Here is a 59,754-nt window from a genome sequence, read left to right on the forward strand (position 1 = left end):
TCGATCATTCGACGAATATCGTTTGATTTTATTAAGGCACCATTTACACTAGAATAACTAGAAGGAAAAAAAGAGTGATACGGCGCGGGCGGCGGCGGGTGTTGTGCCGCCGTGGATTATGTGGTGTGTTTGGCATTAAGGCTCTTACGACCCTGTCTCTATAGTGGCTTTATTAGAGGGATTTTTAGAGTGTCTCTTATTGTGCTAGCAACTTGCGAATTGAGGTGGAGTCTGGATCGCTTCGCAACCCTTATCGACCGCTGAAGGCGGTTAATTTTCCGAGCTGTGTACGGGTAAAAAAGTTGGATTCAAAATTTGTCACAACTGTGCTATCCTTTTGAATATTTTAAAACTTGACTCGCCTATTCATGCACGACCCTGCCGGTGCACCCGACAGTTGGGTGCTGTCGGGTGTTTTGTCGGGTGCTGAAATTTCTAAATTTGCAAAAACACCCGACAATAGCGCACCCAACAGTCGGGTGCTAAAATTCCTAACTTTGTTACATGTCGGGTGCTGTTAAAAGCGCCCAAGATAAAAAAAAGTCCGAAAAATGGCGATTCGATGACGTCAGCATTATTAATCACATTAAAAAATTAAAACGTCGACCAGCTCATCATGTAGCCCTGATCATAGGCTTTCACCAGAAAAGTATATGGTTTAGTAAGTATGTTTAAGTAGCACCCGACAAAAGTGCACCCGACTGTCGGGTGTTTAAATTTCTAACTTCAAACACCCGACAACAGCACCCGACTGTCGGGTGCACCGGCAGGGTCGTATTCATGCCTATTCTGCACGTTTTGCAGAATTTTGTCGGTTAAAGGTTTGAGCAGCTGAGACAAATTTGAGATATTTGTAGAATCGCTGGTTTTCTGAAATGTGTGCGGTTTTACTACGGAGATAAAAAAAGCATTTTTTCGGAGATAACGACGTTAATCATGAATAGATGAAAAACATGCTGTGGCGCCCCGCTAGGGAGATAAATGTTAAGTAAATAAAAAAACTTAAAGTATTTATTAGCTTCTGATTCAAACCACAAGTGATTAAACAACTCAAACAGTTACATCAAAATGCCTCGAAAATGTTGATATGAAAATTGCGTAATCAGAGAACGTATGTCTCGCTCATTATAAAAAGGCAGAGACAAACTTTCAATATGGTTTGTAACATCGATTTAAGTTCTTTTGTTAAGTCACCGGGGGTAATAAAACAGACCTTGATCGTCGTTCAACTTGACCATTCGTTTAAAACTCAGCTCCCAAATATTTGGGGTAGGGTAAATATGTACAAGAATTCATACTTTTCCAACTTGCAATCTTTAAAAAAGCGAACAATAAAATATAATTACCCTTTCCAAATAAACCTCTTCGGTGGCGAGCGTAGTCTACTTTGACGTAATTGTAAAATTTATGTGATGGGAGTTTGACATAGTAATGTAATGTTGTTTGGGGAATTATGACAACTAAAAGAAACACCTTTCTAGACTCTATTTAGTTGAGCATAAGGCTGATCTATGTGGAAGAGAAGCCTTTCTTTTTTTCAGGAAAAGCAAGAAAAAAAGAAAAACAAAGAAGAAGAACTAATAAAATGTACGGCAAATGCTGCTATGTCGGTTAAGGCAGCACTACCCATTAATATTAAGTGGCCGTTGGACGACCTTTGCTTGATGGTGCTTGATGGTGATTGCTGGCTATCAAGTACACTCTGGACAACTTGTTCTGAAATCACAGAAGAGAAAAGACCACCCCAAACTTTACACACCAGGTTAGCCCTGGACTCGAGGTATACAACTTATTTCTATCTTAAACATCAACATCTCAATCAATAACAGCATAAGGTCCTGTGGCTGGTCACCCAGGCATCTTGTTAAATCCTGAGAACAGTTGTGCATGACAGAACTTGGGTTCACAGTGCAGCTGACAGGTTGTTTTTTCTACTTTTCGTCCTGCTTTCTTCGAGATTTCCCCAGCACCTCCAAATAAGGAACCCTGGTTTGTGTCACGTATTTGATTCTTGGATCCATGGCTACTAAACCAACGGATGAAATTGAACCAGAAGGGAACCAAATGAAGACGTACGATTTGGAAACGAATAGTAACAGAACTAACTTCAAGCACCCGATCCCCAGATCAAATCTTGTCTTCAATGTACAATCCAGAGAAACCTAAAAATCCATTACGCTACACGGGCCAAGTTTCAAAAAAGACACAATTCACGACACACACTTCCTGTAAAGCAGGAAGTTGATCTGAAAAGAATGAACTTGTCCAAAGCTCTGCCTCAAAGTCAAAAGCTTTTTTCCGATGTATGCCAGATCTGCAACATGTCCTATGTTATCAAACTCATGATGAACCCTTTCTCCAGTGTGCATCATGTGGTCAGAGTACACCGAGAGTGCTACCTGAATCTTTGAAAGATTGAACCTAGTTGATCATAACGAGGCAATACGTGAACAATTTTCAAAATTCAGGCCATGATTCTTCCTATGTCAATCCTGCCAAGATAACACTGTGTTTTCACCCATGTAGTAACACACCGAATCCACCAAACAAAACACCAAGATCACTGAATCCCAGGACAAATCTACTTGGATGTAGTAGATGAGGACGATGAGATCAATACACCAATGACAGAAGCCGATACTTCCAACATTAATAACCCAACAGCTGGCGGACCACCAATGAAATCAACTTGAACAACAGCACAACGATCACGCCCAATATCCGATCAAGATCTCAGACCAAATCAAGACAAATGATCAAATATGTCGCTTCTACATAAAAGGAAAATGTAATATGGACTGAAAGGCCGAGACTGTCAATTTATCCTCCTAAAGCCTGTACAAAATTGCTCAAAAATGCAACAACAACCAAGAGGCTGCAACCTAGGTACCAAGTGCCAAAGCTCCACCGAGGATGTTGCTCATCATCTATTACAAGAGGGAATGCTTTATCTTGACTGCAAATTCACGCATGTTAAGGAAACCAAACGATATCAGAAAAAGCAAAACAATCGTAATGTGAACCTCAGGATTTTCTCGCAAATCCGGACAACTTTCGCACAGAAAAATCTCTCTTGTGAACAATTGTTTCAGCAACAAAACCAACAAATACAATTCAGGAAACCACGATTTGTCACCAACCTCAACAAACATTCAATCGTCAACATCCCCAATCATCTACCACCCCAGCACCTCACAATGGAACCAACATTCCAAGGAATCTTACTGGGACAGTGACTGCCCTTACTGATGCTGACCCGACTACCAAACTACTTCTAAACCTACACTGAATATTTTTCGTTTGTCAATATACAAGGACTTTGCCCACAAACAAAACCTTCATCTGTACCTACCTCAAAGATCTTACAAACAGCTCAAAACAACTGTTTTAGGCTTAACCGAAACCTGGTTAACGGACAATCACAAAAAAGGAGAACTTGAGATTAAATTACACTTTTTTAAGAAAACAGAGAAGAGTAAATCGAAATATGGCAGAGCAAGCGGAGGCGTTGCATTTTATGTGCGTAATGACATTGCCCATTCTTCGAGCCCATTTTCGAATTCTCAAACGGAGTAAATGAAGCATTGATGCTTTTATCAAAAAATTTAATATTCTTCTCTGTGTTATCTACAGACAACCCAACAATCCAGACCACAAATCTGAAGCACCTGAATTACAAGAACTCCTTTCTGCAATGATAGCAAAAATTGATAGTATTAATGATTGTACACCTGACACATACATCCTTGGGGATTTTAACATACCACACACACCTCTTAATGATGAGACTTCAACCCCAACACGAAATTGCAATAAACAGCTTCTGGACGTTTTAAATGTTTTTAAAGCAGACTTGCACATTAATCAACTGATACACAAATCAACACACCGTGATGGTAAATTTTAGACTTTCTATTCACAAACAACACAGACACTGTATTTAATTACACATGCTCACCTACTATTTATTCAGATCATCTTGTTGTAGATGTTACAACACATCTGAATTTTGATAATCAATTCGGAGAAACTGAAGAACGTAACTTAATAAGCAAATTTGACCTCTACAACTTCCAAAGTGATAAAATTGACTGGGAAATTATTAACAAAGAATTAACAGAGATTAATTGGTCTCGAGAACTGGACACAAATCTTTATGACCCAAATCGTCAATATGCCAACTTCCTTGAAAAATGTCTTCTGATTGTGAAAAAGCATTTGCCAAAGAGAAAACCTCCAAAAAAATTCTCAAAGATTCCAAGAGATCGTCGTATTCTTATGAGAAAACGTAAAAGACTCTCCAAAAAGAATTTCAAAACCAATAAAACAAATCAGAAACTAATTGACATTGAACTGATGCTACAGCAATCCCACAAAAATGAACGCGATAAAGCAGAGCTGGATGCCTCACTCAAAATCAAAGCAATCCTAAATACTTCTACTCCTATGCAAAAAGATTCACAAAAACTAAACCTAAAGTTGGCCCACTGAAAAATCCAACCACCAACAAATTAACAACTGACTCACAAGAGATGGCAAACATCTTACAAAAGCAATACTGTTCAGTATTTACCGCTCCCAAAACAGACTACAGTTTTCTGAATTCAAATGAGACAAAAGACTCCTCAACCCTTGAGCACATTACTTTCACAGAAGATGATTTCATCCAACAAATTGACACTATTCCAGCCAACTCGTCAGCCGGACCAGATGGCTTGCCAGCAAAGTTTTCAAAATGTGCAAGAAATCACTTTCTAGCCACTTAAGATGATATGGCAAAACAACTTTGACAAAGGAATCACACCTGAAATTCTCAAAACAAGCCACATTTACACCAATATTCAAGAAAGGAGATCAAGGTTTACCAGAGAATTATCGACCTGTTGCGCTGACATCAATTACCACTAAAATATTTGAGAAAATAGTCAGAGAGAAATTGCAAATCCACCTTGAAGAAAACAACCTATACAATCCAACACAACATGGTTTCAGACCAGGGCGATCTTGCTTGAGTCAACTATTGGGCTCATGTAGAAAGACTGATATCTCACCTACAAAACAATGAAAATGTTGATGTAATCTACCTTGACTTCAGCAAGGCCTTTGACAAGGTGGACCATCACATCTTACTACACAAGCTAAAAATCAATGGAATCAAAGGACAACTATTGAACTGGATACAATCCTTCCTTACTGAGAGATACCAAAAAGTTGCCATAAACACATTCCTATCAGATGAAGCGAAAGTTACAAGCGGAGTTCCACAAGGCTCAGTTCTGGGCCCCCTCCTGTTTCTGGTAATGATTAGTGACATAAACGAAAAGATTAAACATTCCATCCTCTCATCTTTTGCTGACGACACAAGACTTATGAAGGCAATATCTTGCGCTGCAGATGTGAGTCTCCTTCAAGATGATCTAGACGTAGTCTATGACTGGACATCCATCAACAATATGGAGCCCAATGGAAAAAAGTTTGAACACATTGCATACGGAAAAAATGAACAACTCAAAGTACACTCAGTCTACAAATCAGATGTACAGCAGCCAATCGAAATAAAAAGTGCAGTGAAAGACCTGGGTATCCTGCTATCAAACAACCTGTCATATGAAATGCACATTCAAACGATCACTGACAGAGTCAAGGGTATAAGTGCCTGGATATACAGAACCTTCAAGTCCAGAGATAAATCAGTAATGATCACTCTTTGGAAGACATTGGTACTTCAGCATCTGGAATACTGCTCCCAGCTATGGTCTCCTACAAAGCGATCCCTGATGCAAGAACTGGAGTATCTGCAAAAATCCTTTATAAAAGGGATCCAACTTCCACCCAATTGAATTATTGGGAGAAGCTCAAACACCTCAACATGTACAGTCTCGAGAGAAGACGCGAAAGATACCAAATTATATATACATGGTGTATAATCGAACAACTGGTGCCAAATTTTAACTATGGTGAAGGGGAAGGCGGTATTTATTCATATATAAACCAACGCCTGGGAAGAAAATGCCACCTCAAACCAGTGAATACAACGAACAAGAACATTTGGAAGAGCTGCCTTTCAGACACCGGTCCAAGACTATTCAATGTGTTACCAAGAAAAATACGTGACATGACCAAATGTTCCAAAAATTCCTTCAAAAAACAACTTGATCAATTTCTGCAAGATGTTCCCGACCAGCCACTGCTCCCTGCCTATCTCCCTTACAGGATGGCTGACTCGAATTCAATTGTTGAAATGGTCAAACACCGGACCCCACGGGTTGAGTGAGCAGAGAATTTGCTGAAACACATCAAAGGTAATCAAAGGTAAAGGTAATGAAGTTCTCTGGAATTTCGATTGCATTTATTCAGGTTGATTTTTTATGACTTCTAATGGTACTTTTTCTAACGAGTTTGATTACTCTGTGTTCTCACACTTATGTCTTTTTTTTTCGCGTCCTTTTCCGTGATTACTTTTATTTATATTTTTAAAGACAGGTAAGAAGGCATATTGATGTAACTGTCAAAATACACTATCTTATCAAACTCACTGATCTTGTTAAGGGGTCACTCACATATCAATTCTTCCCACGACTAACGTCAAATTGACGCGAAGGGGTGGGGGGGTTAGAGTCTGTGACGCTAAGAAATTTCACCAGAAATATCGATTTTTGAGAGTTTATTCTGTGACAAATGTTACTTTCCATATTTCTTTTCCTCCTTTTATTACCTAAGTTTTTGTTCGCTTCGATATTTTATAAAACAATTTTAACCAAAACAAACGGCCCGATGTTCTCATGTTCCTTTTGTTTAAATGGTCCACGCGGCCCTTGAATTTCGCCGACGGTCGGTCTTTTTTTTGTGAAATGCCGCTATTCTGTTGATTATGATTACGGAGATAATTAATTCCGGCAACTTTCCGAAAAAAGTTTTGAAATTATCTCCACCATTTTTAAAATGTAAACTGAGCAAGCCGTAGCGAAATTAAAGATGGCTGACGACGAAACAACGACGAAAGTGAATGAGAAAATTTAGAGTTTCATCGATTTTTGATGATTTTTAAACTTTGACGTTAAGAAGTGGGGGTGGGTGGGTTTTCAAACTAGCGTCAATTTGACGTTAGTCAGTTAGTCACACTAGGAAATCTAGCTTTCAGAAAAAACAACATCAGTCATCTACAGGATACATTTCAACAACAAGGATGAGAGTTACCTGAATCAAGTTCGCAAGACACTATTAATTAAAACTTGAAAGTTGGAAACAAAATAAAACGTGCAGCAGCCAAAATCAACCAACCAAAAATTGTCATTCAATTTACCTCCCGAGACAGCGCTTCGATTTTTAAGGCCTTGTTTATACGCTAAAGTAAAAACAATTACGCACATGTAAATGGGTCATTGTTTGAGGTCCGGCAAAATTTCCGGGAGATAGCCTATCCGGCAGTGCGCGGATCTAGGTGGGTTCCGCCTCCCCCGTAGATCTTTTTCTTGGGAAGTTGATCTTCAAATTAGTTTTCAAGGTTGGCTTGGCTCAAATTTTTTCATCTATGGCTCAAATTTTAGGCAATTTCTCAAAGTTTTTGAAAATGTTAATTTCATTAAAAAGCGCCGGGTTATTTTTTCATGAATCCCTTTAGAAGTTTTGCGGTGTATTTTTTTGCTTGAGAGTCAAGTAAACGATATAGCGCTTTCGCTGCATTAATCTTTGATACGCATTTTGGCGGGACGCTAGTGTGGCTAACTGTTAGTCGTGGGAAGAATCGATATGTGAGTGACCCCTAAGAAACTACTGTATACATATATTTTTTTTATAAGTATGCAAAAATCCGAAAACAGGCTCAGAGATGCTTAGGTTCAAAGCTTAATAAGGCTGAAAAATGCTTGAGGGGATGCTTAAATCTAAAACATAAATTCCAGCCAAAATCAGGAAAAAAACATTTTTCGTACCGCTCAAGTCAAGTAATGTTTGCCATATGCCTAATTTTTCCCCATATCTGAGCCTAGATATGCTTATAAGTGCAATGCTTATAAAAAATATCCATACTTCAAGTTAAATCACGCAAACGAGAGTGTCGAAGTGGATCATTGTCTAAGCCGATGAAATTCTTCATCAAATTTAAGGCGGTCGTTATCCAGTGATGTGAGCACTGTTCTAGTNGACGTTTCCGGAGCGCCGAGAGGGTCCTTTTTTAACGCGTTCTAATAAACGTTTAGTTAAGCATGGTTACAAAAAAAGAATTTGTCAGGTGATGGACTTTGGTCAAATAAAATAGTTACAGTCTTTAAGGATGATAGTTCAGCCATTAATGAAATTGAATTTGTCACATTAGGCTGGGCTTAAAAAACTGTTGGTTTGCCGTCACCCGACCCTAGATTTTGGAGGTGGGTTGGTCGGTCGGAATTTTTACATTTAGGTAATTTTGAATAAAAAACAGAAGTGCTAGCAGGGAATTTACGATTCTTATGCTTGAGACAAACAAGATACGAATTTTGATTTTTTATTGTTTGAAGTTTTTGAAGGAAAAGAATCTTCTTTAAAATGGCAATAAATTTTTTTGGGTCGGCAGGTTTTGAGGTAGGGTCAGTCGGGTGACAGCAAACCAACAATTTCTTAAGTCCAGCCTTATATTCGAAAGCATCACTGGTCGAAATATTGAAAATACCATGAGTCAGCAGATTTTTTAAAAATATGCTCGTATATATCGTCAACTGCTCTAACTTGGGACTTCGAAACATGGGACTGTTGATATCTGGCCTGTATTTTCACTTACTGTTAAATATCTTTGACAACAAATTTGTTTTGATAACTCCACCAAGTTTATCAATCAGTTAGTGGAAGTACTTTGATTTGCGAAGCATCTTAAATCACGCAGAACAAAAGAACAAAGGAATTACCAATAGCTACAATTTCGCAACCATGGGAAATCGCGATTTACGTAAATGGGAATCCTCATATCGAATAAAACATCTTCTGAAAATTCATTCTTCCACACAAATGTGAAAATGAAATAGGAAGAAACTTTCGTTTTCTAATTGTCTTTTTAATCTGCCATGAAGTGTTATAAAATTCCTTATTGAATGATACATTCTTCTACTAAGAGGTTTAAAAAATGACGGAGATACAAGAAACTGTGAAAAACGATTACAAAACCTACGTCACAACCACTGAGTGCTGACTTTTAGTTAATGACTTGTTCTCACTTGTTTGGTTTCCGTAATAAAAAGAAAGTCGTTATTGTGAACTTTTAACATGCTTTAAGTGGAGGTATTTCCACTAACTGTCAATCATACTTCCTGTCAATCATACTTCCTGTCAATCATACTTCCTGTCATAACATAATGTCACGATAAATTTCCCTTTTCAACTTTTTTGTTTTCATTTAAAATGACTGGATGCAGATTGGAGAATTAGAACGCCCACCGCCTAATATCAGGGGGAGTCAGGGTCAGAATAGTCATCTGGTCCGCAGAAAATGTGGTTGAGTGACTTTTTTCCAGTTACTTTTTAAGCGGCTGGATAACTGTTCCGACGGCCAATTTTCCGGCGGCCAGATAGCATTTCCGCAGGCCGGACGACTATTCCGCCGATCGAGGAACTATTTCAACGGCCGAATTTCTGACGAATTTTGACCCCCCCTGATAGCCTAACCGTCTATCGTCAGATGGGATTAACAAATAACGAGTGAGTAACTTGCCGCATGAGTGACGTTAAACGCTCCATTGTTTTGTCACTAATTTGGTCTTCTTCGTTCCAGACATTCGCGTGTGTTCCACTACGGATTTTTGGACCTACCTCCGGGTACCCCGATGGAGGTTCTATAAATTAACCCATGTCCAATCGTCCGTCTGTCCATCCGTCCGTTCGTCTGTTACCAGCTTTTCTCAGGATTGGCTCATTAGTTTTTTCTGATTTTTTGCACAATGATGCAAAATGGCAATGCCCAGAACGGGACGGAGCCCGATTTTTAAGAAAAAATTTATTTGGGCAAATTTGGGCCAAAAACTACCTAAAAATAGGGTTTTTTGGACTTTGTGCAAAATCCTGTCATTACTTTTTTCTGATTTTTTGTACAAAGATGGAGGGCAAGATTCTCTAAAGAATGGCTGAAGTGGTTTTTCCCGGAAAATTCTTATTCACCTTAAAAGACGGATTTTCGTATTTTGGGGAAATCCCCTTTAACCAAATAAGAAAATATTGCTTTTCTCAATGTTGACTCATATTTTTTTTCTGATTTTTTGCACAATGATGCAAAATGGCAATGCCCAAAATGTGACGGAGTCAGATTTTTTAAGGAAAATTTTTTTGGGCAAATTTGGGCCAAAAACAGCTTAAAAGGTTTTTTGGGCCTGAATGGTTTAAGTGATTTTCGTATTTGGGGAAATTCCTTTTTTACCATTTTACATTATTCAACACACAAGCTTTATTTTTCCATTCTGAATTTTTGTACAATTATTGTCACTTTTTTCTTATTTTCATCTGATGTTAATCATTAGGTAGGTCCATTCAGCATGTTGCTTGTTTTTCATATTTTGATTTAGAAGCTTACTGGATGCGAAAGAGAAATTGTGTATTTTTTAATACGCCGTTCATTAACTCAAATCAAATGACTTTGGAGGTTTGTGAAATGGTGGCCAAATTGCCGTCCCATGTTTTGTCAGATAGTCCCAAGTTAGATTAGTTGACGGTTCACAGTTAGTTTTTGCAGATATCTTGCTCAGGAACACCAGAAGTGCACACGGCACTTTTTGTTCTGGACATTTCCAGAACGCCTCCTCCTGCCATCTTATAACATCTCCACTGCACTGAAATGGAAAGAGTTTCACAAAAAAATCCACACGCTAAGTTTTGGGCGACAGTGTGTTTCTGTAGTCAGAATGTAAGGGGGGGGGGTCACTATACCATAAACTTTCTTTTAGTGCTTTCCATCCGAAACTCTTTGATTAGAGAATTTTTCACATTTTGAAAGAAACAAAACGTTTATCTTTATAAAATATTAACGTTTGCCTAGAAAAATTGAAAATTTAGAGGAAGAAATTGCATTTTAAGTGCATATTTTAACTTCCTGAAAATTGCAGGTTGTCAGCCGAAGTGGTACATTTCGGGAGCTGAACTATTACGAAGGAAAATGCCCAAAAATTTCAGGCTATTGGATGTCTCTGTTGGCTACTGCTTTTGATTTTAAGAAGTGCTCTTGCAAAATATGAAAGACATATCTTGATAATCTTTTTGCAAATAAAAGCTGAATAAAAAATGGAAACTTTGCACCCCATTTCAATTGAAAGATTGAATCTAGCCCTTTCTTAAAAATTTTCACCTTTTATATTGTTCAAGTTTTGGGAGGGATCTACTTTGTACAAAAAATGTTGTAAAATTGTTGTTGGAAATATTTTAGTCCTATCACTTTCAAAGTAGAACTGCAGCCCCTTCATTCGCAAAAGTAAGTATCAATTTGTGCAAAAGATGAATTTTATGTTGCAAAAATCGACCTTTTTTGAGAAAAATCTCAGTCGCAAACCCTCAATCATCAGTATTTTTGGCACGGTGCGTAAAAAAGCCGCGGTATTTTAAGAACAGTCAGTAGAAGAAGCCGCGGTGTTTTAGGCACGGACAACAAAAAGACGCAGTCGTTAAAGGGTTGAGTATTATATATGTGAAAAAATTCAAAGAATTTCTGTCCAACTATCTTCTTTCAGGAGATTAGGGTAGCAGAGCAGCATAAACATTTCGTCCTTATTAGGACGTCTGAGATTTTAGTACCACCCCTCTGATTGGGCTAGTGTATCTTTTGGTAGTAAGGCAGGTGCTCTTGTACACAATACTGATATGCACTTATGGAAAATAATAACTTACACTGATGAAATTATTTAAAATTGCAGGTTGTCAGCCGAAGTTGTACATTTCAAGAGCTGAACTATTACGAAGGAAAATGCCCAAAAATTTCAGGCTATTGGATGTCTCTGTCTGATGTCTCTGTTGGCTAGTGCTTTTGATTTTAGTCCTAAAAATAATTTTCTATGCCATGAACAAAAAGTTTGAAAAAGTGCTCTTGCAAGTAATCAAAATTTCAGTATTTTGCAAACAAAAGCTGAATAAAAAAATTTAAAAATTTGCACCCCATTTCAATTGAAGGATTGAATCTAGCCCTTTCTTTATTTTCACGTTTTACATTGTTCAAGTTTTGGAGGTAAATTTAACTTCCCATCCAGCATTTGTTTCGAAACCACACAAACCGTTGTAATTTAACGTAGGTGGCATTTAAAAAATCCTACATATATGTGACCCTCCATACTATTTGGAGTACATTAAAAACGAGACCGGTCTTGGTGCGGTCGTGCTCGTGCTGCTTTCCGACTGGTTAATTGTGCGTGTAAAAGTTGAAAAAAGCGGCCAGAAGACCGCACAGTACCGTATGGTCCGTGCGTACAAAACGCCGACTAAAGCGGACGATGGTGCAGTCCCCGCCGACTAAAGCGGACGATGGTGCGGTCCCCGCCGTTTGTTTATATTTTTCTCGGTTGCCGTAAGAATTTCAGCCTCGAGTTCAAGCAAGCAAAACAACAACTTGTTTCTGGACACACAAAAAGAACTTGCAATGTTCGATGTTCGATGTTCGATGCTTACATGTGAATTCTTGAGTTCAACTTTGTTTATTTTGCCGAACGTTATAAAATCGACGAACAGTCATGTAAAAAACCATTCCGTAAAATGTATGCTGTTTGTTATGATTTCTCGTTTGCCGGCAAACGTTTCGAACGGCAAAATGTCCGCACCATGACCGCACTGAATACCGCACTTATTCAAATGGTGCTCTTTAGTGACCGATCGAGTGCGTTTGAATGGATTTTTAGAAAAGATTTTTGGATGATTTCTGGCCGATACAATGGTATCATTTTACCGCACCGTAAATCGTTTCGCCGCTTTTTTGCCGCACATTTTATCGATCTGTCCGCACCAAGACCGGTCTCATTTTTAATGTACTCCAAATCGCTTGGGGGGTCACAATTTTTCGACGAATTTCAGCCCATATGTTCTTATAAACTAGGTTCTAATAAAAAAAAAAACGTGTATACTCGTAATATATCTCCAATCTTAATTTTTTGAGAGTTTTCCAAAAATATACAACAGGGGGACAACAGGTCTCTCTTTTCTTAAGCTAAAATTTTCATTAAATTTTGACCCTATGATTTTTGCACGAGACCCCGTCATATTTGTCGGAAAACACACCAAAGTGTCCGAAAAAAAATTGGAACCTATGTTATTTTGATTCCCCTACCCCTTACCTATCCAAAAATGTATAACAAGTGCTTTGACTAAAACAGTCGCAGGATTTTACAAATTTCCCCTACTATTATCACACGATACAAAGTACAATATGGAATATATTCTTCGAGTTCAGATTTTTCGTCATATTTTAAATATCTAATATTGTACGAGTGAAAGTGTGATAACTGATGGTTTATTGTCAATTTGAAAAATATCAACAAACCTTTCTCTCTCTGGTTGTGTCTTTTTCTATGTTTTGTTTTCTCTCTTCTTATTTTTTTTTCTCTCTATTTTGATGAAATCAACATCAAAACATTCGAAAAAAAATAGAATGCTCATTAAAAAGATCAAAACATTCATAACTCTTTATATAACCTGATGTGTATTATGAACAAAAAGAAATTATCAGGGGGATCAGGGTCAGAAATCACCGGAAGGTTTGGCGTCAAAATAGTTTCTCGGTCGACGGAATAGTCGTCCGGCCGGCGGGAATGTTATCCGGGCGGCAGAAAATTGGCCGTTGGAATAGTCATCCGGCCGTCGGAACAGTCATCCGGCCGTCGGAACAGTTACCCGGCTGGCGAAATAGTCATCCAGCCCACGGAAAATTGGCCTTCAGAAAATATGTCCGGTATGCAGAAATTGAGGCCGAGTTATCATTTCGGCGACCGGATAACATTTCCGCCGGCTGGATGACTATTTTGACGGCCGAATTACCGACGAATTTTGACCCTGACCCCCCTGCTAAGAAAACATTTCTGAGCATAAAACTGTACAAAATATGATCACTCGCTTACCAGGCCCCTTTTGCTGAATGCGGTCTTGTATTTGTACGGTACAATATAAAATACTGCATTTATGTACGCGTTTTTAGCCAATCAGATTGCTCTTATTTTTCAAGTTGATGATTACTCTAATTAGTTGATAAATTTAATTTTCATCTTCTTAAGCATGACCACATTTGTGTTATTCATCAGAAATTTTTATTGACTGTTTTGATTTTTAGAAAAAAGAACAAAAAAGAAAATGTCGGTAAAAATAGATTGTAGTTGGGAGAAAGTAGCTTTCCAAGAAAAGGAATCACCTATTGACCGATCATCTCATGCAATATCCATTATTGGGGACGTCCTTTACGTAATGGGCGGTGAAAACATGGCTAGAGTTCCCATCGATTCATCCGTATACGCCCTTAACATTTCAAAACAAAACCTCAAAGATGGATTGACAACTTGGCGTAAAATTGATGCACAAGGAAATTCTCCAGTTCCTCGTATTGCACATTCTCAAGCAGTGATTGGAAATAGAATTTACATATTTGGAGGGCGACAAGGTAATTTTTAAGATGGAACTTAATTTTTCAGAATTTGTCAGATATGTTAGTGGTTTTTCACTCCACCAAATAAGCCTATCCTCCAATTTTTCATTATTTAGAACCTATCATAAGAAATGTGTATTTTCATTATAAAACTTTCATCGTTAATTTAGTTTCCAGAAATTATTTCATTCGGCAAATTTATCTTCTCGCTTGTATTAAACACAGAACTTCAAGTATGTAAATCGCTAAGGCTGGTCTCCACTTCCGCTGGAGTTGGCGAAACTTTTTATGACGTAATCTTTTCTTTTGGCAAAAAAGGTTAAGAAAAAACTGTCGCCCATTTCGCGCGAAAGTGGATACCGGCCTTTAAGCTGTTCCGCCGATAATGCATTACCTTTGAATTTTTATTTAGTTATCCCAAGGAATTATATGCACCCTATCTTTTTCTCAAGGTATAACAATGGATGAATCCCCCTTGAACGATCTTCATTGTTTTGATACGGTAACCGAAACTTGGACAGAGGTGGCGGTCAAGGGTGGAGTAGCACCTTCCGCCCGATCTTTCCATCAAATGGTGTCAGTGGGAACAAGTCTTTTCATATTTGGAGGATGTGGTGCAGCTGGGCGGATGTCTGATTTAAACGAATTTGATACCAAGACATCAGTTTGGACAGAACATAACAATGTAAGTCGGATTAAAGTAATAATCAGATTATTATTTTGAGTCTTGAGTAAAACCTTTTAAAACTTCAAATCTTTTTGGCCTAATCCTAATTTCCAATGTCACGTTACAATTTTTTTACTGTCAACAAGAAAATAGTAGAGCTGTAACGTAAGAACCAATTTGAGAGGTTTAAAACTCACCTGTATCAACTTAAGGAAATAATCGAAGGTGATCTATTTACCTAATTTTGACCAGAATCAAACAACTATTTTGGGTAATTTTTCCTTGACTGAGATTAAAATTTTGTTCGAATCATAGAAAAATTTATTTCAACCACAGTAGTTTAGAGTCCACACCGGACAACCGAAGCACATATTTTTCCTAATATATTTGTACCGTTCCGACGGTAAGACAATAACCTTTTCCCCGTAGTGGCACAGTATAAAGGCGCGTGCCACTTTATTATTTAATTACCCCCTAAAATCGACCCAATCTTTTCTTTACATTTCTATTGTCTATAGGTGCAAAAAAAAAGACTGGGCGGTTTTAGGGAGGTAAAACGGACGAAAAAATGCCCGCGTGGAAATTGGCGGCTACGTTCGAAAAGGTGTATTTGTTTTGCGTACACGCTTTTTTTTATAAGAATGGTGTAAATCCATTTCATCATGGATATTCTTAACTTTTTTGGGAAAATCATCCTAAAATATTCTTACAGCACATTCTTAGGTTAGGATCCTAATTCATACTAGATTTAACATTTAGTACATACGTCTCGAGCATAAAATGGCACTTTTGTAAAAGGAGTGAGCCTAACTTGGGGATAATTGAAAATTTATAATTGAAAAGGCTCTTAAAATGGCATTCTTAGATTTAGTAGCAAAATTCCATGATGGTGATATTCTTAGCATATTCTTAGTTTTTTGGCCATTTTCATCATGGACATTCTTATAAAGTGTATTCTTATTTAAAAAAAGTGTGTATTAACTGTTTTCCATCATTCTTTAATCATAGGAATTCATAGCTGAAAATGGAAATGTTGAGCAGATAAAAGGAAGAGGAGGAGCTAGTCTAGTTGCGTCAAATTGTGGAACCAAAATCTTCCTTTTGGGTGGTTTCTCTGGCAAAGAGATGGATGACATTTATATTTATGATTTAAAATCGAAAGTATGGAAGTATACCAAAGAGCTGAAATTGCCAGATCCTCGAAGTGTTTGCATCTCAGCTGGAATGCAGGTATGATCTTTAAATGTTTTATTTTTACATAAGTGTTCCCGTTTCATATCGGACACAGATTTCATATCAGGACAGTGTCTGCATATTATTATTTTATGCTGATATAAGCAAAATCATGTTTTTCTTTTCCTCTTTCTGACCAATCTTGCTCCACATCCGTGTCAATCCAGTAAGAAAAAGCTTGTAAATTTAAATTGATGAGTAAGCAAACGATATCACTCGTATTTAAAAACAAAAACTTTAAGTAAAATTTTCTTCTAACCCTTGTGTAAAGTAATGTAAAAAGTAAGCGGCTTTTCCGTCTCAAAATTCAGAATGATTCAACAAACTTTCAATAAGACGTTCCAGGCTCGGATACAGAGGGAGGCTATAACCAATGGAGGAGAGTGCACTTTATTATCGTATATGGAAACTAATTACTCTCCATGAATAAGATAGCCTACCTCCTGTATTCGACCCTGCGTTCTATAATTTAAAGTGTAAAATTCAATCTCGGTCTCAGACAAGAAATCTTGCTTTGACCACTTGTAAGTTATTGCAATCAAATCAAAGTTTTCAACAAATGTTTCACCATCCAAGACCAATAAGAATTTCTAATTGGCTAAACAGTACCAGATTTTGTGCTTGACCAATATGAAGGGCGCATTTGATAACTGTGATTACCCTTTGGTTTATTTAAACCATGACAATTGACCTATGCCTAAAGCTACCTAATATAGAATTAGGATCGAATGAGGGTTTGAAGCCAAATACTCTAAGTCATTGCATTGACGCTTTTTAAAAGGTATAGAAATTTGATACCTTCGTTTGCATCTGTTAAACTGAAACAAAGGCACTTTCTGATGTTGTGGTTGTTATCGATAGGTACCAGATGTTAAAAAAATTGAAAGCCGGGTAAATTTTAACAATAGGTCCTGCTCCTTGGGCGGCCGCCAAAAAACACCATCAAAATATTAGAGAATGGTCGTTTTGATAGATACTATATTTCTATTGCAGATACCAGGAAAGGGCCGATACATTGCCATATTTGGTGGTGAAATCAGCGAAAGTAGCAAAGGTCATGAAGGTGCTGGAGGCTTCTCAAACCAACTGATTCTGCTCAACGAAGACACATTAGAAGTGACTATAGTTAATCCTACCAATGATGAAAATGGTATGCCGCTTCAAAGAGGGTGGAGTTCCGGCTGCTCTTTGCCTAGCAACAAGAGTCAACTGGCTATCTTTGGAGGACTATCAGGGAACGATGAAAACCCAACACGGTTGGGTGATTTATGGATATGTACGATTGCGTCACTTTAATCATCGACCGTTAGAGATTAATGCTATAATACAAGATCCAAGATTCGTCCATTTGTCTGAGAGACCATTTCGTTTTTGTTAGTCTGGAAATGCAGGCAGTAAACCTTTTCAATGTCTTGTTTACATATAATACAGTGTGTCTCTAAAAGGTGGACCAATTTTTATATATTAAACGAAATTTTATGACTTGTATTCAATCTCAAAAACTTATTCCATACATCTTGGGAATCGAATATCTATTGATTGAACAGAGAATTTAAATCTTATACACGGGTTGCAAAATGATATCAATGCAGTCAAAACATTATGATTACTCGAAAAAGTTCACGTGATTTTTTTTCCCATCTTACTTGCTTTACAACTTACAGCTGATAACTTTATTAGTGTCAATAGTAAAAGCTTGATTTGTTTTCAGACTTTTGCAGCCTGTGTATTATTTCAAGCCAAGTTTATTGTAGAGGAGTTCCTACCCGGTTTACTACGATCTAGAAGGACTAGATTTCATGATTTAATTTATTCCCGAAAAAAATTGAATTCGGGTTGTTTTGTTTGAACAGACGGACGTCAAATCACCCAGTAGTTATACCCAAATTTAATTAAGAATGAATTTATTTTATAGTTTTGTAAATTATGATTTTTAATAAAGCTTTGGTAAAGAAAAGGATCACAAAGGCTTAACAATATTTCATGACAAATTAGTTTGAACATTCAAAGTGGTTTATAATCATTATATTACGTAGTTATAAATTCTCTGTTTTTTCATAGTTTTATCAATATTTTCGATTTTACAGGGACATGGCATTCGACCATGTCAAACAGAAGGACATTTTGTAGATTCTACTTAAAATGAAACCAATCACATTCAAACCTTCAAGATTCAACATAAAAGGCCATCAGGACGTCAGGTAAGCCACTTCTTCTTTTGGAAAAATCTTCAAAATTTAACAAACGGGGAAAGTAATTACAAGGGGGGTTGGTGGAAGATTGAATCTCTAAATACGGGGGGGGGCAAAAAGGTAAATATAGACAAAGACCAGCCTATTCAGAGCAAAATAAGGGACGCCTCTTTTGACAGATGTAAATATTTTCAAATAAGGACCGAAAACGGTTGGAAAAAATGAATAATTAACAAGGATGGGAATTTTCTAGACACCTAAGAATAGTGCGAGTGTAAAGCGTTCGAAAGCACTTGATGCAGACGTTCTGATGTTACTAACAAGTCTGCCCTAATTTACATCGTATAACCATCCAGGGGGGGGGGGGGTGGATTCGATTCCCTTAGTGTCTACCTTGTCGCGCGCTACGCCCGACGATTTAAACATTGGAATCTCTTGTATAGTAGCAATCGGCTTTTCTCTGCGGGTTAGGGAGGGATGGTCGCTAGGGTTTATAGTATCCCCTAATTGGGCAGCCAGATCACCCTTATTTATATATACTTATTCACTTGCATTTATTGTCTTTAACGGCCCGGTAAGCTTTTTTGAGACATTTACCCATTTTTGTTTTCGGCTTAATTAAACGACAGCACAGTTAGGAATCCCACGCGGAAGTCCGGAAACTTTATTGACAGCTCGACAACTCAAATTTCTCTATCTCTACAGGTTGGTCCCGTTTTGTAACTTTTCAACCATCACGTTGACTTAAAGATGACAAGGTGTGTGCTTTAAAGTGTATATTCTTGTTTATTTTTTTAAACAAACATAGACTTCCCACTGATAACTGTGAAAAACTGTGCTGGACTTTCAATTACCTTCACTTAGTAATTCCTTTAAGAACTATCTTCAAGCCCTAGAAGTTCTACTTGATTTTTATAAGGGTCATCAAACCTATATCTTTAATAAGAACCTTCATGAGCTATGATCATTTAAGGGGAGGATTATAATTTTAAATAATTTCTCGTGGGATATAATCTTTCGTAACTAATGGTATACAGATTTTCTTAGTGTTGGTAGGTTAACCAACCATACCTGAGATACCTGTGACAAAAGTGACTCAAAAGATTATTTCTTACAACTTTTTTACGTTTTATCTTTCTTAAAAGAAAATAGAGTTGAATATTTGGGTTTTGCTGAACAAACTAATATTAGGTCAATAATTTGAAGTGCCGCCGTGTAGTTTCATCCATACTTACTTAAGAAATTTTACTTAAACTTTCGTGGGTTGACAAGTGCACGATTCTCGAGTGTCATGTTTTTTAAAAATATAAATTTTGGGTTTTTTCAATTTTACTACTGGTTATATGAAATTTGTATGCTTTGCTGCGTTATTTCTTAATTCGCAGTTCGCGTGTTTTTATTGTTTACGTCGTTGATGAATCCTCTAGTTTCCCTAAAGGCCGGTCTCTACTTGCGCGCGCTGCGATCGCGCTTTTTCGTGCAAAGCTTCCACGCTATTGGTCAAATGAAAAATGAAGCAACTCCATTGGTGCGATCCTGACGTAAAGGTTGAAAAAAGATGAAACATGTTCAACTTTTTTTTTCGAGCGCGGGCTACATTTTTATGATGTTATCTTTTTTCCGAGCAAAAAAGTGCGATCGCAGCGCACGCAAGTGGAGACCGGTCTTAAGACGGGACGAGTCACCCGCTCAGGCTCTTCCAGAGAATGTTCGTACATGGGGATGGAGGATATGGTGTCCAGGGGTAGTGAATGAAAAATCTAAAAAAATCTGCCTTGTCAGGGGGTAAACTTGCTCTGTTTGGGGGTAATATTGAATTTCCATGAGGTCAACTGATGCTTGTTCGGGGGTAAGATCTGCTGTCCCGAGGGTCAAAACTCAACATGTTCAAGAGGTAAATTAAAAAAAAAATGTTATATCCTCCCACATAATCAATTTTTTCTGGGATTTTCTGATCGGTAGGTTGGCTGATAGGTAAAAACGATAATTTGCGTGGGTAGCTGATAAGATCTTTTAGAAATATTCTGATTGTCTCTACAGTGTGTACCCTCACTGTGTTCATGGGACCCATTTTTTACCCTGCAAAAATAGCCGTTTTGGGCGGTTGTAAAACATAAAAATGCATTATAACCTATGTTGTTGAATAATTGAAAAGTGTCATCTATAATGGTGCAGAGGTTTGATGATTTACTGAAAGAGTTTGGTTAATATGTATATATGGTACACGAAAATTTAGGGTCCACTGTAATGAGGAAAAAAGGAGAAGACTTATTGGGGTGGTTGTACTTTTACGGTGTGAAGGGATTGGCGCTTTTTTAGTACCGTATTACGGGATTGGCCCTTTTTTAGTACCGTATTACGGGATTTTACGAAAAAAGAGACGGGAAAACGGTATTTTAAAATGAGACTGTGACGGTATTTAGGTACATTTTTGCCCTGTACAAGCCGGGATTCCGGGATTCAGCAAAAACTTTGACGGGGAAACGGTATTTCGAACCCCTACAAACCCCCCTTATTGGAGGTTCGTTGAATTGTTCATTGATACTGTGTCATGGTTATCAACGTTCTCGAAATTACGTAATCTTTCAAAAATGTTGGTATGCTAAACTTATCATGCCAGGTCAAATGATATTTTAGTTCATCGTTTGCACTCGATTATCAGTTAGTGGAAACTTTCAACAGATACAATGTGTCGGTTCTCATTGTTTGAAATTGAGACCTTACTGTTCTGTTTTGTATACGTGATATAACTTTAAAATTAAACAATAATTGTCTTCTTGTATTAGCAAGCCAAATAGTGGGTGGTAAAAACCAAAGCTAGTGTGGAAGGGAAGGTTCACACGATGCCCTTTGGATGTGCTTTTTGGGGGAGTGAGAAGTTTCTACGGCTTTTGTTTTAACAATAAAAGAGGCGTTTTATCAGCTGAGCTTCAGGTTTGACGGCTCCGTAAGCGGCCCGAGCCCTGATTTGGCGGCCTAAGACCTGAATTAATGGCCGGGAAACTTTACGACATTTCTTACCTTCAATGAGACGTCGATATTCCTTATTAAAAGTTTTGGCTCGTCACAGTTTAAATGTAATTCGATGAAGCTTCAATGTAGGTGGAAATTGATACTTTCAGCTATCAGGGAAATCTTTCTATTTGTCCCTTTCTTGTTTTCATGAAAAAATGTTTTATAACTTTATGATGACTATTTGTTTTTGGTATATATAATATGAAACATTTCCATTAGATTACATAGTAGTTGGAATGAAAGCTCTTGGATACATATGTGTTAGAGTTTGTCAGTATAAAACTTTTTCGCGAAGCAATATAGCTTTTTCGGGGGGGGGGGGTTCAATTACGAGCACTCGACTAACTGAGGACAGGCAACCATTTCTGTATAAATTCAAATCAGCATACGGAACATCTTCACCCAAAGACCGAGAATTTATTGGTCTTTTTCAGTATCCTAATTTAAGGACCCTCAGATTAATCCTGGATAATTTAAAAGGTTTTTTTAATTCTGGAGGCGATAAATGATCTTGTTTATTGCCAATAAATTTTCATTCACACGTCCATTTAAATTTTACAAATTCTGTTATCGTATCTTGACGTCTATTTACGTTTCAAATTTGAAAATTGGCCAAAAATATTTTCGAAATAATCCGATAATCCGATTAAAGTCTCACTTTGATCAAACGGATAATACTTTTATGTGTTTTAAAATCTTCAAACAGTGCGATGATTGGCAATATCTTGACTTTTTGAGAGTTCCGTTTGACCTCTCACTGTCTAGTTCACTGAACTTGGACAATTTTTGTTTACTGTTGATATGAAACAGACAAAAGACACAGAAACATATGAAGTTTTTTTAAGGTGGTGCATTTTTCATTTTATTTTGTAGAATCAAACTGCCGATTTTAAGATCATTGGTATATTTTGTCTTTTATTTTAGATAAAAAGTAGATTGAAATCTTTGGCAACAATCTTGTTACAGATCTTCCAGCAAAGATGAGAGGGTAAGAATTTTTATCAAGTCTCCAATTAATTCTCAAGCTTAGGGAAATTCCCCACTTTTCAAGGTCTTAAGTAAAATTTTACGTACATGTGAAAAGCAAATGTGCCCAAATTATTAGAATTTCCCCAGGCTCTTTCATGTTTGGATGTGTGACTTTCGAAAACAATTTGCGTGAATTAGGTCGATTAGGGGTAAAGGTTTAAAAACTTTGTTCTAAAATTCGAAGAATTTAGTCTACTTGCAATCGAAAAATTCTTGATATCTTAAGACTTTAAATTTATTTTCAATCTATTTTTACAGTAGATTGACATCAACATCAACAAGACGTCTTGATCAAGAGATTGAACGTCATCGTCACATCACACCTACAACCTCATGCTATCCGTCAGAGCTCAAAGCGCGCTTAAATAACGCCGTACTAGACTTCACTTTGAATAACGAACTCAATCATATTAAAAAGCAAATGAAACATTTCGAAGTCGCTTTTGAACGACAACAAATTCGTGCGTTCCAACAGCGTCGTTCTTCGTTACCCGCAGCGTGTTTACCTCAAGGAAAAAGAGCATCGGTTTCAGGACCAGATAGTGTAAACAGACTCAGATCTAACTCACGATATACATTACCTGAGTTACAAAGCTCTAGACGAAGTAGTTCCGTCTTATCACAACCAGCAGCCACCATCACACAACAACGCAGACGAATTTCTTCAATCACACCCTCAAGACCAAGTGCTGAACCAACCCCTAGATTGAACCGTTCTTTATCGCTAGACGTGACACAAACAATCAGACCGTCATCAGGAGAGAAAAATGCAAAAATCACAAACGTTACCCCAACTACTGATAGATTAAATTCAAAACATTCAAACACTAGAATTTCACCTCGACTTGTCAGTGCTACTATGGATAAAAGAAAATTATCAGTCGATCGACTTACTGCAGTTGCATAATTGATATTCCTTAACAAATTTTCTTCGGTCAATCTCTAAAATTTAGAATTTTAGAAGATGCAGGAACATATAAAAACCTAAAATTGCTTAAAACGCTACAGATCTGTTTGTCTGATTAGATCCCCATATTTGATCCTTACAAAGACACAATGATAATGGTTTTCTCACACGAGCTGATAAACAGATGGTTTATTGATTTACTTTATTTACAATCTTAACCGATGTAGAGATGAATTTTCATAGGGAAATGAATTGAAAATGAAGAACGCGGTATGAGAATTTTTGGGAAGCAAAAATCATATGAATGGTTGTTGGAAATTTTGCGGAATTTTGAGGTTACTAAATGAACATACAACCTGAAATATTGAATATGCAGGGAGAAATATTGAATATCTGGGGAAAGAATTTTACATAGAATAACTGAAAATCTCTTTTCCTGCCGAATTTTAAAGTTTTCACAGATCTATCGAATAAATTCCTAACCTTAGAAATCTTTTGACTTTTTGTGCTTTTCGTATAAAGAGGGCCAAAAAGGGAAAAATCCTGACCCTTAGAAGGACTATTTTGACTTTCGTTATTTTTGAACTGGAAAAAAGTCGACCCTCATCATTTACACATAACCCTCCCCATCCAATTTTGAATGTATGAGTGGGTTCGAATTAACGGGAGTCTAATAATGTACGTATAGACGATACTATCGTCCCGTTAGAGGGCCAGTAACATGGGAAAAATATGAGCGCAGAGTTTACAGTCGTCAGTGCGGTTAACGATGTAGAGTTTGGAACACACGTCACTGCTTACTCCGTCCTGGGCTAACCATCGATTTCAAGTTTATCCCTCCTCCTAAACTATTCCCATCTTGATCTGGTGTAGACGATAAGATGGTTTAATGTACGTAATAACTATCCGTCCGTGGGGTACTAAGGCAAAGGGAGGGGTATGGGTATATGCCGCCTTTAAGGGTACCTTTTTGGACCTTCAAAGTCCCTATAAGGGTCGTAAAAATCACAATATTGAATTTCAGTTTCCCTAAGGATTACAAGAAAACACAAACTCCAATATTTATCCCTTAAAAGCCTAAGTTAAAAAGTTCCGGAAAGGGCCCCAAAATTTACAAAATTTCGGTTTTTCCTCGAATTTTAAAACTAAAATTTCCGATTTTCAAATATTGGGTGGCACCTCCCCCCATTATTTCGCAAGTCTACCCTATATATCCAAAGTGCCTATCAAGCTTTCTCCTTTCCTGATTTATAATTTATTGATTTATCATCTTAAGTATTTGTTTAATAACATTTGGATAGATAGATAATTAGAATATACATTTTTTATAAGCAACAAGTGGTTAAGACTCGAGGCCTCAAATTAGCCAATTTTTTTTACTATCTTGTAGAGCAAAAGCTTTTTACACGATCTAACCACTTACCACCATTTTGGTCACGCCTGTAAAAACTTTGCCAGGCATAATTTGCGGGTCCTCTCTCAAAAGAGTCTCTAGCTTTCTATCTAGCTTTTCAACCAATCACTTGCGGTTGCATCCCATGAAAAATGCTATTCTTAGGATTGGTCCCTTACAAGGCCAAAAATACAGTTACGCCTCTACGCTTGGTCGAAACAGCAACAAGTCCGTGGAGCACGGACCTTTACGGCCAACGGGGACGTGCCACTGCCTTTAATAAATGGACCATTATAAAAATGAATATTTGGTAAATTTGGGAACCTGTCAAAAAAAATAAAAATAGATATAAATGTTTCCCAACCTGAAAAGTAGACGAAAAAAATGAAAAGTTTTCTAATTTCCATCCTAAAAATTGTCAAAAATTACCAAAATTCAACCCTGTCAGATACACAAATTGAAAATTAGTAAATTTCTTCACAGCCTAAAAACTGGACCGTGACCAGCGGCACTGTACCCAATTCTGCCTTGGTGCCCCTGAGCAGTTTTAATTTAAGTTAAAAGCCAATGTTCAGTTTTAGGATCACGTCTAACGTCTAATTCAAATACGAAATTTGATCCCTAGATTTCTCATCTTGTATCTCGTAATACTTTGTCATTAAACAAGATGTTTACAGATATGACAAACCAGAGTTTTGTACAGTATTTTTTTATGTTTAAGTGTAAAAGATCTTCCTTGAGGGCTTGAGGAGTTTTGACGAGAAAACAGAGAAAATGGTTGAAGTAAAAAATTCGTTCACTAATTCAAAGACAAGGTGTAAGTTGTGTATTTGAGCCCTGGAGTAGTTTCCCGGGAGTATTAGGGTCGGAGAATGACGAGTTTATGCGGACCTTGTGATAAAATGATATTAGAGAGGCTAAGTTTTTATGGAAAAAATCAGTTATGAAAACGATTTGTAATTTTTTTAAGGACAAAATTTGACTTTTTGATGTTTTTGTAAACACCCCCTTCTCATAGACCCACTATCGTCCCTACACGTTTTTTTTTATAAGAACAAACTATATAAGAACATAAGGCTTCGAGGCCCAAAAATTTAAGAACATTCTAAGAACATTCTAAGGCTTTGGAGACTATGTATTTCCTTAAAAAATTACATCAAAATACTCAAAAAATGCTGAAAATAAGAACATTTTAAGAACATTTTTAGGCTTCAAATCCAAAAAACTAAGAGCATCCGAAGGCTTCGAAAATTTTTGACGTTCTTATAAAAACAAACGTGTAGTGGAATATTATACTCTAATTTTTGTCCCCACTGAAAATGACCAGATAAGCAGATCCTCACTGTAAAATGTTATGCTATCTTCCCCATCCCCACCGAGTTTTCTGGCTCGAAAACAATGGAATACAAATCCCCAAGCCATAAAAAAACATGGGAATATTAATCCACATCGAGTTTTTGTCCGCTATTCTTTTACGGGGGGGTTTCAGGGGGTACCCGATTCCGCAATTCCGTCAATTTTTTCTCCAATTTCCGTCAAACCGTCTTAAATTGAAGCAAAATTCCGTCACCGAAAATTCCTTTGAAATTCAATATTTTTTTCGAAAATTCCGCAAATTTTGATTATCTTTTACCAATTCCGAAATTCCGCAAATTTTTTTGCTAAATTCCGTTTTTCCGCACTAAAATTGTCTAATTTTCCGTCTCCGTCAGAGAACCCAATTTCCGTAATTCCGTCTAAATTTTCGCCAAATTCCACCACTCCGTCCGAAAAAAGGGCCGATTCCGCTCCTCCGCCAACCATGAAACCCCCCCCTTTTACCCCCACTGAAAAATTCTTGCAGGTCTTGAGAAGGGGGTGTTTGTAACCCTCAAAGAGACTGATAGGAATGTAGAAAACTGGCATTTACACGCACCTCCATGCATCTACAACACTTATGGTTATACATCTCCTTTTTTCCTAGAGATCTTCAGTCTTGCAAAATATAGACTGTACTTTTTGTTCACTTTTAAAACCATCAATAATTTAAAGTCCTATTTATTTTTCAAACCAGAAATTTTTATTTGATTCAAAATTGTGAACAAATATATGTTCTATATGATAAACATATCCTAGAGACTCAGCCTATGAGTTCTCTATGTTATGAACGGATGGGAAACAGAGAAATCAACACCAACGTGTTCCCCTTTCATATCAAAATTTTCATGTATTTACATTCTCATTTTTCATCACATGAAATTTTTATTAAACGAAGTTTTGAATTTTAAGAGTACACAGATTAACAGACTTTTCTTATCATGATGATAACTAGCAACTTTGGTTTTTGTTCTTAGGAATTGTCACGTTTTTGAAAACTTTCCAGTAATGTGCAGTCAGCATGGAGTGAAATTGGAAGTTTGAGTTTGACGCCAACAATATGGACAGTAAGCTTTTTAATTTTATGTCTTTTTTTCTTAATTTTCTAAGTTTTCCTTTGGGCTTTAAACCCAATGTCCAAATTCAGCTTAGCCTACACCCTTTAAACCTAAGATTACACTTTTTTTTCATTCCGACCCTTACAGCTACAGTGCACTTTGGTTAACCTAATAACAGCTGTTCGTAATATTCTTACGCGCACGGTAAACCTCTGAAGGCGCTTGAAAATTATACATCTGAGGAAAATAGTCCTCCCGCGAAAAATTCTACAATAACAATCTTGTTGTGTGCCGGAAAAATAAAAACTGATACGGTGCCCTTTTCATAAATACAATCACGTAACTTTGTTGTCGTTCCTAGTCCTTTTAGACGAACGCAGTCCTTACGATTTTGAGATTGCATATTCGTCGGATTGTTTTCACCATCCCTTTAGAGCTTCAGCGTAGTGTGCAGAAAACATTCACAATCTGATTTCAGGTTAACCTTGGTAGAATTTTCAGCCTGAAAATGTACCCTTAAGGTCGCTCACCTTGAGTGCACACCTCCACTCTAAGTTAGCTCTAATACGTGAAGAGCTTTTTCTGTTTTCCCCATTTTAACGAGTTCCCCCCAGCGGTTTGCGTGATGGCGTGATTGGGACTTTTTTCTTGTATGATGGCGTGATTAGAGATTTTTTGGCGTGATGGCGTGATATGGCTAAAATTTGAGGCGTGATGCATGGTCTGGGCTATTTTTCGCTATTTTTTGCGTGATGACAAATTTCAGCAATTTTCGTGATGCGTGATGGAGAACATTTTTTTGCGTGATGTTGTGACTAGGGGTGCCGCTGGGGGGCGGGGGCTCTTTAATAGCCGTCTCACAGCCCCAGTGAAACTTTTTCCCACAATGGGGATAAAAGATATTCTATTTTTCAAAGGTTGAAAAATCCAGTGAGGATGATTTTTGAGTGCAATTTTTAGGCATTGAATTTCGAATTGGGATGCAATCAAAATTTCCTAGTGGGGCTGAAATTCTATTCTGGTATTTTTCCCGCCGGCGACCAAATTTTTGCCAAATTTTGTACTGTATGTGTATTTTATTGCAATGCACTCTTGTTGAACCTTTTTCAGAAATTCCATATACAGTATTCTGTCTGAATTCGATGTCATACTTGTCAATATTCGTCATATAAATTACATACATAATGCTTGCAATGTGAATTTTTATGTGGCAAATTTTAATGACTTCCTAGTATTTCAGTATTTAGCTTACTCTTCAAAAACTTTATTTTTTTATTAGAACAAACTATAAGAACTTAAGAAATCGATGGCCATTCAAAATGTTAAGAACAAGCTAAGAACATTTTAAGGCTTTTCAAACTCTAAAACAACCATTTTCTTAGGAAATGACACAAAAATACTCACAAAAAAAATAAAAATAAGAACATGGTAAGAACATTTCAGGCTTGAAACTCAAAAAGTTAACATTCGAAGGCTTTAAAAATTTTGGACGTTCTTTTAAAAAAACGTGTATCAGTTTCAATAGATTTATTCTTATCGTTGGATAATTGTCCAACCGTTTGTCTGTTTTATAATCATCATGGATCAATCGTTTCTCGTAATTAAATCTTTTTACGAAAAAGCTTACTGAAACACTTACACATTTTTTTCTATAAGAACATCTAAAATTGTTAAAGCCTTGGGATGTTCTTAACTTTTTTTTAAGAAATCTGGTGTCTTTTTTCCACAAAGCCTTAAAATGTTCTTAACTTGGTCTTAAGATCTTAACACATTGCAGCGAAGGCTTATGTTCTTATATATTTGTTCTTATTTAAAAAAACTCCCTTGATACTTTCACCACTCTTAGCAGTTGGGAAAATACCCTGGAAAATTGACTTTGATTTCATCCCCATTTGAAATTCAATGTTTTAAAATTGCACTTCAAAACCATTCCCGCTGGATTGTTTTACCCTTGAACGATAGAATTTCTGACCCCATATTGGAATTCATTATTTTTTTATTTTGGAAAATAAGAACATGTTAAGAACATTTTTAGATTTGAAACTTAAAAAGTTAAGAACATTGAAAATTAGAGCAAACTCGCCAAAGAGAGACAAATTATTAAGTGACATGATCTATCTAGTAGATTTAAGGCTGATTTAGAGATAAACTACCTTGCTAAAACATTCCAAAAGATTGCACATAGATATATGCGCAATAAATGTTCTTATTACTAATTCAAGTTAATTTCTTATACTAAAACCTCTACCAATATAATTTACATAAGCGTTGTTAATTGACATCCATCTCTCAGTTCATATAAGTGATAGCTAAGCAAAGATTTGAATATGTTTTTGATTGACCTTTGGATCAGATGTTGCTTACATGTCTGTACACAATTATGAAAAGAGTGTTGTGGCATTTTATCTAGAAATTTTATTGATTCTTCCTCATTGAATTTTGTTAATAAAAATTTAGTTTCAAGTAGAAATCTAGAGGGTAACTATCTTTGGGACAAGCTGGAGTTTTTACAAGCTCTTATTTGATTTGGTTGGTCGTTAACCAGTAATAAAACAATTTTGTTACTTTTTCTAAAGAACGCGTCATCTAGATCTTGATTCAAATGACCAATTAGTGAAGTATCTTGTAAAAACTCCATCCCGTCCCAATTCGTTCCATATGTTCTAATGAAATAAAGTCCAATATTTTTATTGGGTTTATTGGGGTTAACAAGCCCGGGGAAGCACTTAGACAAAATTGGGTAAGGGGACTTGCCGCTGGCCAGGGTGCCTTATTAGGCTCTGAAGATATCTGACAAGGTCCCAAATTTACTAATTTTCAAGTATTGTATCTGGCAGTGTGGAAATTAGAAGAAAATTCAGTTTCCTCTTTTTTTATCCACTTTTCAAACTGCAGCGGCACGGCCCCGTCGATCGTTAAGTTCAGTATCTGCCATGCGAGGCTACAAGGCAGTTGCGGGATGTTTTTTTGCGCTATTAGAGAATTAGCGACGATCGCTTAGGTTAAAATCATGAGTGAAATAATTTTTTCAACTTTTTTTCTAGATTTAAATTTTGCTGCAATGAATTTCGATGTGCTTGAAAGCGTCTACCAGACATTTCGCACCTCAAACAGCGCTGGAGACCTTCTAACCACATTTCTGAACGGTGAATTCGAACGTCAGTTTGAGAACTCTGATGAGGTTGTAAAAAATTTCGTTAACGACACATTACCGTGTATGATCAATATCACTCGTATTCATATCAATGAAACGATGCGGGCCGTGACACAAAGTTTATGGACGAATTGGTAAGTTTTAGTACGCGTTTTTATGAGAATAAACTATATAAGAACATGACTCTAAAGCACCACTTCTAAAAAAATGGAATTAAACAATTAAGAGCATCTGAAGTCTTCAAAAATTTTGAATGTTCTTATAAAAAACGTATTTATTAGTTTTGAGTTTTTTCAGAGCAAGATGTTTTGCTCAGTCGAAACCAAACGTCCGACTACTTTCGCGGGCAGAAACTTTCGCGTTTTTCGCGTTTTTGGCATTTTTTCACGGGAGTTTCTGCCAGGCAAGAAATTAAACAAGAAATTCGCGAAAGTTAATTTTGTGAAAAATTAAATTTTCTTAAAAATCGCGAAAGTTTTTCACAAGCCGAGGAGAGTCAATTTTATTGATATTATCGCAGTGACTAGGATTTGGAATGGGAGGAAGAAGTGCAAATAGTTTATTTTTCATTTATTAGAAGAAAAAAAAAATGAAATTTGAAATAATTTTTTATTCACATTCCCTAGCCACTCTCGAAAGTTATTGCTACTAAGATTGAACATTCACAAGAAACTGCGGAAGTTTCTTCCACAAATTTTCTTCAAAAAGTAAAAATCGCAAAACTACCGCCCTTAAAGTAATGTTTTTTAAACGTTGAGAAAACGTTAGATGAAGGTAATATGAAAAATGCCCTGAAGCCATCATAAATGCTTGCATTTGCTTCACAGACAGAATACACCTATTCAACCCTTAAAGGCGTGATTGGACTTTAAGGGGGTTATAATGAATTCATGTAGGCCAAATTTATTTCCCATGAGAATTTTGGCAACTAAAGTCTATTCACGATAAGTGTGCACTCTTTTTTCATTTACCTATAACTTTTGAAGGAATTCTTTAATCTTTATAAATTTGGTATCATTGGAAAGATATTAGTGAGTGGAACAATTTGAAATAAAAAATACTTTAAAAAGATTATAAAAATGAAGATCAAAATGAAGAAGAAAAAAATGACGAACTTGTAGAAAAGTGCTATAACTATATGAGGGGAGGGGTGCGTGCAGCCTACTAATTTAGATATTTTGACGTCATTATTTCCTGTTAAACTCGAACCTAGTCTTCACACGCTTTAAAGGTTGATATGTGTATTCCATAACAATTACTTCTTTCTTCAGTTTGGAATCAGATGTAAAAGATTTTTATTGTGGTGTGGACAATCTGGAAGCAACTATGAGGTTGATTCTTGTTTCACTCGCCGTAAGTGCTATCTCTTTTATCAGACGCAAATCTGTGCTTTTTCTGGCTTCTGTTTTGTTCATTTCTTGACGGAGACGTTCCTTACAGGAAGTGCAGGTCTGAAAATCGCACTATTTAGGTGTAAAATCTTTGCGAATCAAGACAACTTTTGTCTTTTGACTTATGCAACCTGCTGAATAATGCAATAAATCTTACATTTTATCTTGTTTAAGTTATAAATTATGAGTTTTACAGACTTCCTATTCTGACGAAAATTTTTCGCGAGCTTAAACTTTCCCGAAAAAGGCTGAAATTCGCGAAAATCGTGAAAAAGCTTGTACGCTTAAAATACTATAGTACTATAGAAAAAACTGAGAAGCTACATTGGTTAAGCCTACGGTCCAGGGGTAGGATTTTTATAAAATTTCTTAATTCTTTTATCACATTTACTTGTGGTAAAACCGGCACAGTGCACCCTGGTTGCCGAATACCCGTGATTGACCCACTAATAGTGGTGTTTACTAAGAAATTCGACCAAAATCGTATATAGCTGGCTCCGGTCACGATATGTATATACAATCTAGAGGGCTAAATGACATAAGACACCTCCGGGAATCGAACCCAGGCTAATCGCCTGGTGACACAGTGGTTCTGCGCCTATCTGACCAACGTAAAGCCAGCCCTCACGTAAAGAAACCTTATGTTTTCATTTTTTATAGTTGGTGTTATTGATTCTGTTAACGTTAGGTAAATCAAGAAAAAGTTTTAAATTGGGTTGCTGTTTTGGACGACCTGCTCCTGTTGTGTAAGTTAATGAAGTATCCTTATTTGGTGAAAGAAGTTTAATTTTTGAGATTCTAATATAGGAGTTGAGTTTTTTTTCCTTAAACCTTACAAGATATACAACATCAACAATCCTAGTTCGAACTATGAGAAATCTGTTGAACTAAGGAGGTTAGCAAACAACCCATTTTATTTACTCAACCTTTTTTTCCCAAATTAATTTTCTTTTTCATTATTCTGGATATCATAATATTAGATTAACTCATTGGCAGATTAAGGAGAAGTTGGGCCGTCAATTTTTGGAGTATCCTCTAATAAAGAATTCATTGTTCCTTCAATAGTCCACTAAACATGCTGGACAACTACGAAAATCGATATGCATACATGTTTGCTTTTGGTGTTACGGTGAACTCATGCGTAGACGTTCTGTTCGGTGATTACAAGGGCATTGTGGGTGAAAGTAATGCATCAGAATTGAATGCACTACCACCATATTTTTCAAGTAAGAAATCTAATAGCTATCTAAACATAAACTTTCTAAATGTGAACAACAAGCTCTTGTTTCCTCGTCCTAGAGTCGGAGAAAGATAGCAAAACCCATTCTTCAAGTCTTCAACCAAAGAACAGGATTAGATCCCTTAACGTAGTTTTTCCCTTTTGTCATCTTCTTAACAAAAACTATTTTTCCAGCCCAAGTTCACCTAGCAAAGCTCTTTAGTCTATTTTTTATATTGACTGACAAGAAGTTCAACGTTATAATAACGCCATAATTGTAAGAAGGGTGGGTTAGAGGGCGGGTTAGAGGGCCGGTGTGTGTCTAACTGTAAAACATTTATATAACATTTCATACCATCGATATATCTTTCGTTCTTTTCTTAGTCATCATCAAAGTAGCATTGGCTGCTTTCATCTGCATCATTGCATATCCCTTCTTCATCGCTCATAATTTAAGAAATCGATTGCTCGGATCATTAATTGGGTTCTGTTATACTGCATTTTAGTAAGTATATTAATAATTTAATATTTCTAGTCTCTTATTTATTACACCCTCTTCTCACAGACCCACTGGGACCCCTTCCCACTGGAAAAATTGTCCAAAATATCGTCCCCAGTGGAAAATTATCCTCCAATATTTGTCCCACTGAAAATAATCAACTAAACCAATCCTCACTGAAAAGTCTTATGCTTTTTTTTCCATCCCCGTTGATTTGAAAACAAAAGAAATACCCATAAAAAATAGAATATCAATCCCAATCGAGTTTCAGTCGGTTATTTTTATCCCCACTGGCGGACAAAATCAACAAAATCCTACCGGGTCTATGAGAAGGGGGTGTTTTATTTGCATTTGAAGTTTTGGTTCGAACGTCCCTATTTTCCATCTTTCTGTTAATCTACAAAATATTGTTCTTCTAAGAAAGTGAAATCTATAAATATTACTACTCCGCAGGAGGGGGGGGTACTTAGGCAAAATGGGTGTTGGGTGGTATGTGCGCCATTAGGGTCCCGTTTTTACACATGCGAAAGTCTCTCCAATTATTACAAAACACCAAACCACTCACTGAAAGGGTCCAAAATTCACGAAAATCGAAATTTTCCGCTCAAATGGTCGATTTTCGATTTATGGCTCGGACATACTCGTCACCTCGCAAACCTAGTACTCTCCCCCGGGCCCTACTCAACAAAAATATCTTGCGTATCCGGGAAATTCAAAGTTTTCAAATTCCACCCCACTTGGTTAAAGATATTCACTAGGGGCATACGGGCAGAGTGTTTGATCGTCTTTGGTTGATTGACTGGCTTTAGACGATGCTATCGTCCGTATAATATATTATTATGATGTAATATAGTTGGTATATTATAAAACGTAATATGTTGCGCGGTGGAAAATAGAGTCTGTGGCAACAGCTACCCCCGAAAAAAACTCCCGTCTTCACCTTTGTTCCTCTTAGATGAAACTCGTCTTAGACTATAGCATAATATAGACTGGATAAACAAACGTAACTTTATAACTTTTTTCAGTACAGCACAACTAATGTCAAAGCATCAGAAACTTGCCAATAAATGTTGGCCAATCTTCGTTCGAGTCAACCAAACAAAACGGCGATATATTGTCATCTTTGAAGACATTCCACGGTTTTGCTGTTTGTTTGCTTTGCTGTATCTATTTGGTGATACGTTCGTTCGAATTCTTTATAAGAGATGGAAGAAACCAAGAACTGTGAGTACCAAAATTATTACAATGTTTTCAAGTTTATTATAACCACCACAGCCCCTTTTTGCAGACCCAGTACAATCTTTTTAGCCACTGGGGGTAAAACTCGTTGGGGTCGATATTCCCATTTTTTTCATGGCTTGATTTAAATTATTTTGTTTTCAAGTCAGAAAATTCGTTGGGATAGGGAAAATAGCAAAATATTTTGTAGCGAGGATTGGATTATTTGATTATTTTCAGTGAGACAAAAATTGGAACTTAATTTTCCATCGGGGACGATATTTTGGTTAACTTTTACAGTAAGAAAGAGTCCCAGTGGGTCTGTGAAAGGGGAGTGTATACCACCCAGCTGTCACAGAACATCAAAAATCAACGTACACTAACGTCCATAAAACGTATGGCTAATAATTCATCAGATCCAGCCGTGCTTGCTCCCTAAATCCATGAAATTTTTAGTCTTCAAAAATGTTTTTTCCTGAGGATTCTGGAGTTTGCTTCAAGGGGAAAACTTCTTTGGGGAAAGTTTTCGTCGGGGAAAAATATTCGTTACTTGCTGGTAGTTGGTAAACGCATTAAGGCTGGGGAAAATTTTCGTCGGGGAAAAATGTTCGTCACTTGGCCAAAATTTCGTCACTTTTCCTTGACAAAATTATAAAGGGAAAGGTAAACTTGTGAAAGTTTTTTTCGGATTGATTTCCATCCTGACTATTTTTCCCGGGAAAAGGAAGGAAGTTTTCTTACTAAAGTATCGTTCGGTTCAAACACTATTACCATTTGTTCTCTTCTTGGTGATGACATGTGTAAAAACGAATTTTTTTCAGAGTGGGGTTGGTTTATTGTTCAACGATTACAGAGATGATTGGAAAAAAGGTTATCATTACATCCACGTCAAAGACGTCTTCCGAAAACATATTGTGGCACGAGAAAAAGAAAGATGGGAAAATGTGTAAGTCGTTCATTTGTCTCTAAATAGCTTGTCTAGTTGACGGGGGCACCTTTTGCAGACATTGGGCTTTTCCAGAAAAAAACCGTAGGTCCATCCCTCTGTGGTTGGAGATGCTGCAACCCCCTGGAATTCCAGGTAATTTTAGGTTTAAACCCCTCTGGAATTCTGAATTTTAGTAGGATTTAAAAAGCTACCCCACGGAATTCCATTTATTTTAGGCAGATTTTTGCATCTCCCTATGGAATTCCGCCACATATCAAACCTTACCCCTTTGGAACGGAAATGGACCTCCTCAACAGGGGGTATACGGTTTTTTTCTAGAAAAGCCCATTTCTTATGTACATTATAACAACTTTAAAAGCAGACCAAATCAAATCAAAAAAACTGTTTTTATTCCTAATTAAATAACGTTTTAGGGTGTTTTGAGGGTGTAAAAATTTTCTTTGTCACCCAAACGGTAGGAGCCATTTTTCCAAAATATCCGACCCCCCACTCCAAATGGCTCGCTGAGGCCCATGTTCGTTCTAGAAGGGATAAAAAGTTTTAGAGAAGGATTTGATGATGAAAAAGAAGTTTCAAAGCCGAAAACATAATTCAAAACCTTATTAAACATCCCAGCTGGTAAACATTAGGTATGTTATTTTCTCTTTAACCTTCTTGTTTTAGATTATCAGATGGACCGCCCATTCAAACTAAAATTTTAAACTTCATCAAAAGTAAAGCTTACGAGGTTAAGCCAGGTTTGTTGAACAAGAATTTCTTACTACCTTTTTTCCCCTGCAAAACCCGGTGTACAAACTGGTGTACTTTGAGATAACCTAATATTTTATCAAACATAACTAATATAGAAAAGACCATAATTGAATTATATTGTACAGTGGAGTCCTCATAACTCGAACACTCACGGGGAACACAAATTTGTTCGAGTTAAGGAGACTTTGGAGTTAGATTTTCGAGTTAAAAAGACTCTACATAGTAATCAATATTGCATGGAAAGTCTGTGATTTTTAACAATTCTATTTCTTATGATTCCAGGGTTTCAATACTCTACGCGAATCATGATTGCGACGTTTATTGGGATCTTAGCTGTTTATTTGGTAAGTAAAGGTGTCTAACGATACCCACGCCTCGCCTTGCACACAAAGTGTGTCTATGTGGGTTTTTCTACGACGGTGAAAGTCTCCTAATTATTCTATATCCGGATTAACTGAAGACGACGGTAAATCAGCACTTTTTCTGTCTTCGATTTTGCGGGTCAGAACTGCGGTTTTTCCAAATCTCTCTACTGCTCTAAAAAGTGCAAATACATAAACGTGTTAAAGTTCTTTCAACAGTCATTGATTTTTTGAGGTAGAAGAACATTTTTTCAGATAATGAAAATCAGATTCTCTTCAAATGGATTGCGGGGAAGTCTAATCAGGAAAAAAATTATTCACAGCCGAAATTTTCTTCAAAATATTGCAAGGCGTGTTCGAAGCTTCAAAACGCTTGAAACTTTTGAAAGCAGGGGTTATGGTTTCTAATAAAACTGAGAAGGTTGCTGCTGTTGATACCGGGGGGGGGGGGGTAATTAAGCAAAAATGGGTGATGGGTATGTGCGGACGGTAAGGGTCGGTTTTTTCACCTTTCAAAGTCTCTCTAAGGGTCGGAAAATTCAGGATTTTTAGGAAATTTTTTGATTTCCAGAGAAAAAATTGTAATAAAGTCTCTCTAAGGGTATGACTTTTTTCAAAAATCGAGAAATAAATTCAAGAAGTCTCTCTAAGGGTCACTTTTTTAGCAAAAATCAGTCTCTCTAAGGGTCTGTTTTCGGAGGTCCCGTTCGCACATACCCCTCATTCGCCAACCCTAGTACCCCCCCCCTCCCGGGTGCTGATACTAAAAAAAAAAAATTTTAAAAAGTTATTGACTTGACTTTCGTGTTTTAGATGTACCTTTGCATCATTTATTAGAGAATTGCTTTAGATTCTTTGAAATTCCTTACTACTTTTCATTCTGGTAGATTTTGGTGCAACTTGTGAGCTACGGTTATATTATTTTCACGAAAACATGGAATCAAATTTTGGACAAAGAACGAATCATCTGGTTGGCGAAAAATATAGAATTGCCCGTTCCCTTGATTCAAAAACACGTGGATGGCCTTCAAGGTAATTCTTTGGTTTGAAATTCTCTATTTGTTAGCTATCCATTGAAAACATAAAACTTTATACCTTGGTTATGGGTTTAATCATGTAAGGTTTATTCATTTATAGTACAGTTTACTTTTTTTTAATACCATGTTAAAGGGACCAAGATGTTTCTTCGAATTAGAGAAAAATTCGAATTACAAAGAGTCTTTTACTACTTTTTAACTGAAGAAACCAATGGTTTGATTCGAATTACAGAGTTATTCGAATAAGGGTGACTTAAACTGTATATTCATCTAAAATTCAAATCGAACAATTACTTCTGTAATGCACAAATTTCACCGAAAGAAATTCTTTGCATTCTACCTTTCAGCGTGTTGGTGGCTTGCAATGCTATGGGCGACCGTTTTGCAAGTTTTAACCGTATTAAACTCACTGGTTTGGTATAGGTGAGAGGCTTTAAATTAATCTTTTAAAAAATGTATGAAGATCAATATGAGAATTCTTTTCCATCATACTTTGGCAATTCATGAGGCCCCCAGCGGTTTTCGTGATGGCGTGATTGGTGTTTTTTTTCAAACGTTGATTACGTGATTTAAGATTTTAAAGTGCGTGATTGCGTGATTGCGTGATCGAAGGAACCAACGTGATCAACGTGATCGTGATAGAAAGGAGATAACTCGTGATACATGATTTTGATCTTTTTTTGCGGGATTGCGTGATTTAAAAGATGACTGGTGGGGAGGGGGGGCTCATTCATTTTGTCTTTCTTATTCAACAACCTTTTCTGGAATCACTATGTTCATGTGGCGGAAATTTTATCCGAACCAAAAATCAAAAGTTATTCTATTTAACACTCCAGACGTCATGTTTTGATGCTACGGAGAGGTGATCGATCATTTTTGCCATCATCAATTAAGAAAGGATCTTTGAATGCTGGAGATCTCATGGTAAGAATGCCAATGATTCAGATTGGCAAAAAGTATGTCTCATTTGGTATTGCAATTTCTTTATTTCAACCTATTACCACCGTGCAATTCCTCCCACGGGGAATACAGTTGAAGCTCTCTAATTCGACGTTCTACTATTCGATAAGCTCCCATTTTCGATCAAATTGAAAGTCACCGTCAAATTTCCTTAAGAAACTCTCATAAACTACGCTCTACTATTCGACATTCTATTATTCGATAAGCTCCCGTTTTCGATGAAAATTTGAAGTCCCTTGAAGGTTTTTCGCTCTCTTATTCGATTTCTAGCGTGTAAAATAAAAGGCCTTTAGGACGGAGTTCGAAATTCAAATTTTCGATTTTTTTGCGTTTGAGTTATAATTTCGAAATTCGATTCCTCAAAACTTTTCAAAACAGGCAAATATCGAAAGTTTTCTTCCGAAGAACTTAGGTTTTCAGCAAGAACTTAGACATTTGTCCTGATTCGCGTTCAAACCAATCGAGTCTCGCTTATATTTTTCTTTCTCAGCTCTATAATTGTATATATTTACCTCGTGTTTATCGGATTAGGGAGACTTCTTACTATTCGATACGCTCCCGTATTCGATGAAAATCCGATTCTACGTGAAATTTTTGAAATCTTGAGGAACCAGTCAAAACTCTCTATTTGTGGCAAAGAATGGTCATTTTCAGCTATTTTCAGGGTGATTCGTGAAATTAAATCTACGCGAAATCTTTCAAAACGCTGACTTGCGAAATTAAATCCAAAGAATTTCACGAATTTTTTGCTTCGCTAAATTTAATCTCGCGAATTTTAATCCCATTAAAGTGGCCTCGAAGTGTTTTATGTGAATGGCAAAATCTTAGGGATGATTTTCACCAAAGAGTGTGAGTTCTACATTTATCCTAAAAGCTTTGGGTATAACTTGGGAAAGTGTGCCTATAATCTTTCTTTTAAAATGTAATTTATTCTAAACCAAAAGTTCAGACTAATTGTCAGCTATCATTTATTTTCCTTTTATAGACTGCATCATTCAAATATGCTGGCTTTCAAGTTGGTTATTCGGCTTGGGGTAAGGTTTTCTTAAAAAATTTCACTTGAAATTACAGTGCCGGACACAGTATTGAAGAAAAGGCATTAATATTTGACAGATTCAGTATATCTAAAAAACCTTTGGATACATGTCATCTTTAATTTTATCATAGCCTTTTATATTGAAAGATTTCTCAATCTCTTGTACCATATAAAAACACCATTACTAAAGGCTTGGGGGAATGAGAAGTTTTCTTCACGTTGGTGCAATGCAACATGCCCGCAACATGCTCCATCCCGCCAACCTGAAACGCTTTCTTGTGTCTCCACCCCATTTTTCTTTCTACTAATAAAAGTATTGTCTCAGGGACAAAATGATGGGATAGAGCATGCTGCATTGCACCAACGCGAAAAAAAACTTCTCATGTTCCTAAGCCTTAAGGATGGACAAAAGCATTATCGAATAGAAATTACTTTTTTTACTTTTTCAGGCTATTTGATCAAGCATGCTGTGTTTTGGTTGATTTTTTCATTTTTAAGTGTATTCTTCTTTGTTCCGTTATTTTATGGTGGCCCTTCGTTCCTAATTACACTTATAAAAGGATACTGGTAAGTTCGAACATTTTTACCCAGCTGGCACATAACGTTCTTTTCACGTTTATAAGGTTACGTCCATATAACGTTAGATGGATATTGAAACAACGTTATGTGCCTACTGGGTTCTACTCAGGTAGTTATGTATAAAAAAACATGAAAATTTTTGGAGAGAATCAGCCGGCGAAAAATGATCAAACTAATGATTTAATAAGAAGGGACCATGATTAAGTTACCTTTAGCAAAACTAGATTTATTTGAAAAAACAAGTTTTGCTGACGTCATCAATTTTTGGTTTTGCGGTATCCATGGTACCCTTCGTATTAAGTCATTGGTTTGCTCATTTTCTGCCGGCTAATGCTTTTCAAAAATTATGGTAATGGTTAATTTTTTTTAAATATGTTTTTGAGACAGACCTAAGCTACTCATATCCTGGGGGAGGGGTATTTAGGCAAAACAGGTGACTTGTATGCGCGAGCCATAAGGGTACCCTTTAATACCTTAAAAGTCCCTCAAAGGGGAGCAAACTCATAATTTATGCTCTCAAAGGGTCGTTCTCGAGGATTATGACCAACCGGAACTCAGCTAAGAAAGTGAGAACTTTTTGTACCGTTTTTGGAACCCTGAAAAAGATTTTCCAAGAGGCTTTAGTCGATTTCAAACAAATTTTCGTTTAGAATACCTGGTACCCAATTTTTCTTTGGAAAGACGGGAGAAGTCCTTTAAAACAATATTTACTCCTGAGATGCCCCTCAACATATAGACTTTTCTAGAAAAACCTTGAATTTTTTCACTCTTTTTTTCCCAGGCCATCAGTGATTGTGGCGATAATAGCAGTGTTCGTTCAAAATGGTTTGGCACGTGGATGTTTCCTACTCAGTAAAGAAAATGTCAGCGTTGATAATAGGTGATTTTTAGTTTATAAAGATTATAAAAAAGCTTGAGATAGCAGATTCTGCACTTTACTGTACCAGGGCACCCATGGCTCCTCAAATCTCCTCAAATTTCCTTAAATTTGGTTTTGCTCCTCAAATCTACCCTCAAATGAAATTTTGTGGAGAAGCTTGCTTTTATAAAAGAAAAAGTTGAGAAATTTCCAACTTTACGAAAATATAGGAAAATCTCCTCAATTTTCATTTAAAATCTGCTCAAAAAATGGAGAATTTCTTCTTAAATCTCCTTAATTCTCCTCAAATCTGGAATTTTGAAAGCTGTGGGAACCCTGTGAGAACATTCAGAGCCTGTTAGACTAAATATCGATCTCAATAAACGCGTGCAAAAAACCTTACTTTTCAAACAAAAGCTTCTACGCTATTGGTCGAGGAGAATCAAGCAAATCCATTGGTCTATCGTCTAATCTGACGTAATGGCTTCCAAACACAGATGACACACATGACATGCACCCTAAATATAATTATTTGTTCGAATTACAGAGAGATTCGAATTATTGAAAGTAATTTTAACAGGATTTCTTTTGACAGAGACTGGAAACAAGTTCGAGTAATAGAAGTTCGTATAAACATAGTCCTTATAAAAAGCAGCAAGCTTATTGTTTTAACTTTTTGTTAGCTTTTCCTTTGTTATAATGAAAAGATGAAAAATCGATTTGCTCAGTTCTTTGATCAAGTTGCCAAGTACTCCTCTTGGGATTGATTTAAGATTTAATCACATTATCAAAAAGTGAGCAAAACAAACTAATTTCTCAACACAAGTTCAAGTAAGAAACAAAATGGAAATAAACAAAAGTCTTCCAGACCGAGGTTTTTTATACGGACTATGGTATAAACGAAAGTTTACCGTAAGTTCCGAAATACTAATTTATCGTCTTTTTATTTTAGGCGTGGTTTCCATATTACGTCATACGTGCTCTTTTATTTCAACGTCTTTATTGGTATTGCGTCATGTTTACTACGCCTTGCTTATGGTGCCATCTTGGGTGTAGTCATGTTGTCAAGGCTACAGAAAAGCACTCTACCAAGATCTTATGAACGAAGAGATCCAGGTATATAGGCTAACGTCATATCTTCCTTCGTTTCGAGCATAAAACTCCTACTCTTCGGGATATGAGCACTGCTCTTGTTTTGAATATTGAAATTCTTCAGATAAATTGCATGCGCACTGAGGTTTTCGTGAAACAATAGAGAGTTTCAAAACCTAAGCCAATCAGCTGTGTTTTAAACATTCTTTTATTGGAAATCTCTATTGATAAGCATCTTTTGTAAAAGTTGTCTATTATGTTTAAACCTATTAATAAGCAATTCCCGGAGGGGGCTACTAGTGGCCGCCTATGGCAGTGCCTATAGACCAAGAGTAAGGCCTAAAAGCCTGGAGCTGGTCTATTGTGTAGACTACCAGGTATATTGATAAGAAAGGCTCCGGAAGGCCCCAATGGGCTGGGATTGACGAAGGCACCCTCCTACCTTGCTCTTGGACTGGTCCCGTCACAACATTTAGCTTAGTGAAATAGATTTAAGAAATTTTAAAACAAGATTAAAGGTTTTGTCTTTAACCCTATTAACCCCAACCTTTTTTGATTTTTAAAGCCGCAGGGGCGAGGGGGGGAGGTAGAATCTACCACCCTCGATTATTTCTTATCTAGAAGAGCTATGGCCATGAAAATTGGTACAGATGTTCTCCATCATGATACAAACTTGAAACTTCCAGGAAGTAAAATTTTTTGATGACGTCATCCATTTAAAATTCTGAGTTTTGAGCGATTTTAGCTTGGTTTTATGTCATGTTTCACAATAAAGTCAGAAAACCTGACCTAGAAGACCTATGACCCTAAAAATTTGCTCAAGTACTCTTAATAAGATTTTATTGAAAGTCAGAAAATTTCAAGATGTTTCAAACATTTTTCTCCGAGATATACACAAAAGAACATCAGCGTGGTAGATTCTACCCCCCCCCCCGGGGCTAATACAGTAAAACCTCTAATTAACGGACACTCTAAAAGGCGGACACATCTGATTAGCGGACAAATTATTTCGCACGAAATGGCCAAAACCCCTATTTTAGCTCTCCAATTAGCGGACATTGAATATCAAACGGGTCACAGACGTCCAAAATCGAAAACAATTTTTTTAGTACCCTGAGTATCAGAGGTTAAGTTTTCAAAAAATATATTAACCTCTGAAGACAAATTATATAAATTTTATCGCGCATGTGTCAATCTAATCACTGTACAAAAAATCAAAGATGAAGAGCAAATATTACCATATTAATGTCTAGCAGGCTGTATCAGTATGCAGTTTACTATTTACGAATTCCCCAGAAACCTCCAAGTGTAATTGAAATGAGTTTATTTCGAAAGAAATCTTTTATATGATCCCCAAATGTATAACAGTAATTACTAAACTTTTAATTATGGAAATGTCACTTTAATTGAATCGAAATAATAGACAGACTTTATGTTATGATTCTCTATCACTGACTCTTTTTACAAAGCATTGATGACTTTTTGTAAGTTGTGTTTTCAACGACGGGAATAAAAATATCAACTTTGAACCTCATCCAAGATCTTGGATGGTCGTCATGGTTACTTTTGTCTTCGTTGATTGCGCGCTGAATAGAATCTCGATTCGTCGGCACAGCGTCAATATATGATTTTGACCTGTGCTATTCACGGTATTTTTTTAGATATTTTTATTTCGAGCACTTATTAGTCTTATTATTCAAATTATTTCTACAAATTTCCAGTTTTCCCTTGACCCATCCAACGAACTTAGGTGGGCCAAAGAAATCATAAATCACTGGCACTTCAAGTCCGTACCCACCACCTCGATTTAACCTCTTGCCAGTCACTCGAGCTCTGTTTTAATAACCTTTCTCTTGTTCTTATATGGCCTAGTGTCTGCAGATAAGTACTTTAGACCCCAATTTTGTATTTTGACACCCTGGGATGGCCTAATTTCAAAATTGGAGCTCCGAGATCAAAAGTTTCTAAAAGGTGGACACTTCTAATTAGCGGACACTAACCCCTTTCCCCGATGGTGTCCGCTAATTAGAGTTTCCACTGTAGGGTTAAATAAGAGTGCAACCTTTTTGATATTGAATTGATACAGATGTGGAGCAAGATTAGTGAGAAAGAGGAAAAGAAAGACATTTTTTGCTTATATCAGCACAATATAACAATGGGAGGGAGACATTGTCCTGATATGAAACATGTGTCTGATATGAAACGGGAACACGTAAAAACAAAACCTTTAATACTACAATGATACAAGATAAGTCCAATCTTGATTTCATCCTTTTTCGGGTTGCTTCTTGATGATATAAAAGTTTTTTTCCAAGCTTTTTACTTTTCTGATCAATTTTATTTGTATAACTTTTATACAGGTTTCTTAGCATATCTTGGTTTCCTCATGGTTGAGCATCAACACTCGAATCCAGTCCTTCATTGTTTCGTGCGCATTTTACTTGGACACATCGATAAATCTCTTCAACAAGATGAGTTCACAGTTGTCAGAAGAGGTAAGTAACATATAAATCCCTGTCTTAAAACCCCGGTGGAACTTTTTTCCTCAATGGGGATAGATATTTACTATTGAAATACCAATAGAGATAGAATCTCTATTGTTCCAAGGTTAAAAAACCCAAATGCAATTTTTAAACATTGAATTTTGAACGGATGAAATCAAAATCAATTTCCCATTGAGGCTGAAATTCCAGGGTATTTTTCCGCCAGTGACAAAATTTTTGCCAAATTTTGCAGTGGGGCTAGGGTTCCAGCGGGTTTGTGACACAGGGGTGTACACATGTTTCACCCAGCATTTTTCACCCGAAAAAAGGTCACCTTTAAAAACTTACAAACTCGCCATTGGATTTGACAACGTAGGCTTTTGAATTTCATTTTGTTCATCATGAAAGACATCCAATAGTTCATCATTTAATTCTATCCGTATGGTATGTTTCTGTAACTATGTTTTTTTTTCTCCAAAAACGAGTTTTAAAAACTCTTTGATTCTTGGTTTCCGAAAATTTGGTTTTGGTCAATATGTGTAAAGTAAAGCTAGATATTTTACTCCAAAATTCTACATTTTTAGAAACCAAAGTCTTACTGAAAACCTACGGTTCAGCTGACAACGCAGAATGGGGTGCTAACGGGTGCCCATTATCAATTAATAAATCACGCCAAAGAACCGCTCAAGACGTATCACGTAGCGCACAGATCCGATGGCATCTTGCCGTAATTCTAATACAAAATCCGTCGATACGTAGATACCGCGGACATTATATACGTCGTCATATTCCCGTAAAACATCTTACGCGTGCTTTATTTATGCAGTTTAACGCAGGGAAAGAGCTTGAAGGAGAATCAAATGTTGATATTGATAATGTGAGAGCGGCTGCTATTGGTTATCAATATCGCACAGACCTTTATAACAGCGAATCACCAGAACTGACCACAAGTGAAAAGTTTAAACAATGGTTGCAATTCGAAAAGTTTTGTAAACATCATAGTAACGAGACAAGTGACGACGTGGAGCCTGAGGAGAGTCTTCCGGATACTTTGAAATATAAAGCGAATGAGAATTTTAAGAAATTTTTACAATTCATGAAATTTAGAGAAAGATCAACTTCAAATGTATCAAGTAACTCTTCAACAACGAGAGAACAAAAAGTTGAGTCTTTAGATGTTCAAAAAATGATCAAAAGCGTAACTGAAGTAAGTATTATTAATGCTGAATCAGCAGATACTCCAAATGTTGTCCATGTATCACCGAGGAGAGAGAAAGGGGAGCAAAGAAACAGATGTGAGCTAAATATCGAAATGGAAGAAGTTCATATAAATGAAGGTGTAGACGAAACCGATAAAAAGACACAAAATAAACTCGATGCTTTGGTATGAGTTGCTAGATATATTTTTCCAATATTTTTTCCAAAATCACCAGATTTTATGAACCTTTGAGTGATTCGATTTCAATATTTCGTAATTTTAGGGCCCTTTCTAATTTATCGTTTTTGTACCCCCTTGAGAGACTTTCGAGGGTTTAAATAAACCAGCTGCGCTGGAAGGTCAGCCCAATAAGCTTAAAATGATTAGAAGAAAGTACAATCAAGAAACCTAGTTTGATGTTAAAGCCAAAGAGGTTGAAAAGCTCATTTTGGTTGAAACTTCAGACAAAAAAAAGTTTAACACAAAGTTGAATTTGTCCAAAGCAGACAGATATGTGATAGATTATTTCATCCTTGGAATTTCACATAAATCTTTTTGTTAGAATGTCTTAAACCTGTTCTTTATGCTCTGAGAAAGTATCAGAGGCGGCCGCTTTATAATATGTTCACTGCGGCTTTCGTCACTTCTGTTCATTTTTGGCATTTTTATGTTGATTTATTTATTTTTTCTCCAGTCAAGGCCACCCCTAGTTTATAGTTGAGTGTGTGCGGTTCCCGGGGGGGGGGGCATTAACCTTCGGCCGACGGGGACGTGCCGCTGGAGTTTGAAAAGTGGACCCTGTCAGATATGAATTTTTGGCAAAATTGGGACCCTGTCAGAACGAAAAACTTTCTGTTTCCACCCTGAAAATTTGGGAACCTGTCAGATATCTTCAGAGCCTAAAAAAGGAACCCTGACAAGCGGCACGTCCCCGTACCCAATTTTGCCTCCCCCAGGATACGGTTAGCTGTCTACTTAGTACATGCTTTTTTTATAAGAAGGGTGTAAATCCATACCATCATGGATATTCTTAACTTTTTTGGGAAAATCGTCCTAAAATATTCTTATAGCATTCTTAGGTTAAGACTAGACTTAACATTTCGTACATACGTCTCAAGCGTAAAATGACATTTTTGTGAAAGGAGTGAGCCTTACTTGGGGGGGGCGTACGGGGTTTCTGATTTCCGAAATTCCGAGCATTTTTGACCTGATTTCCGATATTCCGCAAAAATATTTCACTAATTCCGATACCGAATTTTTTTCTGTAGATAATTTTCACTTAAAGAAAAACTTGAATAAAAAAAGGAAGAAACTGTGGGAAAAGAATATTTTTGCCACATACAGTACAACTATTACACCCCGCGGACACCGCACGCTCCAAAGAGGTGGTACGACACAGAGACCAGAGGACACAAATTTCAGTTAAACGCCCTACCTCAAAAAAGGAAGTTTGTAAAAGATAATGCGAGCGAAGCGAGCGCGAAAAATTTTCCTTGACTTTTGCTTTAAAATCCACCCTTTTTCCCTAAAAAAAGTGTTGAGAAGAGTAGTTTTCCCTGACTTAGAATGGAAAGAGAATATTCTTTCCTGACCAAAAACGTCAAATTTTTCGTGTTGTAGTAAAATAATTATTTCAAAAATAACCCGGCCAGCTTTACAATAGTCAAAGTGTGTTGACTTTAAAAAAAATAAAAAATAGAGATTCAAAGATTGACTGAAAACCATCAAATTCAAGGCATTCTGGAAAAAAAGCGCCCTGACTTTTCCCTGACTTTTGAGAAATTTTACGAAAATTCCCTGACTTTTCCAGGTTTTCCCTGACCGCTGGGAACCCTGTTATAGAACTGGATTTTCATCGTTCCGAATGATAGATGATAATTTGACTCTCAGTAAAATATTAACGCCTTATTATAAAAATGTTGACCTTCTCACAAAGCCCTCGAGGCATCGTGCCATTCATCGTACCAGCTTTGGTCCCTTTTGAAAAAGCTTCAATTTTTCACTGCTTACAAAAGGTCCGCGAATGAAATAAGATTGTGTTGTGTAGCAATCTATACCTATACCCATCATATGTGCGCGCGAACGCCGCTAGGATCTAGCGCGCGCTTGTGCTTGACGTCATTGATTCAGAAAGCGTCTTTTGTGGATAGAAATTAGTGAGGTTAAGTACCAAATTGGTTAAATCACGACCATGAAAATTAAACAGGCTAGTGAGTTTCAACCAATCAAACTTCGTATTTTTTCGTCCGTTATCGTGATTATCCAGGTATGCTTAACCTCAGTATTATTTCCGAAGCACACAATCGGATACCGAAAAACCGGAAACTAAAACTCTTCAGACCGAATTTCCGCAGTAAAAAAAGTCATTTTTCCGAAACCGAAGTCTTTTTGGATTCCGAAATACCGAAGTGTTTTGACGTGATTACCGAAATTCCGCACAAAAACAAGCCCATTTCCGCAATACCGAAATCTCGTACGCCCCCCACTTACTTTGGGGTAATTGACAATTTATAATTGAAAATGCTGTAAAAACTGTAAAATGGCATTCTTAGCTTGAGTAGCAAAATTCCATGATGGTGATATTCTTAGCCTTTTTCTTAATTTTTAGCCATTTTCATCATGGACATTCTTATAAAGTGTATTCTTATAAAAAAAAGCGTGTAATCACTTGAATAAATAGTCAATTGATTCAGATTGATTTAAATGGCGTGTTGAACCTAGTATAATGTGAATGAATAGGGGCATTTTATATTGAGGAAACTGCTTAGGAAATTCCGTCCAGTTTCGATAACTCAATCAAAAGTTATGACGATTCTAAGTTTATGTTACGCCACAATTTGACGTTCCTTTCTTACACACAAAAACTCTCCCTCCAGACAAGAAAGCCTCAAAACCAATCATAAAAAACTTTCTTTTACACTCTATTTATTTACAATGCTTCTTTCAATTTATTGAATAAACAAACAAAAAACTTTCACTTTCTTCTTTTTAATTATAGTGTTCTTTTATTATTATGGCCATTATGCGCAAATCTTTTAATGAAGTTATATGTTTCTTTTCTCTTCCAAGAAAAAATATTTTTCGCGCCAAAGTTTTCCCGTTAACTTGTTTTCCGAAAATAATCCGAAATCGGAATTAAAAGTTGAGTCTTAAACGAAGAAAAAAATCGTGAAAGAGATTTGAAGGGTCACCGGGGCTGACCAAAAAGGGACCCTTACGGCTCGTACATACCCGACATCCATTTTGCCCAAGTACCCCCTCTCGTAGGAGATATATATACCATACCACATACCATCTGCTTTGTTATTCTATATTCACTGCCTGGTTTACCCGGGTTTACCCGGACCACTAACATATCTTAAATTCAGGGTTGTTTATCTTCATGATGAATTTAATTTTTGAACATGCGTATTTAGAGATAAAACATATAATTTTGATAGTTCTTGATATTTTTCTTATCCACATTTTTACAAATAAATAACTCTTATTATACTAACGAAATTATTCCAATCCTATACTAAATAGAATTAATAAACAAATATTATTATCCTTTTGGAATTTCGTAGTTCTTCTTTATTTATATCTTACATGTTTTTAACATTAAGGGAATTGTCAGAAAGTATCTACTGTAGAGGAAATGTCAAAATTTTTTCCGAATCTTTGGGTTGTTTCAAAAAAATCTTTAGTCTTTTTTAGTCTTTAGAGGGGACCCTCGCTTATCCTGACTGGCTAAGGGCGATGGAAAATCAGTACTTTTACCGTCCACGATTTCATGGGATTTTCTAAATCGCTTTAGTCACTCCACCGTACTCGAAAATGCAAATACATAAATTTGCTGATATTTTCAAACGAAGCTGCGCAATTTAGATTTGAATCCTTTTCCTACATAGCAACAAATTTTTTGTTTTTATTTTGCACGTGTTTCCCTATCAGAAAAAAGTAAAAGTAAAATTGGGTTTGCGTTTTATTAAATGCCATAGCAGCCTGAACTATTGATGATTTTCCAGCCATAAAAGTCAGATATTGGAAACTTATCTTTTATTTATTTTTTGTTTTCCGCAAATCAAAAATTTTGAAATGGTCGGTAAAAATATAAAATATTAAAGTGAAAGGATTACACATTTAGTCGGGACTGTAAAATTCTTCATTTATACAAATGAGATTTCGGAGTAGGTCAATACCGTGGCTTGTTAGTGCCGTGTGTAAACTATTTATACTTATAGGTTCTAAGTCAACTTACAAGTACTAAGTCGACTTAATAGGGCTAAGTTGTAAGTCAACTTATAAGTACTAAGTCGACTTATAAGTACTAAGTTAATTTTTAGAAGTACTAAATTGATTTTTAGAAGTACTAAGTCGATTTAGAAGTACTAAGTCGATTTAGAAGTACTAAGTCGATTTAGAAGTACAAAGTCATATAAGTCAACTCCGTAAGAAGCGCGCCTTCCACTGTTGTATATAAAAAGGGTACATATTGATGTGCAAACAAAAGCCCGGGGCGTTTATTTAATTTTTCGATTTTAGGAGGGGCGTTCATTCGAGGGGGCGTTTATTGAATTATTTTAGTCTAAAGTTGAATATTTAGAGCAAATATACCCTTTGTTTTAGTTCTTTATCAGGATTTTAGTGCAAAATTTCTTTAGTTCAACGACTAAAATTGCATCGAAAACTGCTCTGGTTACAATAAATGATTAAAATCTTCCTTTTCGAATCCAATCAACACTGGTATTGAAGTATTAAAGTCAGAAGTTTCTAATAAACGCCCCTACCCTAATGGGGGCTTTCATTCAAAGGGGGCGTTTATTTAAAGTAATACGGTAATGTTGTGTAAGATAATAATGGTATGCAGTTAAAGCAGAAAAATGAGTGTAATGTAAAGCTCAAGAAAGTGTAGACTATGCTATAGTCTAATACGAATTCGAAAAATAAAGAAATAACATCAAACAAGCAAATTAGCAGTCGGGCGGAAATTTTGTCCGTGTGGGCGAAAAATAGTCAGAGGGGCTCAATGTCTTAAACAATGTCCGTAAACACAGACGCTATTTTCCGCCGCGCAACATATTACGTTTTATAATATACAACTATGTTATATCGTAATATCATAATAATATATTACGCGGACGATAGCATCGTCTAAAGAAAGTGTTGTTGTTGTGGTGTTTGGTTGTTGTGTAAGCTCAGTTCATAATATGCAATTTTTCGATTTTGATTCGGGTCCAGCCCTTTTTTAAATTTCACTATATACATACCAGAGAGAGTCCCGCGCATTTTATCAACTTGGCAATTAAGTCGGCTCTTGGCACTACTAAGTCCGACTTAGAACCTCTAAGTATAAGTAGTTTAAACATGGCACCAACAAGCCACGGTAGATTAATTATTGGTAAATCATTGACAGTTACGATTGACTTCCAATAGATGTTGATGGATATCTAAATGAGAAAATCTCGTCAAAGAAATCCATAAATAATTGATCTAAGGATAGGGAGAGGGGAGGAGAGAAGCAAAATTGAAAACTGTTGGAGTCTCTTTTTAATCCCTTATATGGTAGGAAACACTCTTCATTATAAGTTTTTAACACCTTCCAGATCGGCCACTGATAGGGAAATCTCAGCTTCATTCACATATGGTTTTAGCCAACTAAAATTCAAAAGCTGGTATTTAGACAGCATTATATGAATATAGCAGAAGGTTCGAGTTAAAAATATCGGAAAGTAAAAGTTCGTTGATCACAATCGTAGATGATGGAATTACAGTTTTTCACTTTTCTGCTCCTGATACCTTTTTTTATTAGTGCACAGGCGCAATTCTATATAATTGATGAAGGTAAAACATTTTCAGCAACTTCAAATGAGAACGGAGAAGCACCAACAACTGCTGTCTCCTCCACTGAGTGTATTTTGAAATGTAAAACTACTGATTCTTCAACGACAGCTTATTTTGTTGAAGAAGTATCGAAATGTTTTTGTCTTGTGAATGAAACTCAACAAATGTTTTCCAATGATATCACGATCAATGGGACGCTGTATAAGCCAGAGCCTGTAAGTAAGACGAAGATTATTATCACCTATCAACCTTGAAAGTGCGAGGAGACTGGGTTCGAGTTTTAGGCCATGTTCAGACGTTACGGTTCCGTTCCGTTCCGAAGCAAGTGTGAACGTCAAAATTCGAAACGTCAAAAAAGAAGACGTTACAAAGCAAAACTGATTGAAACGGTTTCGCTCCACTTTTTTCATCGGAACGGAACTGCTCTGTTTTCTTTCTCCGAAACATTCCAAAACCAATATGAGCACACTCAATTTGTAACGAGAATCATACCGGAACGAAACAGAACAGTAACGTGTGAACTAGCCTATCTCTATCCCAACACGCGATTTTTTTATCACCGGAACGGTGTCGAGGAAAAAGCCGTGGTCGTCTGGCGTCAAAATGTCTGAAGTCGTTGCACTAAGACCATGTTCAGATGTTACTGTTCCGTTTCGCTCCGGTGTGATTTTTGTTACGGATCGAGAGTGTTATTCATATTGGTTTCGAAACGTTTCGGAGCAAGAGTAGTTCCGTTCCGATGAAAAACAGTGGAGCAAAACTGTTTCCAAATGTTTTGCTTTGTAACACGTCTTCTTTTTTGACGTTTCGAATTTTGACGCTTACAGTATATGGCTCCCGAAACGGAGACGGCCCCCAAAACATAGGTCGTCATTAAAATGAGGATTCGGACCCGTAGATTTATCAGACGTCTAATTCTGATTTTTGTTTATTTTGAAAGAATGATGGTCATACTTAAAAATGAGCATGTTTTTGATGGTTTGAGACAGCTTCAAAATAGCATATTTGCGTCTGAAGGAAATATTTCAACACCAAAATTAGATAAAAATTGCATATACCTCACTCTAGCTCCTTGGATAGTGAAAATAAGTTATGAAAATGGGGTATAGGAAACCTTCCACACCTACATCTGTGACTTTAGAGGATGGGTAAAAGATATTGCAGCTTAAAGGTCAACCAGTATTTTGGCTGTTTCTGTTCGGAGTTCAAATTATTGGTAATAGCTCCTGGAATAATAGAGCTTTTTCCATGAAATTTTCTGTAAATTCCTAACTTTTATTTAGCTTCAAAATAAAAAAGAATTTGACTCCTAAAAAATTTCACACCTCGAGCGTGATGACATTTCTGACAGTAGGATGTCATAAAAATGGACACTTTTCAAATACAAATTTATAATTTATGTCAAATATATCGTTTAAACCGTAATTTATTGGATATTTAGGATAAAATAAGCCTTCTAAACCCAGGCAACTTTTTTTGACAAAGGATCTTATGTGCCAAATTTCATCCAAAAAGAACCACTCGATCAAAAGTTAAGGGGTGGTACAGGAAAAGCCCCCCCCCTAGGTTTGAACCGCCCCTAAAAGCCTACGTTGAATAGGGTTAAAGCTTATTATTTTCAGTTTCAGTTAAGCTTTTTTTCTAAAAATTTCACAGCATATTCCATACATGAATGGAACTATTTTCTAAAGAGATTGGTTTTCAGAAATTTGATTAACACGTTGTTAAATCAAAATGGAACTATTTTCTAAAGAGATTGGTTTTCAGAAATTTGATTAACACGTTGTTAAATCAAAATTGTCATTTTGAAAATTTCTAAGTTTTCAGTTTGGACTTTGCATCATTAAAAATCTTGAAATATTTCATAAAAGTCATAAATTTTACACGCATCGGGTCGTAAATTTGAGGGAAAACACAAATATGTTCATAGTTTCTCCCCCTATTACCACTGGGCTTGATAATTTGATTTTAACTACACCTACGTTTTTGGGGGCCCCAAGCCTCCGTTTTGACAACCAGGGGTATACTGTAATGTCCAAAACCCTCTGAATCACATTTCAAAACTATGTATTCATATCTTAAAGATATCTCAAGATAGAAATCGCTAAAATTGCAAACCTCCGTTGTGAGGGCCATTAAAAAAAGCTACCTATCTTTAAGCGATTGAAAAATATTGTTGAAATTGAAAATTTTGAAAAAGAACTAATGAAAAAATAAAGTAGAAATGCCGAAGTTTTTCATGCAGCAAAAATCTTTGTAAAACGTCTTTTTCTCTTGATTTGATGAGAGAAATTTTAAATTCGATCGACGTTTTGGGGGCCACATACTGTACACTTGTTTATTCGGAACCGTTTCGTTTCGGAGCAAAATGGAACCGTGACGTCTGAACATGACCTAATTCTCAAAGACAACGAATGTTGGCGTCATTACGTAACGTAAGTAAGTAAGTCTGCGACCGCAGTCGGAGGCGACCCAAAGGCTCCTCTTTCGATAGCTAACTACCCGAAGGTAGGGGAGGGCACCACTCTTTCTCCCTGGATTTCTTAGTTGCTGAGCATCAAGCAGAGAGGCATCAATCAAGTACCATTTTTAAGATTCTTTGGTGTGACCCGGCTGGGGGTTGAACCCACAACCTTGCGAACCGTAGCCGGATGCTCTACCACTGTACTACGGTCTACATAAACCCATCACTAGTCCCTTAGAAGCCAACCACGCAGTTAAGAAGGTTGATGGGTGTCTTTGAAAGCCCTCCCACAGTAGCGCAGTTTTAAGTTCGTCAGAACATAATTATTTTTACTCTCATTGATTATTTGATAAAGAAAACTTAAGATCTTAGGGTATTTTCACTAGAACTTGATAAAAAAGTAAAAAATTGTTTTTCGTACATATCAAAATAAAAGGCTTGAAGTTGCTTCTCTGACCAAGTTTTTGCGAGCGAGTGAACCAAAAACAACGTCTGCGTTATTTTTGTTGGTTAGATTAGTCATCAGACAAAATTTCCATTTTTACTTGTAATGGAACGATTTAACTGTTCTTTCTTTAGAAAATGACATCATGTGGGCAAATCAAGGACAGATCTCGTTTTTCAACAAACCCTGACACAGGTTTCTACACACTTGACAAAGACAATGTACCAACTGACGTATTCTGTGATTTCACAAACCAAGGGAAACCTTCTTGTAAACATTTGAAAGAATTTTGTCCAACTTGTTCATCAGGATTTTACACTTTTGAAATCGAAAATGAATTGAATAAGGTTTATTGTGAAATGGATGTCGATGGAGGTATGAAGCATATGCATTCTTATCTTTTAAGCTGAAACACAACGTTGTTGCAACGTTAACCTAACGTTGATGTTGAGAAATTTGTCACACATTCCCTTAACTCTTTCTAAACGTGTGGGCAAATATTCTGAGTTTTTCTCTTTTTTATTCACGTTACTGGTACGCATAGGCCTTTTCTAAAAGTGTGTTCCAAAGAGGTATTTTTTTGTCTAAATCTTAGAGGCCGCTATTAAAATTTTGATTATTTTCAAGATGCTACCTTGGGATTTTCCAGGTATTTTGAGGGTAACCCTTCGGAAGGGAAGGATTTGGGAGAACAACGGTTGGTTTTCTTTTTTTTTTTTTTTTGTCAATTGAAGTGCTCAAAAGATCATCCATTTGCAGGTTACATTTTTCATTCCCCCCTCTGCGAGGTTTTGCCTCACAAAATTAAGATGAAGAGTTGAATCAATCAATCAACTACCTTTTCGTACATTTTGGAAGCAAGGTAGATTGTATCGCAGACCTCTTGCAGGCAAGTGGTATCTACACCCCTGTATCACAGACCCACTGAAACTCCAGCCCCACTGGAAAATTTGGAAGAAATTCCGTCCCTGTTGGGAAAGTACCCTGGAATTTCAGCCCCACTGGGAAATTGACTTTGATTTCATACCCATTCGAAAAATTCTGTGCTCAAAAACTGCATTCCAAAACCCATGCTCACTGGATTTTTCAACAATGCAATTTCTATCCCCATTGGAATTACACTAGGAATTTTTATCCCACTGATGAAAAAAGTTCCACCGGGCTGTGAGACAGGGGTGTGTATCTATAGCGAATACGAATTCAACTTAGGTTGAAAACTTTATACACATGAAGTAATATCATTATCCATTATTTCGATACTTTTCAAGGTGGCTGGTTGATGTTTTGAAACTTGGAAATCATCCCAGATGCAACATCTTTAGACTCTGCTATCAATGCTGTTCAAAACCCATCATCTATATCTCAACTTCAAAATGTGCAATCAGGATTTTTCTACTTGGCACCCACAGAACTCCAAAAGCTTTACAAATCTTCTGGATACAGTGAAATGCGTATTATGTGTTACAAAAGATGGCATATGCGGACCCTAGATGTCGTTTTGACTGGCCTCAAATTCGTTGACTGGATGGTTAGTGGTTTCAAGAAAACTGGATTGTGTGGTGATGTGCGATTTCTACCAATGGATGATTCATTCACATCTGTTCAAGCTTGTTCTGGATTGAAATTCGGTGGAATTCATCTTATTTATGAGCCCTACCAATACCACGTGGTCCTGGGATATCATGGCACGAAATGGAGCTGTGACGATTCTAAAGGGAATGCAGGTTATACTACGGCTGGCAAGTGGGAGTTGTACGTACGCTAGTTGAACGGAATTTATTTTCGTTTTTACTTGGATTTCTCATTAAAACCTATTTTATATGATTAGTACATCCTGTTAGATGCTATTTTCATACAACCCTGTTTAGATTTCAACTCAAAAAAGACAGAAATCGATTTTTTGATATCATTCAATTGACTTGGAATCTGTTCTAGCAGTGTCGTAGGAAGCATTTTCATATTGGGGGACTGAAGTTTAGTGACACCACGAGGGCTAACCATGGTTTGGCCCGAGGGGGGAAATTTTGAAAATCGAGCTCTAGATTGCTTAAAAATACACTCAAAACAGGCACTTAAAAAACAATTATGAAAAATTAAAAAAGAAAAACTTTGCATTTTGCAAAATAACCATTTTTGCCCCCCCAGTTGCTACGGCACTGTCTAGTGACCGTACCTTGGAAAAACTTATAATTTCAATTCGCAGAACGCAATGTTCAACAATAAAAAGTTGATTAATGCAGTGACGTAGAAAATGTACTAAAAATACGAATCCTATGAAATAGGCTAATATTTTAGGCTATGGTCGCGACCTGTAAGCAATTAATCAAGTTGGTTTCGCATAAAGAGAAACGTGACATTAATCTAAAGTATATTTAACTATTTAATACCACATGCACACATTTTGATATCTTCGTTATTAGCCTTCTTTTTGAAGGTCATTTGGAGTTCTATCTCAATACACAGGTTGCAAAATTAAACTCTGAAGACAAATCACGTTTTACTCGAAATTTTTATGTGCTTGGTACATGCAAAGATTTATTATACACTGGATAAACGACTCATAAAACGATGGAGAGCGATCATTGTATTTTCATTGTTTCAGAAAACAATTGATGTTCAAGCTTTGTCCGCAAAGGACAACTGTCATGGCGGCTCGAAGATGTCTGATTTAAAAAAATGTTTATCAGTCTTATTTTAAAAAAGTTCTCTAGCTCTTTCTTTTTGTACATTTGTAGAAAAAAAGTTTGAAAGTGAGGCTAGCATACCAAGCTGGATACATTTGTGAAATCTGGTGTGAGAAAATCATCATTAGAAAAGAAATTCAGACAAAATGCTTATAGTGACACGAAATTTTCAATTGGAAATATCTTTCCAAGACTGTCCCCAGAAGAGCTGAAATTAGCATACATAAGACTTGAGTTTTTTGGCTCCACTGTGGTATGAAAATCCTTTGGAGGCATGTGGTGGCAAGGTGGTTTTTTTTAGGTTGAAGTTTGAAAATTTCCGGTGTCAACATTCAATTTCTTATACACAACACGTCTTTTGCATCTTTCTCACAGCTTGAAACGTCATAACGACTTATAGTTATCAATTAAGTGGAAGAATCTGACTCTCACAGGAAAGTTTTAAGTCTCTTTTGAGAATTGAATGAGTGGTTTTCGATAAGAAATGCAATAAAAATGCTTCGAAAAAACATTTAATGAGGGAAGGAGAGTGAACAATAATATCATTACTGCGGACATAGCTAGTAAACGAGAAATCGGCAAAAATCTGTTACTTGTATATCCAGTGTATGATAAATCCTTGGTACATGACATTTATTTCTGATTGGTTCGAATTTATTGACACAAATCAATTTATCAGCTATAAGTTGTAAAGCAAGTAACATGGGAATAAAATCACGTGAACTTTTTCGAGTAATTACATGTTTTGACTGCATTGATATAATTTTGCAACCCGTGTATTCAATTTATTTCTATGTTTTAAGTGAGAACTACAGGAACTAGTCTTCCATCTGAAAAAATGACGGTTGGTTCGAAGGGTTTCCAATGTTTGAAAACCAAATTTCACGTAACTTGCGAAACATTAACCACAAAATTTTTTAAGTTCTAGTCTTAGTTTTCTTTCTATAAAAATATTCTTTATAAGAATTTTCATGATGAAAATGGCCAAAAAATTAAGAATATCGTAAGAATATTGCCCTTATGAAAATTCTCAATTCTTTTTTAGGAATATATTTCTGTTTTTAAATTTTCTTTTTCATTTACTGTTACTTTACATAGCTGTTTAATACATTGTATTTTTTCTTTTGTTTTTTGTGCATACACATACAGTCAGGAGTAATACCTTAAACAAGGCGTATACCTTGTTTAGGATGTACCTTAAACAAGGTACATGTATATACCTTGTTTAAGGTAGGGGTACCTTGTTCAAGGTATTTTTTAAGATTTTTTGAAAAAACGTCGATTTTGATTGTGTTATAGGAAAAAGGGCATGTTGATTTTTAGCACATAGGAAAGAGGAGTCTTTGATTGATCAAAATCTACAGACGGAATATTTTTTTATCTTTGTTTTAAGTTTCTGAAGTTTGGTGCCATAAATTCAGGGGATGAAGACACGAAGCAAAGAAGAATCTATATATTAATAGCCGTAGTCTGTATGTCAGCATGGAGGTATAAAGAAACAGGAGAAGTATGCTATTGTAACCATGCTCGCCCTACGATTAAAAAAATTACGAGGTATGCATGCTCATAATCTCATATATCGTGCATTTTTAATGAGCTCTTTTGTTGATAGATGAACCCTTATTGGCTAACTTAAGTGTTGGAAATAAGATGAGACGAGATTCATTGTTTCTGACATTGGTGTAAGAAAATATTTGGACTAAAAAAGGGCCTGTAAACTTTGCAATCCTTCATCAAATGACAAGATTTTTCGATCAACATTTTCTTCAAGGTGAACCCTATTGCTTAATACTTTCCTCCAAAATTCTCCAGCGACTTTTGTCTACAAATTGGGTCTGAAATTGTGGTGTGCTTATAAAGAACTTTTTATTTTCTGGCTAGAGAAAATATCTTTTCAAAACTAAATTTAATGGATGCCAAAATTGAACGCAAACTTATTTCGTGGAGCTAAATTTTATTTTATTCTCGTATATTAGAAGGCTAGAAATCTTCGATGCTGATAGTAAGAATGTTCAGAACAGACTTGAGTTCTACTAAAAAGTCGTATTTCGTCGGCGAGCCTAGAATTTCTTTTGATTTATTACATAAAAAGAAATCAAAAGACTTTAAAGACCAATTACCGCAAATTCATCTCCTGTC

The 59,754-nt window shown here is 36.4% G+C and overlaps 3 protein-coding genes across 3 annotated transcripts; all 3 read left to right on the forward strand.

The window, feature by feature from the left end:
- The first annotated feature begins 14,270 nt into the window (after positions 1–14,270).
- Positions 14,271–17,992, forward strand: LOC136802594 (uncharacterized). The gene is made up of 4 exons (XM_067059348.1): positions 14,271–14,578; positions 15,016–15,248; positions 16,239–16,460; positions 17,457–17,992. Exons 1-4 carry the CDS (start codon positions 14,275–14,277, stop codon positions 17,757–17,759), a joined length of 1,062 nt encoding a protein of 353 aa, XP_066915449.1. The 5' UTR covers positions 14,271–14,274; the 3' UTR covers positions 17,760–17,992.
- A 4,575-nt stretch (positions 17,993–22,567) lies between these two features.
- On the forward strand, positions 22,568–23,713 carry LOC136802595 (uncharacterized). The gene is made up of 2 exons (XM_067059349.1): positions 22,568–22,658; positions 22,958–23,713. Exons 1-2 carry the CDS (start codon positions 22,651–22,653, stop codon positions 23,604–23,606), a joined length of 657 nt encoding a protein of 218 aa, XP_066915450.1. The 5' UTR covers positions 22,568–22,650; the 3' UTR covers positions 23,607–23,713.
- Positions 23,714–25,701: 1,988 nt separating this feature from the next.
- On the forward strand, positions 25,702–46,477 carry LOC136802596 (stimulated by retinoic acid gene 6 protein-like). The gene is made up of 20 exons (XM_067059350.1): positions 25,702–25,816; positions 27,333–27,422; positions 30,458–30,701; positions 31,839–31,920; positions 32,619–32,704; positions 33,024–33,184; positions 33,562–33,682; positions 34,702–34,900; positions 35,716–35,840; positions 36,507–36,580; positions 36,876–36,937; positions 37,843–37,987; positions 38,340–38,415; positions 38,829–38,916; positions 39,938–39,986; positions 40,438–40,555; positions 41,349–41,447; positions 42,379–42,542; positions 44,879–45,013; positions 45,586–46,477. Exons 2-20 carry the CDS (start codon positions 27,416–27,418, stop codon positions 46,389–46,391), a joined length of 2,841 nt encoding a protein of 946 aa, XP_066915451.1. The 5' UTR covers positions 25,702–25,816; positions 27,333–27,415; the 3' UTR covers positions 46,392–46,477.
- Positions 46,478–59,754: the final 13,277 nt, after the last annotated feature.

The sequence above is a fragment of the Clytia hemisphaerica genome, unplaced genomic scaffold (genome assembly GCF_902728285.1).
Source record: "Clytia hemisphaerica strain Z4C2 unplaced genomic scaffold, Clytia hemisphaerica genome assembly, whole genome shotgun sequence".
NCBI classification, from domain to species: Eukaryota; Metazoa; Cnidaria; class Hydrozoa; order Leptothecata; family Clytiidae; genus Clytia; species Clytia hemisphaerica.

What these genes read in the sequence shown, in the direction of transcription:
- LOC136802594 (XM_067059348.1), top strand. Translation starts at nt 14,275, where the DNA reads ATGTCGGTAAAAATAGATTGTAGTTGGGAGAAAGTAGCTTTCCAAGAA. An exon ending in CATATTTGGAGGGCGACAAG is followed by an intron (nt 14,579 to 15,015) that starts GTAATTTTTAAG and finishes CTTTTTCTCAAG; the next exon opens with GTATAACAATGGATGAATCC. An exon ending in TTTGGACAGAACATAACAAT is followed by an intron (nt 15,249 to 16,238) that starts GTAAGTCGGATT and finishes CTTTAATCATAG; the next exon opens with GAATTCATAGCTGAAAATGG.
- LOC136802596 (XM_067059350.1), top strand. An exon ending in AGCTTACGAGGTTAAGCCAG is followed by an intron (nt 36,581 to 36,875) that starts GTTTGTTGAACA and finishes TTATGATTCCAG; the next exon opens with GGTTTCAATACTCTACGCGA. An exon ending in AACTCACTGGTTTGGTATAG is followed by an intron (nt 38,416 to 38,828) that starts GTGAGAGGCTTT and finishes TTAACACTCCAG; the next exon opens with ACGTCATGTTTTGATGCTAC.